The 68,596-nt window shown below is 45.5% G+C and overlaps 1 protein-coding gene, 1 long non-coding RNA gene and 1 other non-coding gene across 5 annotated transcripts; 1 reads left to right on the top strand and 2 right to left on the bottom strand.

Annotated features, from left to right (window-relative positions):
* Positions 1-22,532: 22,532 nt before the first annotated feature.
* LOC116282892 (uncharacterized) lies at positions 22,533-33,397 on the bottom strand. Of its 2 annotated transcripts, none has more exons than XR_012079497.1 (3): positions 33,270-33,397; positions 30,404-30,943; positions 22,533-27,934 (listed from the first exon to the last, which is right to left on the bottom strand). It is a non-coding gene; the product is annotated as an uncharacterized lncRNA (long non-coding RNA). The 2 variants fall into 2 exon arrangements; XR_012079496.1 differs by having other exon boundaries at positions 22,533-27,737.
* Positions 24,268-24,340, bottom strand: TRNAA-CGC (transfer RNA alanine (anticodon CGC)). The gene has a single exon. It is a non-coding gene; the product is annotated as a tRNA-Ala (tRNA).
* On the top strand, positions 33,122-60,807 carry PDPN (podoplanin). Of its 2 annotated transcripts, none has more exons than XM_072975348.1 (6): positions 33,122-33,614; positions 52,013-52,146; positions 53,849-53,978; positions 57,515-57,553; positions 58,116-58,239; positions 59,081-60,807. In XM_072975348.1, exons 1-5 carry the CDS (start codon positions 33,551-33,553, stop codon positions 58,229-58,231), a joined length of 483 nt encoding a protein of 160 aa, XP_072831449.1. In that variant the 5' UTR covers positions 33,122-33,550; the 3' UTR covers positions 58,232-58,239; positions 59,081-60,807. The 2 variants fall into 2 exon arrangements, with proteins under 2 accessions (XP_072831449.1, XP_015094450.1); XM_015238964.3 differs by having other exon boundaries at positions 33,129-33,614; positions 58,116-58,227.
* The last annotated feature ends 7,789 nt before the right edge of the window (positions 60,808-68,596 follow it).

The following is a 68,596-nucleotide window of genomic DNA, read 5'->3' as shown; positions in this document are numbered from 1 at the left end:
GGGAGGGTGTGGAGAAAAAGGAAACCCTCCTACACTGTTGGTGGGAATATAAATTGGTGCAGCCACTATGGAGGACTCTATGGAGGTTCCTTAAAAACTAAAAATAGACTTAACTTATAACCCAGCAATCCCACTCCTGGGCATGTATTCAGAGAAAACTATAATTCAAAAAGACAAATGCACCCCAATGTTCACAGCAGCACGGTTTACAATAGCCAAGACATGGAAATAACCTAAATGTCTCTAAATAGATGAATGAATAAAAAAGATGTGGTATATACAATGGAATATTACTCAACCATAAAAAGAATAAAATAATGCCATTTGCAGCAACAGGGTTGGACCTAGAGATGATCATATTAGGTGAAGTAAGTCAGACAGAGAAAGAAAAATATCATATGATGTCTCTTATATGTGGAATCTTAAAAAAAAGAGAGATACATATTTTACTTACAAACCTGAAATAGACTCACAGACATAGAAAACAAACTGTGGTTACTAGGGGGAAAGGGGGAGATAGATTAGGAGTTTGGGATTAATAGATACACATTATTATATACAAAATAAACAACAAGGACCTACAGGGAACTATATTCAATTTCTTGTAATGAGCTGTAATGGAAAAGAATCTGAAAAAAATATACGTATGCATATGTATAACTGATTCACTTTGTTGTACACATGGAACTCACATTATAAATCGACTATACTTCAATAAAAAATAAGAATTAAAAAAATTACATGATGTCCACCTAACGAAATGCTATACAGCTCTTAGAAATCTTATTTTGGAATACTATTCAATGACATGGAAAATATTACGTGAAAACAAGCCATTTACAAAGCACCATGTGCAGTATAGTCCGTATTTTGTTTTAAAGACATGCACACAGAGAATGAAGAATAAAAATCAAATGAAAAGAAAAAAAGAATAAAATAGAATGGAGCTTATCTCTAAGTGGCATTTTACATCATGAGGGAAAAGGTGTGGAAATCAAAATGAAAACTTTACATGGCTTACCTTTGTCCTTAGAGTCGATGTAAACACACAACAAGGCTTCCAATGTGCAGATACAACCTCCTTCTGGGTCCTTCCACCCTAATCTTCACCTGCCCTCCCTCCTGTTTCTCAGCACGCTGGTCATTGGCCCTCTGAGCCTCTATCCTGCTGTCGTCTCCACACAGCACGCTCTTCCCTGCCCTGTGTCAACTCCTTCCCAGGCCCCCTTCCACCTGCGATGCCCCCCGGGGTAGGATGACTCGTCCCCTCACCTCTGTCTGTGGCACATCCTCTGATGCAGCTCTAGCCTCACTGCATCAGATATTTGTCTGTCTCCTGCATGAAGCCATGAGCCCTGTAAGGAGAGAGGCCGAGGCTCACCCTGACTGTCGGCCCCTGGCACATTTCAGGTGTTCAGCAGAGACCTGTTTTAATATCTGGGGCACCCCAATTATAATGCAGGGATAGGTGTAAAGAGTGTCTATGATATCAAATTCGAAGAAGCACCAACCTGTACCCGAAAGTAATACAACACGGGTGGTTCAATCTTTGCTGCCACTTCTCTGATAGCAGTAGGGTGGATCCAATTAACAAGCTTTAGAAACCACACTGGTTCTCTTCTCTCCAGTTCTCTGAAATCCACGCAGCTGCTCCAGAACCCTACACACTCCACATTCCCTCACTCTCCACGATCTCTGAAGCCTCAGCCCACCCACCTTTTCTGTCCTTTCCTGTCCCATTTCCTGCTTTTCGCTACTCATTGTCCCAATCCAAACAGCCCAGAAAAGGCAGAAAGGCAGAGCGCCCCAAGCAGCTGGAGAGGAAGCGCTGAGAAGGCGAATACACGACCATTCCTTAGCTCCTGGGCTGTGCAGATGTGAAGTGACTTGCTCTTTCCAGCTGCAATGGCTGGAATGCTCACTGCCACATGAGAGGTGAACCAGCGCAGATTCATCGCTGGTTAAGAAAGGGCCGTGCGACATGCAGATCAGCAGAGGTGGTGGCAGCCACAGCCCTGTGCGATAGTGGGCAGTGTCTCCTGCGACAGGAGGGAGCTGTTCTCAGCTGCTTCACCCATTCCTCGCAGGGGAAGAAGGGCAGCTTGGAGAAGCTGAGCCTGCCCATCCCAGCCCCTTCCTCCCTCTCCCCCGGGAGTTGTGCGCCTGCAAGCTGGCGGTTCACAGAGGTACCACCATGCTGGCCCAGCTCTGCATACCCGAGCACCTTCACCTGCCCGTGTGGGACGTCCACTTGCTCTCAGACTTAAGCCACTTTCTCCAAAGTCAGTTTTCTTAGTAATAAAGAGAATGTTCTAGTCTTCTGTCCACTGACAGTTCTCTTGTTTCTCAGTTGATCCAGAACCCAACAGGGACAAAGGGTGGTATTTGTCAGGACTCTGCAAAGTCCGTCACCTCCCTGCTCGTGCCTCCCACCGTGTCTCCTGTTCCAGGCAAGACTAATCAGCACAGGCTACACCTTCGGACTTTCTTTCCTAAGCTCTACAGCTGTTACCTTCAACCACTCCTCCTCCAGAGCAACCCTCGTCATCTCTGGGAATCAGTAACCAAAAGAAAATCCACAGAGCTGTTTCTCTCTCCCTCTTATCATCGGGCCCTTGCTTGCTTTCCAGGTGAGTGCAAATCTGATATTTCCTAAAGTTGTATGAGGCTAGACCATTCGTTTCTCCCCCCCAGTTTCCTCACCTCATGTACAGTATTTCGGTAAGAACCCCTTTTTAGACTTGCCGCAAGGATTAATTAGGGTAACAACTGTGAAGTTCCTGATTAATTCTAAAAAGCTTTGCCTTGCAGATAACAGGTCCTCTCTCTCCTGAGCCTCTGAAGACCATGATACATCCTTCCTTTACTCAAGTATGAAAGAGCAGAAAAGTCATCTGTCTTCCCCTGAGAATGTTCCTGTTCTGGGACAGCATAATAAATCAGACGCTTCAGAGTTCTTTGGGGGTTGGAAAGAGAGCACTTTGTACTGGTCCTTTTGTGGAAATCCTACCCGCTAACTTAGCTAGAAGATTATGTGCTGCTCTTAACAAGCACACAAGGAACTCATAGATTTTTTTGGATGCCAAAATACATCGTTCTGAATTTTCTGCAACGCACTCTAAACAATAAGCATTTTGTTTATTCATTTAAACAGCAAACAACCTAGTTTCCCAATTGAGCTCTGAGAGGCAAGATTTAAAGAATATACTGCAGACTGGTTCTCTGAGTGGGGAAAATGAACTCAGTTCAACTGGCAGGTGGAAGTCAATTGGACCGATTCGGAGCAAGAAGTCTCTTATTTAATTTACCCTACTTTTCCCAAGACGTGCTAGTCCCTCTGACTCTCAATGCTGCTAACATTCTGTTTCTGGGTCTTGATGATAATTTATGATAGTTCTAGTGCGAATGTCACATTTGGGAAGAATTTGAAGCACTTTGCCCATTTAAATCGGGACCTATCGTGCTGGAAATGTGTTGTAGTCAATGATGTGCCAAGTGTTTAACCATCTGACTCTCCAGAAAAAAAACTTATTCCAAATATATATGTGCACAGACAAGTTAAAGGTTTGCTCACATACAGGGTGTACAGCCCACAATTTACAACTAATAATAAATGATACAATGCCTTTTCTTGCAAATTCCATATACCCAACTAATTCTCACAAACTGTTTTCACTGATTTCTGTAGACTTCTTGATTTGCAGCAAGCTTCTGGTTGCAATCCAACCCTGATTTGGCAAAATCAGACTACAAATAACAACTTGATCACTGTCTGATTCAGCAAAGCAGTTACTCATGTCATTGACCACTGAATGTGGTTTCAACACGAATATTGATTGATCTCTTCATTGGCATTAATAACTAAAATAAAAGTAAAACAGTGAAGGTACAGGTTGAGCCTTCGTATTATGTGAGCAACTTCTTTGTTGAATCAGGTAACAGTTACCAAATATTACAATATTTCCTCAACTTTTTTTTGGCTGGTCTCAATCTCACAACTACAGATATAACACACTTTTCAGTTTCATCTGCATCATTAATGTTTTCTCATCTCTTTCTTAAGTCTATGCAATTTCTATAAAGGCCAAAAAAGCAAGCCCTGATCTGTCCGTGTTTTCCAATTGCTATGGTGCAAATACTCCCATCATGATAAAGTCAAGCTACAGGCATGCCGTTACTGAGGGTGGAGCTGAGGCGAAGCATGCAATAAATAGCACATCAATTAACAGAATTTCTGCCACGCTGACATCTTAGCTATAAATAACCTCCAGAGCACAGATAATAGTAAAATGTGGTAAAACAATTTGAAAGTGTAGAGTTTTGAATATTTATTGCCTTTTTTTTTTACCATTTTAATGTGTTCAGTTCAGTAGCATTAAGTACATTCACAATGTTATGCAACCATCATCACTAGTTTCAGAAATGTTTCAGCACCCCAGCTGAAACGCCATACCCATTAAGCAGTCACCTCCCATCACCACTCCCTGACCTCCACCCCCAGACCCCAGCAACCACGAATCTGTTTTCTACCTCTATGGATTTGCTTACTGCGGATACTTTGTTTAAATGGAATTACACTATATGTGGTCTTTTGTGTCTGGCTTCTTTCACTTAGGGTAACGTTTTCAAAGTTCATTCACGTTGTAGTGTATGTCAGTACTTCATTCATATTCGTGGCTAAATAATATTCCATTGGATGGCTACATTTCCTTTATCCATTCATCTGTGGATGGACATTTGAGTTGTTCCTACAATTTGGCTATTGTGATAGTGCTGCTATGAACCCTTGTGATTACCTTTGTTTTTAATATAATTTATTTATATCATTTAAGTTTTAATAATGGCTGTGTTTACCAACAGGCTTGCAAAATTCCTGAACACTAAACAATTGGCTCTCGGGAAAGGGTTGGAGCTGGTTCCTGGGCACCACTGGTTGTCCCCACCCATCCAGCTCCAGGCAGGAGACAGCTTTGAACTCTGAGCCAGCAGATCTGTGTTCTGGGATCAAAGCAGCCTCTTATCACTATATTCTGAGCAAGCCCTCTCATTCTCTGTCTCATCTCCAAAATGAGACTCCTAGGCTAGATGCTGTCAAAGGTCCTTTCCTGGGTACTGTAAGCAGATGCGGTACGGGGTCCCCGGAGAAAGAGAACCAGGCAGGGCTTTCTTGACAGGAGAAGGCTTTTTGCTGGGAGGGGGGGCGGTAATTAGGCTTGTTTGTTTGTTTGTTTGTTTAATGGAGGTACCGAGGATTGAACCCAGGACCTTGTGCATGCTAAGCAGGTGCTTTACCACTGAGCTATACCTTCCCCCAAGAGAAGCCATTTTTGACCTAAGCCATTTTGTAATCTAAGGGAACAAAAGAACAAACCCACAAGGCAAGAGAAGTAATAATAGCAAAGATAACGAATCTGTTGTAAAGATTCCCAGTTTTTCCAACGGTAAAGTGCCTAAGGCACTTCCTTGAGTTGTTTTGCAGAATTTAAACCCCCGTGGGGCACTCAACCACGAGATCTACTGGAACCTAAGGGGTGATAATGTTGACTTTTTCTGACCCTCATGACTTCAATCAGCTAAAGCTTGGACTCTCAGCCACCCAAGCTCCCGCATGAATATGCATGTTCTCTTAGCTTAAAACTTTGCCAATTTTTCTGTTCAGGATGACTCTGCTTTGGCAAAGATGCTGGTGTTTTTAATCCCTGCAAATAATAAATCCTTCCATCTCCTGCTCTTTGCCTTGGTTGTGTCTTTTGGCTTGACATCCCCCAAGAGGCGAACCCAGTGATTTGGGTTACAGTACCTTCTCCCAGTGAGTGGCCTTGCTGGGTAAACAGAAGAAACAAGCTCCTGTTAACCTGTCTCCCCGTCCTTCCCCCCCAGCCAGCTGTTCGGGGGACTGGACATCATTCTTCTGCAGGTTCAAGGCCTTGGCTCCATCCCTGCAGCAGACATGCTTGCTTGCCACCCCACCACCCCGTGCTCTGCTCTCTCCCCAGTGCTTTTCCTGTTGGTGAAATCAGCACAGCCGGCCCCCCCGCCCTTCTCAGCCTTGTGTTCTGGGCACCAACCTGAAAAGGTCCTCTTCCTGGCCAAATTTTAGTCAAGTTCCTCTGAGCTCTTTTCCCACCAGGCCTCGTCCTTGGGCACATCCTCAAGAGCCTAATTTTAGCAAGAATCTGGTCAAGTCAATTTAGCCAGAACCCCCACTCTTTCGATATCTGACCAGGTTCCTCATCCCCCACATCCTCGGGTGATGTCTGATCAGCCTGGCCTGCCTTCAGCGAGGAGCCTGGGACGTTGGTTTAGCCAGAATCCTCCCTTACCCCTGATGTCTCCTCTTAGAAATTTCCCATCTGCTGGCTATCCCCTGCCCCTCCTCCTTGGCTGTCAATTCCCGCTTTTCCTTGCTGTGTTGGGAGTTGAGCCCAATCTCTCTCTCCTACTGCGAAGCCCCACTGGAACAGTGCCTATACCTGTGGCTATAGTTCTGAATGAAGTCTGTCTTACCTTTCTGGCAAGTGTCATGAGTAATTTAACAGACCTCACTCCATCGCCAGGTGATTGGTTCAATCCTAGACAGGTAACTCAACTGGCTCCAAGAAGATGCAGCACTGTTTGGCTGGCGCTTGGCCTCCCCCTCCACTGAGATGCTGTGGTGTGCAAGTGTGGTGCTTGCAGCTGCTGGGGCCATTTTGTGGCCATGGTAAGCATTTAGTAAGCACCTTCTGTGTGCACGCAGGGCCCTTGAACCAGCGTGGAGCTTGTGGACAGTTTGACGAGAGGCACTGTGGAAAGCCGGTGAGATGTGCCATTGTGCCGGGCCTCTCAGTTACCCAGACGAATAAAGTCCTGCTTTTGCTCGAGCCAATTTGAAGTTTGCGTTGGGTGTTCTGTGCCACATCACTGGAGAAGCAATAACAGCACGTGAGGGATACCGCTTCCATAGGAACCTGCAACCTGGCCTTTGTTTCAGTCTCAGACCAGGTGTAGTTAGACCTGAAGAATGTGGGGCCAGCTGATGTCCTTCAATGTCCAACGACCCCCATCCCTGGGCTCTTAGATGTCTGCCCAACAATTCAATTCCATTCTGACGTGAGCCCTTTAGATCACACCTGAGTTTGTGCTAAAGCAATGTCTTAGAGTGGGGCCCCTAGGTAGCCTCAGGATGGGGCTGGTCACCAGAAAGATCAAATAATTAGAGGGCAGGAACTTTCAACCCCACCCCAACCTCCCTGCAGGGGAGAGAGGCTGCAGATTGATTTCTATAAAAACTCTTGAAGATTGTGATCCTGAGTGTTTCTGGGTCCATGAGCAGAGCAGGCGCCGGAGGGTGGTGCTCCCAGAGCGGGGCCTGGAAGCTCTGCACATCCCTCTCTCTGCCTTGCCCTCTGCATCTCTTCCATTTGGAGATTTCTGAGTTGTCCTAAGTTCTGTGAGCTGTTCCAGCAACCCGTCAAACCTGAGGAGGGGGTCATGGGAACTCCTAATTTACAAGCATTTGGCCAGAAGTTCAGGTGGCCTGAGACTTACAGCTGGTGTCTGAAGTGGGAGCGACTCTTTGGGACTTGTGGGATCTGACACTAACACGGAGAGTCAGAACTGAATAGCTGGGCACGCGATTGGTGGCCAAAGAATTGGAGAATCACGTGGTGCCAGAGAAAACACACCAGAGACATAAAACAGGGTTTATTGTCCTCTTTCCCCTCATTGATTTCTACTTCTCAGTAAAATTAACCAAGTAAAGAAGACGTGAAATTAATAACTAGCAGTCTGCAATCTGCTCATAGGAGCAGAAATTGAATTCAAGGGTGTTCTAGGAAGCACTCTCACTTCCGGTTTCTCCTCCCCAGAGAAACCAAGGTGAAGGCACCCAAAAGTCCAGTCTCAAAGAGGCGGATTCCTCAGGCTTGTGGGGTGAGGCAGACCTGGTTCTCACTCCCACCTCCGCCTCCAGTGACTTGAGCAGCCCAACCTCCCTTCATTTCCCCTCCCTCCTCTGGTACAACGGGGACGGCGCGTTCCTCAGTGAACCATCGTTGCGAGGTTACCTAAACTGAATTTTGCTTCCGTGCCATTGGTACTTTCTTTTCTCCCCCAGATGCGTCTACCTTCCTGGCCCTTCCCTGAAGTAGATAAGCTTCTCAGAGCTGGGAAAGAGACAGTGATTTGTGGCTTCTGTGGCCTTGAGACTAGTGTGAAAGAAAATTCGTATTTTTATGGCAAGACAAGAAAAATTTAAACAGAAAACTTCTTCTCTGCCCTTTGGCTTCCTCCTTCCCCTCTACCATGCATTGTGTATCTGGTCGACTAAAATAAATGCGCAGCGTAAAAGCTGAGTTATGTTTTATTTGGCCAGGATGACAGCCTCTCAGATGGCTGAGGGACTGCTCTGAAGAGGTAGGGGGGGAGCTAGGACATACAGGAGCTTTACAACAAAGACCAGGTAGTTGGAACAATGAAAGATTACTTGTTATCTAAAGAAAACCAGGCACCTCAAGTTAAAGAATTTAGTGCTTTTCCATGTAGGGGAGGAAGCAAACATTTGGGCTCACTGAATCCATTCCTTTGACAAGCATCTTCCTATCTAGGGGCCCTATCTTGTCCTTTATCATTCTGAGTCCCCTCCGGGTGCACCACTGTGAGTGGCTGCAGAGGCTGGGCTGCAGGCTTGTCTTCACTGGGGTGGCGGCAACCGCTGATGACTTGATGGCTTCAGCATCCTTTGTTTACTGATACAGTTTGCAGTAATTTTCGTTCACAATCTGCAGCGTGCATGTACCAAACCTCCCCCATCGGCAGAAATACTTGTTCAGCCATAAAGAGCACCATTCTCCCAGCGTCAGCAAGCCATCTCCTTAAAAGATAACATTCCTTCTTGACCTCCTCAGAGGTCAGGATGACCTACCACTTTGTACTTACAGATCTGGATTGTGCAAACTAGCTGCATCACTGAATGTACAGCCCTCTAAAAAACCTGTACAATTGTGCTTTGACCTCAAAGGATCAGAAAGGCTCTCAGAGCTTCCTGATGAATTTTTCTTGTCAACACTAGCCTTCTCCCCAGCCATCTCCAGAGGAGGTGTATTAGGGCCTGCTGACGCAGGAGGTGGAACAGATCTCAAAGGTGACCAGGTGGCGGAGTGGGAAGGTGGGTGGGCACAGGGAAACCTACACTCGCTCAAGGAAAGGAAGAGCCTGAGCAAAATGAGCTATTTATGTGGGTGTGTAAAGAGCCATGTCAGTCAGTAAGCATTAATCGAGCACTTCCTGCATGCACACAGAGCCCTAAACCAGCTGTGGACTGGGTGCTTGGGAGGAGAGAAAGAGAACGTAAGGCACAATGCTGAGCCACAGGTGTGAGTCTTCGGTTCTCAACGGTCATTAAACTTGAATCTTCAGGTGGCTGGTTCCTCATGGAAACGCTCCTCGTCACCGCTGGGCTTAAGTGAGAAGCACTTCGGCAGAGCCACTCAGTTCAAACTGGAGATGCTGCATTTGGAAATTCTCCAGGGCCTATTAGGCCAGCCACCCGATTCCTTAGGGAGCAAACGACCTCAGTGGAGGGCGGATTTCATCACCTGAAACGATGAGAAGAGGTGAGGGGAAATGCTTCATAAGAAATGCATCTAATTACCAGTTTTCCGTCTTGTTTCCAGGCCCTACAGGCCAAGTCCCCCTAGGCTTCTGGTCTACCCTCCACCTGCAAAATGCAAGGCACAGATACACACTAACACAGGGAGTGACTGAAGGCCTTTTTCTCTGCTTCATCACGAGCCCTGTGCGCAGAAAATGAATTCTGCACTGTGCTGCTCCATCTCCCACTCCTGATTAGTTATTCAGGAGCTGTTGACAGGGGACACTTGCCTTGGAGTAGCGACGACTTTCAATCTCCTGAGCTGTGGAGCTCAGGGAGAGAGAGCCCCCTGCACGGAATGACAATGCATATTAAAAAAAGGAAAAAGCAGAATTGCTGCCTGAAAAATAGGAACGTATCTTGGATGAGAAAGCACCTTGCAGGTGAGACTCTCAGAAAAAGAATTTTTGAGCCAATTGTTTCTGAGAAATTGAACCTGCAGACAGGCAGCTATTTTGCCAAAAGACACTACTGTCTGTCTGATTGTGAAGGAATGAATAACCAGAAAGGGAACGGGGCACTTTTCATCTCTTCTGGGACACACTATGCCCCTCACTTTAGGGAAGCGATGTGTTCCTGAGAAGTTAACTGCAAACTGGAATTTTTATAACCTAAATCATGTTTTTCCGATGCCTTCATTGCAAAAAAGGGTTCCTCAGACTATTTTAAGCTCTGAGATGTGATAAAACCACAGCTAAGACTGCAGCAAACCTTTTAACATGATCACTTTTATAGCTAGAAGTGGCCATTTTCTTACATTAAAAAAATTACATTTCAAAAAAGCTGAAAAATATGAAATGAAATAGCTAGGGTGTTTTCTCTATATGGTACAATAATTTCCATGTCAACCACCATCTCCTGGGTCGTTTCTAAGTTCCGGGCACCAGGTGAGGCATTTTCACATAATGTCTAATTTAATTCCCACAGCAGTTCTTTGAGCTAGATATTATTATTTCTGTATTTTCTGGATGCAATAATACAGTTTAGGTACATTAAGTAACTTACGCACGTTCACAAGCTGGAAATGGCAAGGCTGGAATTCAAACCGGGTCGGGGTGACCGTGGGGCAACTGAGCATGTGGCTTCACCTCTCTCTGATACTGAGCAGGACACTGTGGGGTCCTCCCTGGTGCAGATCTTTCCATGCTCTCTGTTTCTTGTTTGCAGGAAATAGGCTTCCCTCAGCCTCCTTGACCTTCCCTGAGTTCCAAAGGGCGAATTCAAACAGTTGCTAATCAGGGAAGAAAGGGAATGCAGAAACGAAGGAGGAACAATCAAGAAACCATAGTGCAGCCTTGGGGCAGGGTCCTGGTTACCCAGGCTGTTGCCCCCAGGATCATATTCCTGCCCCTCCCTTGAACAGAAACCGATTACACTTACGTAAGTCTCACGAGGCAAAGAGAAGGGACAAGAACTGGTTAGAACAAGGGAAGCCCTAGACAGTGGGGGATTTGACTTCCAGTGGACCTTGAGCCTAGTTATAGGGGTGTTGTAATACACTAGCATCCTAAGTGACCCACCCACCAGCACCAGGACAGTTGACGATTGCCATGACAACAACTAGAAAAGAAGGAAAGGCGACTGGCTCCAGGCTGCTCAGGAGGACCTGATGGCAGGAGCTGCCCACGAAAGTCCACGTGGCCCCAGCGGCAGCAGGAGCTGTCTCCACCGGCTGTCTCGGCCGACAGCTCCCCACCTGAGCACCTTTTCCTCGCTCAGGCACCTTCCTTACTTTCCCTCTTTTGAGAAATAAAGCAGTTTTCCCTCTGTCCCTCTGCCCCAGCTGTGAAATCTTTCCAACCAGCAGGCAAGAACCTACCTTTTGTGGGATCCCCATTTTAATGGGGAGTCTTCCATCCACTAACACCTCTAGGACTCCGATTTCTCAGCTGTCAAGTGGGAATAATTGTAACAGCCCCTCTTAGGGAGTGGCTGGAGGTCCCGGTGAGTTCACACACCTAGTGTAACCCAGCTCAGCGTCTGATGCTCAAACAACAGTGATTATCTTTTGGTGCCTGGGCGAGACCCACACTCTCCTATTACAGAGCAGACATTCAGTAAGGATTTCTTGAATTAATTGAATAAAAGTCTCCATTTCTTCAAGAAGGGGACAGCCCTTTGGCTCGGAGTAAGTCAACAACCAACAGTTATGATTGTGATGATAACACAGTCACACTTTCAATGGAACAGCACAAGGCATACAGGGCAATCTGAGCCCTTGGTCTCTCACACACCGTAGCTTTAATTAAGTTATTTTTTCCACGCTGGGAAATTGCAGAAGAAAAGAAACTTCATCCGTTGGCAAAATACCGAGCCAGAGGCAGCTGCTGTGCGGTTCCAGATGCCCTTGGAGGGGCTCTGGATAGTTCTAACCTGAAGACGCACATACAAACATTTGGTCTGTAACTTCAGGCTGGCTTTAATCAAGCCGCCGGGTGCCCAGAAGCTATGAACAGCCCTGCCTGGATGCTCGGGCCTCCCTCCACCCTCGGGACTGCACCGAAAGGCTCCAAGTGGGAGAGAAAATGCCAGTCATTCCATCTCAGGCTTCAGAACACAGTTCGGACCAGCCACTGATGTCAGAGGGGAACTCATTCCCTTGCCCTGGTCTAGAATTTCACAGCTCCTCCTCAGTGCCAGGAAGGACCAGCCACGTCCTGGACACACAGACGAAGAAGTGGGGAAGTGTTTAGCAAAGGTTTAATTTAAAAAGCAAAGAGAACAACCCACCTCTTGGGAGGCCAGCTCCCTGGCCCGCCTCCCCTGCCCCTCGGCCTGTTGGGGTCATGCCGACCCCGCTCCCACCAACTCCTACACAGGCACCAGGTGCCCCTAAGGCCAGCTCCACACTCTGCTGGGGGTGGGGGGGCACAGCCCTGCGCAGGCAGCGTGAACAAGAGGAGACACACAACAAACATGGGGAGAACTAAACTATAAGGTCACTGCAGACAGGGATGGTGCTGTGAGAACGTGGTTCCATGACCAAGGGGAACTGGCTAGGCCACTTTGACAGGTGCCCAGGAAGGGCCCTCTGAGGAGGTGGCATCTGAGCCACAAAGAACTGGGTGACCGAAGGAGCCCAATGTGCCAAAACAGTGTTCCAGGCAGAGGCAGGGCCCGCCATGGGATTCTCAGGGTCCCGGGTCTGAGATGGAAATGTGGGCCCTCCTTCCAGACCTATTAAGAATTTCCAGTTGGTGACAGCAGGGCGTTAAACCAAGTGTGAGGCCCCTCCAAGTTCAGGGCCTTGTGTGGCCGCATGGGTCGTGTGCTCACAGAGTAGATCCTGGGTGGAAGGAATAGTCAGCCTGGGAATCCTAAGGTTTGGCTGGGCTTGGAAAGTTGTGGAATTAGAAAGAAGGCCAGTGTGTCTGGAAGGCAGAGGTGTGTGTAGGGGGGAGATGGATCAGGCAGACTTTGGTAGCCCCTGAGAGAGGCGTGACTGGGGGCTTTGCACAAGGGAGAGGCTTGATCTGATTATCTTTAAAGATCTAGCTGGCCATTGGGTAGAGACTGGCATGTACTGGGTCCCAGGGGAAGTCGAGAGCCAGGTTAGAAGGCAGAGATGGCGGTGGTGGTGGTTTACAGACAGTGAGACCTCTAAGTTAGGAAGGCCATCAAAGTGTGGGTCCTTGGTGCCAACTGTGAAAGAATTTGCAGCAGAGGATAGAGGGACAAAGTGAAAAGTTGCTTTATTGCTCAGAAGAGGAAAAGGAAAGAAAGTACTTGAGCCGGGAGCTATCAGCCAAGATGGCCAGTCAGACAGCTCCAGCTCCAGGCTGGGCCGCGTGGGCTTTTATTGGAGACTTCTGCCGTCAGGTCTTCGTTCTGTGTGTGCTGGAGCCAATCACCCTTTCCCCCCATCCCTGTCTGGGCTTTCCCGGGTGCTGTCCTGGCGCCTGGCAACTGGCACGGCGCTGGTGGGTGTGTCACTCAGCATGCTAGTATGTTACAGTGAGTGTACAGTGAGGCTCAAGGTCCACTGGAAGTCAAATCCTCTGCCGTCAGTTCTAACCAGTTCTTGTTTTTTTCTTCTCTTTGCAGCTTCCTCCTGAGACTCCGATAAGGGTAATTGGTTTTTATTGCAGGAAAGGGCAGGGAGGGGTATGATCCCGGGGGGTCAACAGCCTTGGTATGAGTTCAAGAGATCACTGTAGGGGAAGCTAAGGAAGAGATCTGATCACCGTGCAGTTTAGTTTTTCCCTCCTAGCGTATCTATAACGTTTCTGTAAAATAACCCAGGAATGTGAATCTGTGACTCTACGGTCCTAATCATCACCTGCTTGAGCCTGCACTTCTGTGACTCAGGATGGGCCTGGGAGATCTCCGCGTTCCTATAAACAAGAGGCAGGGGCCGCGGGGAGGGGTGGGGGAGCTGCAGTCCTGCTGGGTCTCAGTGGAGGTGGACCGGCCCAGACGGCCCGCAGGGTCTGACAGTTCTATCCCAGCCCCTCCCCTCGGTCTGAACCGCGTGCCCTGCACACTCACACTCACCGCTCATCCCCACCTCACCCCCAGGCTAGCCCCACCCGTGTCCCTACCCTGCACCCACCTCCCCAGCAGGGCCGGAAATCCCTTGTTTCTGGTGTCCTGCAGAGTGCCTGCTTCCCGGTGGTTCGCGCGCAGTAACTAGTTGTCCAGTGAGTGAAAGAACTTATCAAATCGTGTTAGAAAACACTGGGCCCTGCTCCGACCAGGCAAATCTGAGCCTAAACCTTGACCTGGGTGGGGGGGAGGTTTCTATTTCCAAACCCAGCACATTTCCCTCTCATTAGAAGTTTTTAAAAAATCAAAATCAAAATCAAAAAAAGAAAGCGGAGAAGCTGACATCCGAGGCGGTGGCACCCAAATTGCAGCCTCCGACTACTGTTCACGCTATATTTGTCCCGTCTCCAGGCGTCATCCCGGGGGACAGGGCTTAGCACGCCAACCGGGCAGTCTGGCGGCAGCACCCCCGGGTGGAATGTTGCCCCGCTGCGCCCTCTTGCGGCCAGAATGGACATTGCCTGTACACTGAAGTGATTTTTTTCGAAGACTAAAGGGAGACCGGGAGGATTTGGATCACGGAGACTTAGTCAGAAGGAGGGGTGAGCTGCCAGAGAGGCTCCGGAGCTGAGGGCCTCTTGGGCTAGTGGCCTCCGTGAGCCTGGGCTGTTATTTACCCGGGACCGTCCACCAGCCCCAGGGGTGCCAAACTGCACAGGAGTTGGAGGACGGCTCTCCGGGACAGGGCACTGCAGCCCTTGCTGGAGGGGGACTAACACACTGAGCCTTTACATGGCTTTTTATGGTTCCTTCACAGAGCTGTTTTATTTACCTGCTGCACGGATGAGGTCTAAGAAAAACCCAGATCCACCGTATAATTTGGAGCTAAGTACATGATGGATGCCAGAGATTTAAAATTAGCCAAGTAAACTTAATACCGGGGCATTATGCTTGCTTTCAAGCGCCTGGATGTCTGTTAGGGAGGCATCACTTGGGAAGGACTATGGATAAAATAATCAGACTCTATCCTCCCTAGAAATAGAAAAAAGGACCTGCTCTGAAGGGGACCAGTTGTCCCAAATGTCCTCCAACCAAAGTGTTGAGTAGAGCTGGTTGTCCATGTGCATTCAAGTCCCACGTGTGGGATTATATTGAGGTTGGCACAAATTAAAGTGAGGTTTGGGGTAATTTACATATTTGCTATTTTATAAACACATCCCACTTGGCTTTCAAAACTAAGGCTCTCCTCTCTCCTGGGCTCTGTGGTTGTGGGGATGGTAGGTGGGGTGGGGCAATGAAGAGGCTTGTCCCTTGACACCTCCTACAAGTTCACAATAAGAAGAGAGATGGCATCAATTCACATTAAAAGCAAGCATATGAAGTCATTCTCATGCTTATGGTCTTTACATGTAATCCTTGCAGCAACTTCACAAGGTAGATATTATTATCTCCACTTATTAACTGAAGAGACTGAGGCTTAGTCTGGTTAAATGATGTGCCCATGATCATGCAGGAGAAAGGAATTGCAGAGCCAGGATTTAAACTCCAGTCTGCAGGACGCTCAGGCACCCTGCATTATTTTCTCCCAGGGTAGAGTGAAGTCTACCAGGTATTACACCTCAGATCCTGCCGTCTGCTGGAACTGCAAGGTACCAATTATTGCCCTTTGGAGTGTGCAAACACTTGAGAAGTAGGCTGTATTCGTTATCTGCTGCTGCGTAACAAGTTATCCCAAGAATGTAGCTGCTTCAAACAACAATGACGTTCATTGCCTCACCATTTCTGAGGGTCAGAAATCTGGGAGTGGATTAGCTGAGTGATTACGATGCAGGGTTTCTCATGAGGTTGCAGTCAAGAGGTCAGCCAGGGCTGCAGTCAGCTCAAAACTCAACTGAGGCTGGAAGATTTTCTTCTAACATCACTCCTTTGATGTTGGCAGCAGGTCTCATTCCTTGCCATGCGGGCTTCTCCCTAGGGGCACTCATGGTATGAAGGCTGGTTTTCCCCCAGAGCAAATGATAAGCTGTGGGGAGGGGTGTGCTCGAAGTGATGTGCTATTACTTTTGCCGCCTGCGAATGGTCGCAGAGACTACCCTTGATGCAACACGGTGCTGTATCAGGGCACAAATACGAGCAAGTAGGGCTTACTGGGACCCACCCTGAATGCTGCCTACCACGTAGACAGAGAAGTTGGAAAGACGGAGAACAGAATGACGGCTTTAAAACTCAGAAAGCTGCATCCAAAGGACTCCTTGATATTTCATCCCTGAAACAGACACACTTCGCCCCCGGGGTCACAGGTGGAACTGGAGAACCACAGCTCCCCCTGCAGGAGCACAACAGGGAGGCTTAACACATGAAGGAGCAGAGAACTCACGCTGAGAACAAGATATGCTGTGAAGAGAGTGGGCTGAGATGGGCAGGATCAGCGACACCTCCCGAATGCCCAATTCAGGACATCTCTCCTCCCCCAGGAAGCTAGGAGAGCTCTTCTAGTAGACTTGCCCTCATATGCACATGTGGCCAGGGGATGCAGCTCTCCCTAATGTCATCCCCGGTCCAGTCAGCTCTGTTCCACCACCGCCTACTACACCTGATGGATGTTTTACAGACCCATCATCATCCCATCATCATCATCCGTGATTAAGTATCTAGCATGTGCCAAGCAGTGTACTGATTCCCTCCCAGGAATCCTCTTCCATCTCCTTAACCCTCTGCAGCAGGTACCATATCTCCATTTAATGGAAAGGGTAAGTCAGCCTTAGGGAAGCCCACAGTCACACAGTTAGCAGGTGGCAGAGGTGGGAACTGAAGCCATCTAGCCTAACTCCACAGCCTTGCTCTTTTTCTATTTTTTTTTAATGGAGGTACTAGGAATTGAACCCAGGACCTTGTGCATGCTAAGCATGCACTTTACCACTAAACTAAACAACTCCCCCTCGCCTTGCTCTTAAACCTCATGCCAGAGAGGCTGTTCAGTAAATATTTGTTGAAGTAGATTAATTCAAATATAACTTTCGACTTAAAAAAAAGTAAAGAAAGCCTAAATAAGTCAAGCTGTTGGACCATAGCAAGTTCTAGAGAAAACTTAATGCCCACAATGCTTTTTCCACATCTGAGAAATAAATTTAAGGTTGAAAAAAGGAACCACATCTTGCCAAATGAATAATGAGCTTCCAGAAGGCAGAAGCACAGGCCAGGAAACAGCCTCCCTTTCAGTCTAGGGCTCTTTCTGTCTTCCATTCACTCCTGGAGATGCTGCCTCCATGGCTAAGACGAGGGCTGCCCGTGAGATCTCAGCAAAGCGGGAGGAGGTGAGAGCTTGGCTCCCCTAAATGTCCGCCGGAGGCTAGCACGGCGGTCAGTGCAGCCGGCTTGCTGGCTAGGAGCGCCGGGGCATGCGGATGGGTTCTTCCTGCACTGTCCAAGGAACACAAGCCCAGAGTTTGTTTGCTTATGAGACAAACAAATGAAAGGCCAAGAGACAAGAGGCTTAGGATCTTGGTGCTTCCACTCAAATCCCTGGCCTGCCTGGGAGCCACGGCCCATTTGCTGCTACCTCCTGGGGACTCGCCCGCCATCCCTGCCCCCCACCAGCTGTGTCCCTCTGGCTACACCAACTCATCTTAATGTCCAAACCCAACCAGAGACTGGAGTTCACCAGCTTCCACAAGATCACCGATTATTTGTAAAACACAGGGCAGGGCTTATGGAGAGACATGGAGGACAAGGGAAGACAAGATCTCATGGGGAGATAAACCTCCCGGGGAGACAGAGGTGTCAGGAAACGTGTGCCTGTGGGGAGTTGGTGCTGGGTTTTCCTATGATTGTCTCAAGGTGCTTGCTTCAGTCTTGGGTGATTTTAGGGGCATGACAGAGAATAAAAGGGTGATTAGCAGGAGAGAGGCCGAGGGGCACTGGCCACAAAGTTTAGCCGCCTGGCAGAAGGAAGGGGCACCTGGGGCTGGGCTGAGGAAGGACGCTTTTGAGGAAGACATGGGATGTGAGGAATTGGGAAAATAGTCCAGTGTTTCCCACCTCTCATTCTGGTGTGATTTTTGCAATATTTGGCTACAGTTTGTACTATTGTTTATTTAACATTTTCTTTAAATTGAATCATTCTTTTCATATAGAAATTAATTCCTCTTTAAAGGAAACTCTATATCACCACAGTAAGTGGAAATCCAGTATCACCTTCCATCATAGAATGTAGCCATAAGACAATAAAACCTAAACAATAGTCTTCAGTTCTAGCCAAATACTCTTGTTGGTGACGTCTCTGACTCTTAACAGATGTTACAGAAGTGTTAGACACAAGAATGCTGAATTCAGGCTTTCTCCTCGATATAACTCAACAATTAAAAATGAACTGAATTCTTCTGCACGAATCTGGCAAGTCAGTTCCTCTGAAGGCCCCTCCCGCTACACTATAACTAGACCCTAGGAGGATTGCAATAAACACACTTGTATGATTGCTAGGTTTGTATGAAAGTAGGGACCATCTCCAAGGTTGGTGGGGGGATGGGGGAGAATGCTAAAATGACACAAGGTTGGGAATAACCAGCAAATGTGACAGCAGGAGCTGGTACCAGGACCAGCTCTGGAATCAGGACACTGGGCCCGGAGCTCTCTGCAAGAGGGGAGAACTCAATCTGAGACTCCTATCATAAGCCTTGATGTTTTTCGAAAAAAGCAGCAAGCTTCAGCAAAGAGCAGCTCTTGAAAGAAGCAAACATCAATCATCCTTGGAAGAACGCATCACCAATATAGACTCTCAAGATCCCTACAGATTATGTTCCACCCAATACAAGCTCGCAATAAAATACCACCAAATGCTCAAGGAAACCAGCTTCATGGAGTGAGATCAGCGGAATTAACAAGACACAGATTTAAAATCAGATGAAATTTTGGTATTGGCTTTGTAAGATACAAAAAATAAAGTATGAAATGTTAACAGAAAAAAAAATATGTGATTAAAAAATGAACAAAGGACAAGAAACTATAAAAAGGGACCAGGGAAAAGAACCAAGGAGAACGTTTAGAAATGAAAAAAAAAATCATTGAAATGTAATGGGTATGTTGAGCAGCAGATTAGAGAGAGAGTGGGTGAACTAGGGAATAAATCTGAAGAAAGCGTCCAGAATGCAAAACAGAGACAAAGAGGTGGAAACTATCAAAGATAAGGGAGTTATAATGAGAAAGTGTTATATACACTCAATTAAATTAGTTAATATACGTAAAGCACTTTGAGCTGTGCCTGGCAATTAGTACCGACAAAGCCAAATGTTTGTTCTTAAAAAATACCTCTAAAAATGAAGATTTCCGGAAAGATGAATCAAGGAAAAAAAGAGACTGTCCAAGATCTGGCACAGGAAAGGAAACTGCAGACGTAGCTGAAATTAAGAAGATAGTAAGACTACACTATGGGAAATTTATTCGGTATCTTGTAGTAATCCATAATGAAAAAGAATATGAAAAGGAATGTACTATGTACATGAGTGACTGAAACATTATGCTGTACACCAGAAACTGACACAACATTGCAAACTGACTGTACTTCAATAAAAGCTACTTTTCAATTTTAAGAAAGTATACTATAAACATTATACCAATTAACTGGGAAATGTAGATAAAAACAGACAAATTCACAGAATATGTAACTTTCCAGAACTGACCAAAAGATAAATAGAAAATTTGAACAATCATATAATTATGAAGGCTATAGAAGTTTTAAATAATAGTTAAAATTGACCCAAAGAGGATACAGCAGTCCCAGAGACGTTTACAGGTGAATCCTACTACACTTTCAAAGAAGAGATTATTGGAGGAAACATTTCCCAATTTCTTCTATGAGACAAACAAAAGCTTTGCTACTAAAGCCAGACAAGAATAATGCTAGAAAGGAAAATTATTCCAATTTCACTTAGGAACATCAATGCGAAAACTGTAAACTAAATATTACCAAATTCAATCAACAATCTATAAGCAAGGTAAGAAAGATCAAGTTGAGTGTACTCTAAAAATACAAGGGTAGTTTAACATGAGAAAAATTTATAAGCACAATTCGTCACCTTAACAAATCAGAGGATAGAATCACATGAGTAATAGATGCCTAAAAATCTTTTGCAAAAGTTAACACCTATTTATGAATCAAAACTCTCAGCAGATTAGGAATAAAAGGGAATTATGAACAGCAAGCATTGTTCTAAATGGAGAAACATTAGAAACATTTCCTTTGAAATCAAGACCCAGAAATCAAGAAGGCTCACCATTCCTGCTTCTATTTAACATAGCACTGAAGGTGCTAGCCAGGGCAATAAGACAGGAAAAAGGAACAAGAGTTTAAGGGTTAGAAAACAAAAGTATCTGTATTTCTGGATAACATGATTATCTATAAAGAGTGAGATCAGCGGGATTAACAAGACACAGATTTAAAATCATATGAAATTTTGGTATTGGATTTGTAAGATACAAAATACAAAGCATGAAATGTTAACAGAAAAAAATGTAATTAAAACATGGAAAATAGAAAATATTTTCAGACCTAATTACTAGAATTAATAAAATATTTTAGCAAAGTGATTGAAAACGAGCTCTGTATACAAAAATCTATTGTATTTTTATCCACAAGCAACAAATGAAAATATTAATTTTTAAAAAGATGTTATTTACAACACAACAAAACAGAAGGTACCTAGGAAAAGGTATAACAAAGATGAGCAAGAAGTTGACAGGAAAAAATTTTAAACTTTTTTGAAAGACATTTTTTAAACCATAAAAGAATGTTATATTAAAAAGATAATATCTCCACATTGACCAATAGAGTCAAGGTAATCAGAATCCCAATAGGTTTGTTTGTTTGCTTTTTAATAAATCTGAGAAGCTGATTTCAGAATGTATATTAGAGAAGGGTCCTAAAATTGTCTGGAGCCTTTCTCAATTGAGCCCTAGAACACAGAAAATGAGCTTAGTGGATATTTTCTCATTCCCCCCAAGGATGGAAGTAGTAAGTACCAACCTAGATGCCTAGGAGAGAAATAATTATTTACAAATATTAAGTGCTTTAAGGCATTAAGGTGAAGAAAGGCTGGCTGGAAGGTGAGGGTGGAGGAATTTGCCTAATCCCGTATCAAGACTTACTGCAAAGTTAAGAGTAATTAAGAGAGTGTGATATTGGAGCAATTACAGACATAATAATCAATGCAACAGGACAGACTTCCAATTATTTGCAAACCTGATACATGAAGAGGAGAGGTAGCAGATCTGTGAGTAAAGGATGGATCAAGCAACAGACGCTGAGACAACTGGTTACCCATCTGGAGTGGGGGAGGGATTGAACCTTTACCTCACACCTTATACAAATTCAGCTCCAAGTGGGTTAACAACTTAAATGTGAAAAGTAAAATTTTTAAACTTCAGAAAAAATTAGAATATTTTTATGGCCTTGGAATTAGGAACTTTTTTTTTTTACATAAGACAAAGAAAAACTTAACACATTGAACTACATCAAAATTAATAATTTCTGTTCATCAAAAGACGTCATAAAGAAAAAAACAAGCCATGAATTGGAGAGGGCGGAGTTAATTGCACACATACAATCACAAAGGACTGGTAGCACATAAAGAATATATACGTATTAAATTCCTACAAATCAATAAGAAAAAGACAAAAAGCCTAATAATAAAACATGCAAAAGGACACAAGCAGGTCTCTCCCTGAAGAGGAAATGTATTTATTTGATGGCTAGAAATATGGAATGATAATCAGCCTCATTAGTAATCAGGTGCTAATTTGCATACAGCTCCCTAATGAACTGCATTATTCTATACTCTCTAGATCTACATTGTGCAAGAGTTAAGAGCCCAGACTCCAGAACCAGACTGGCTGGGCGCTGTCCTGGCTCCTCCAAGACATGGGAAGGGAACAGCTTCTCCTGCCTCAGTTTCTTCTGTGTAAAACAGGACAATAACCCAGTAAAATCTTATTGAAAATTGGCTCCCACCACCCACCCAGCCCTTTTTCATTCCATCAACCCGATAACAATGACACCTAACATATTAAACAATTGGATTTTTTTTCGACCTCAGCCTATAGGATTAGGCAGGGTTTTACTGTGGTACCTAATCCATAAGGTTGTTGTAAGCATTGCATGAAAATTAGTATACGCAAAATACAGAAGAGTGTCTAATACGTAGTAAATATTATATAGAAATTAGCTATAATGTTATTGAAAAGACTGACATTAACAAGTGATGACAGAATTGTAGTATTAGGAATTCAACTGTTGCTCAGTGTCGGGGGGAAGGGTATGAGCTAGAAGGAAGAATCACATTGGGAAACAACTTAGCATTATTTCACAAAGTTAATGTCTTAGTCCCTTCTGGCTGCTATAACAAAATAGCATGGATTGGGAGGCTTTTAAACAACAGAAGTTTATTTCTCACAGTTCTGGAGGCTGGGACGTCCAAGATCAAGTTGCTGGCAGATTCAGTGTCTGGTGAGACGACTCTTGCCTGGTGTCCTCTCTTGTATAAGGGCCTAACCTAATCACCTCCCAAAGGCTCCACCTCCAAATGCCATCACACTGGGGAGACAGGTTTCAACATATGAATTTTGGGGAGACACAGACATTTAGTCTACAGCAGTTAAATATGCACATACATATGAACATTCCTTCTAACCTAGTGACTTCACTCTTACCAGTGATTTTCAAACTTTAGTGGATATCAGAACTCCCTGGAGAGCTTCTTAAAACACAGATTATTGGGTCCCACTCTCAGAGTTTTTAATTCAATAGGTCTGGAATGGGGCCCAAGAATTCACATTCCTAGCAAGTTCCCAGATGATAGTGATGTCAGCAGGGACCACACTTTGAGATCAACTGGTTTAGAGAAATTATCACAAGTGGGCACCACAAGACCTGTGCATATTGTTCATAGCAGCACTGTTCATAAGGGCAAAACACTAAAAACCCAATCCAAATGTTCATCATTAGGAGATGAAAATAAACTGATAGTTCCACATAATGGAATACTATGCAGCAGTGAAAATGGATGAACTATGCTCCATGCAATAATAGGATGAACTTTAACAATGTAATTTTGAATGAAAAAAGGGAAGCAAGTTAGAGAAAACTACATATTTCAGGCAACTTTGTTTTAGTTCAAAAACGAGCAAATTAACTATTCATTGTTTAGCTATAGATACACACATATGTGGCAAGTCTTTTCAAGAAAATCAAAAGAAGAATAAATACAAAATTTGTGGGAAATGCTCAATTTCCCAGGATTTCTCTCTCTAAATGATATCTGGGCACAGGGGAGTTTTTCGCGTTTCATGGGGACAGTGGCTGTGGTTATAAAATACGATGTGAGGGCTCTGGCTTTGTCCTTGGGCATCCTGTTTGCCTTTGGGCATTGGCCTCTGTCCTTGCTGAAGAGGCTGGTGATATCATTGGTCCTTCTTGCTCTTGAGCCATAAACTGGCAACTTAAGCCATAAGCTGTCATCACTCTGGCCATATGAATTCAGAATAACCCAACTTGGGTCAAAAATACCCCAATACTAAAGCTACATTGAATACTTCACAGAAATATCCCAATGACAAGAAAAAAACATAAAGCTCTTCTGTGGGCTTATGGTGTTTTGCTCACAGAAGGCTATGCAAACATCAACATTTCAAACTGCCCCTTATTTGTCCTTAGACAATACCTTAGGCAATACACCGTTGTAGGATTAAGGACGATTAAATGGTTTGTCTTCCTACAGCAAAGACAAACAGTTGTGAAAGAGGAGGGAGATCCATGTTAGCAAGGAGAACGCATGTTAGTTAGTTGAGAATCTGAAAATTGACGCTCTGTAACCTTTCCTGCCTGTGTGTCCCCTCGGTCACCGCCGCCTCCAGCGGTGTGCATCCCTGATTGGAAGATGCTACTCTGCTCCACTGACTTATTTTTTTCATAACCCTCAGCACAGCTGAGACAGGATGGGAGGGAGCAGGGCACAACCATTAAAAGAATGACACAGCAAGCGAAGACTCAACTCCCAGTAGACCTTGAGCTTCACTGTAATATATTAGCACGCTGTACGGCACTCCCATGACAGTTTTTTGTTTGTTTTGCAGGGGGGAGGTAATTAGGGTTTTTTTAGAGGAGGTACTAGGGATTGAACCCAGGACCTCATGCATGCGAAGCATGCACTCTGCCACTGAGCTATACCCTCCCCCCGCCACCCCGTGCCATGACAGTTTCAAGGCCGACCATAAAAGGTTAAAAAGTGGGCGGTGGCCCAATTCCTGGGAGTCCCCGCCCCTTCCCCAAAGTAGTTGGAATAATCCTCCCACTTGTTAGTGTGGGAAGTTACCGAGCCCATTAAAACTAACAAGCCACCTCATGGTCGTGGACTGAGGGTCTACTTTTACTTTAACCTAACCGCCCCCCGCCCCGTGCCTCGTGGCCTCTCTGGCCTCCTGAGACAGCCTGCACTCTGCCTACGGAGTGTGCACCGCTCTGAACAAATCTACTTTCACTCTACCATGGCTGGCTCTTGAATTCTTTCCTGCGTGAAGCCAAGGACCGTCACTTGGTGGGTCACGTCCCAGGGACTCGCCTTGGACCTGGGACACGACCATCCTCTTGCACCCCATTTTCCTGCATCCCAGTCTCTGCATACCTCATTTATTTCTGCATCCTCTGTCTCCTCCACGGAATATAAGAGGCTCAGAAACAGCCACCTGGATGCCTTGCTCCCTGCATGTCCCTGGAGCTTAGGACACTGCCTGGCACACAGTGGGATGGTCCATATGTAGTTATTGAAGGAAATAATAAACAACGCATTTTGTAGCTCCCTGCTGGTAGCGCCAGTAATAAAAAGGTGATGGGTTCCCTGGCTTTGCCAAGGAAACCAGTTCAATGCCCCCAGTAGCATCTCCCAGATACTCCCCTGTGCCTCACTTCTCTCCAGAACCCCTTAAACATGCGGCTCCAATGTAAGGAGAGTCCTAGCCCTGCCTGAAGGCAGCTGGGGACAGCAGACACTGGAGTGCTGACATAAAAGCTGTTTGCTTCCAGCTTTATTAACTTTTAAGCCTTTTCCTGTTTTCCCATCACGGCCAAACCCACCTCTTGGCAGACACTAAAGTTTGAATTTTTGAATTAGATTCCTGAACAGTGATGAATACAGATTTGGGACCTCAACAGAAGAGATCCCAAACTATCAGCACAAGCTAGACTATTCCAAAGGGATCTGTGCCGAGAGGAGGGAGGCGGGGTGGGGTCTCGTCCTCTGGGCCTCTTGGCCTCATCTCTAGGGAAGGACACCATCTGCTCTGGGCAGGGACTTCCAGGCTGGGATGGCACGGCGTCTGCGGCGGGGGTACCGGCATCACCCGGCGTGTGGGCAGGAGCCGGTGGAATCAAGGATGAAGTTTCTCGGGCCTTCCGCCCACAGTCACGCCCGAGGGGTCTGTGTTCTCACTGGCTCACGGAGGTCTTGCCACCAGCATTTTCACCAGCCCAGTTTCCGCCCAGGGAAACTGAGGGAGAGAAAGAGTGGGATTGATGTCTTCAAGGCCACCATCCTTCAAGTAAGATAAACACCAGCCTCAGCCCCATCCCGACTCAACTTCCCAGCCTCCCACACTGAGACGCATTCATTCAGACTGTTTGCCAAGCAGCGCTGAGCCTCTGAGGGGCCCCCTGAACATGCCAATGAAAGGAGCTTTCTGTGTGTATCCGTCTGGGTTGTTAAAAAAAAAATCCATCTCTCCCCCATGCTTGTCCGTCCATTAAAAACTCAGTGTTGAGTGAAAAACAACAACTCCAAACAAACAAAACAAAACAAAAAACTGACTCTATGTTCCCAACCCATTAAAGGAATCAGTGAGCCTTTTCTCCCAAACATCGAACATACCTGAATCCAAACCCACTGGTGGATTCAGCCAGTTTTTCCTTTTGGGCAGGGAGAAGGAGGAAGTACATTAAATAAGCAATTTGTTGTTGTGAAAAATAAAATTACCAATGGCCTGAGTGAGCTCTCTTTTTGCATTTCTTTGGTGCAGTGTGGAGCCAACATCAGATTCTGAGCATATAAAATGGGGCGTTTCAGCTCCTCCGGAGATGGGGACGCTCACACCCTGGGCCAGGTCAGAGCTCTCCACCCTCCTGGAGTCTGTGGATCCCACTCTGTGTCCAGCAAAGGGGCCCAAGGCTCCCCCAGGACGACACAGTGCACAGAAGCCTGTTGATTCACGGAGTTGAATATTTTCCTTATTGCTCCAAGCCAGTGCTCCGTGCTTTTAATAGACCAGGGAAGGACTGAACATCGAACCTCGTTCCTCAGCCCAAGACAGCCACAGGGCCCCACCTCGGTGACAAACATTCAGCCTTCCTCTACCAAGATGAGGGGTAAGAGTGGAGCGTTGACCGGGGGGTTGATGGTGTGGCGTGTCTGTTAGAGGAGGACCAGCTCCAGGCAAACCCAGGAGATGTCACAGCCGTCCTTGCTGGACGTACAGTTAGCATACGGAAACAGTTCCTGAATGAGTGAACCAGTGAGTTATGACAGTGGATGAACAACAGCATGAATCCTGGGCTGCTTCTCGACCAAACGAAACGATGAAGCAGCTAAAACATGTCTTTAGCATCCCAGAGCTTTCTGCTTTGCGCACCTTCTTCTTGGCGATCTCCAAGAAACTACTCCCCTTGACACTGTAGCAAAACCTGCCCTTGGGAAAGCCATTCACAGCCAACTCTGCCAGACTCATGGTGCTACATGCCATCCTTCCCACGGATGCTTGCATTCTAAAAGGGATCAAGTTTCTAAAAGGGATTTAAGCTAAGGACTGAATCTTGTTTATGGAACTTCAGCCATCAGCCAGTTTGCAGGGCGACAGGGGTGTGTATCAAGATTTGGAGACATGTCTGTAGGGCTTGTCCAGCATCTCAGAAATCTTAAAAGCTACCCCATTCATTCAGTCTTTGCATAGTCAAGCTGGCTGAAGGTATATCGTGTGCTCAACCTGCTCCCAGCTGCAGGGAGCTCACGATATCCTCAAAGGGGCAGAGAGATGCCGTAGCTTAAAAGACATTGGCTCAACCCTTTAACTGCAGTGGGATGGGGAAAGGTGGCCCTAATGCCGGCAGGAGACCCAGCCAGGCAGGGGGACAGGGAAGGGGGTCTTCAAACTGTGATGTACACAGATTTCCCCTGGGGCACGTCAGCACTGGATCAGTTTCTCAAATCCTCTATGATTCTAAGTTTTCCTCTAAAACTGCTGGGAAAATGCAATGCTTTTTCATCATAACCCTTCTGCCACTTACAGAAAAAAGGCAGCTTCTCATCCATCCTGAATTTTATTATGGAGTATTTTTCTGGGGTGAAAAAAAATCTTCTTTAGCCCCAGGCCTGTGATGTGGCACATAGTCATTCCCTGTTTTGCATACCTGCTGTTAAGTGCGGGGCTTGGCCCACAATGACGTTCTGAATTCAGGATCCTAAGGGCTTGACCAAGGGATCGGTTAGCACTCACGTGCTGACCTTGGGAACTGACATCCGGAGCCTCCTCAGGTGACGCACTGAGAAAACACGTCCTTCTGTGGTCATCCAGCCAAAATGCACATCTGGATATAATCGTGAGGAAAGGGCAGACAGACCCATAATGAAGTACATTCTATAAAGTAACTTATCTGTTGTCTTCAAAAGGCATCAAGCTCAAAAAGGGTGAAGAGGAGGGGAAGCAGAATTCCAAGATCTTTGGGGGACAGACAACCAAGTGCGACGTCAGGTCTTGGATTAGATCCTGGGGGGGAAAAGAAATCTATAAAGGACATTAAAGATACAATTGTCAGAATTTGACCATGGACTGTAGATTAGACAATAATACTGTTTTAATATTAACTGTCTTGATGTTGCTAATCGTACTGTGGCTACAAAAGAGAACGTCTTTGTCTTTAAGAAATCTACCCCCTAGATAAACAAGATTATACTGTATAGCACAGGGAAATATATACAAGATCTTGTGGTAGCTCACAGCAAAAAAAAAAAAAATTGACAATGACTATATGTATGTTCGTGTATAACTGAAAGATTGTGCTCTACACTGGAATTTGACACAACATTGTAAAATGACTATAACTCCATAAAAAAAGCTTTAAAAAAAACTATACTTCAATACAAATAAATAAAAGATTAAAAAAGAAAAAAAAGAAATCTACCTCCAAGCACGTAGGCCTAGAGAGCACAGTGTCTCCACTGCTCTCAAATAATTCAGAACAAAACCAACACGCAAATGTACAGAAATGTACAGATAACGATGAAGCAAATGGGGCAAAATATAAACAAAATTTGTTAATCTGAGTAAAGGGTATATGGGAGTCCTTGAACTATTCCATCTTTTCTGTAAATTTGAAATTATGTCAAAAGGAAAAGTTGCAAAGAAACATACAAGGATATCTGGGCGTATGGTAATTTTTCTATCTTCCTGTTTTCTTTAATGAACGCACAGTTTTATCATGAAAAAAATCAACAAATGCACATCATTTAAAAAATTCGTTAAGTGATGGGGGTGTGAACAAAAAATACTGCAAACCATATCAGTAAACAAAGAATGCTGAAGCCACCAAGTTATCAGCCACTGCCGCCACCCCGCAGTGGAGACAAGCCTGCAGCCCTGCCTCTGCAGCCTGAGGGGACTCAGAATGTGAAAGGACAGGACACTGGCCCTAGATAGCCAGGTGCTTGTCAAAGGAATGATTTCAAGGAGCCCAAATGTTTGCTCCCTCCCATACAGAGAAAAGCACTGAATTCTTTAACTTGAGATGCCTGGTTTTCTTCAGTTAACAATTAATCTTTTCATGTTCCGACTACCTGGTCTTTGTTGTAAAGCTCCTGTATATCCTGGCTCCTCCCCTACCTCTTCGGTGCCGCCCCTCAGAGCGATCTGGGAGGGGCTCGAAGGGATTGAGTCCTCAGAAATGTCCACCAAATAAAATATAACTCTCAACTTTTAGGTTGTGTGATTTTATTTCAGTAGACAGGGGAGGGTATAGCTCAGTGGTAGACTGCATGCTTAGCATGCACGGGGTCCTGGGTTCAATCCCCAGTACCTCCTCTAAAAATAAACAAACCTAATTACCCCCACCTGCCAAAATGAAAATAATTAAATAATACAGTAGTAAATAAACAAACCCTAAAAAAAAATCTGTGAGGGATGCCGACTCTTTGAAGTGTAACTGGAAAGTTTCCCAGGTCTTCTATCAAAAAATGTCAAGTTGTATGGTTAAAAATTCATAGATAAAAATGTTCATATCATTTTTTTCATGATCAGCATGCTTATTCACTGTGTTATCAAATTGTGACATAAAATATTTCCCAATTACAGTCAGTCTTCATCTTATTTCTTTTTACAAAGTGTTTAATATGTTCCACCTCCCATTAAAAATATACTTATTTAATTCTATGATGAAAAATAATTGGCACCCAGTTTTTCGAAATTCTTTTAGGGAGTCTGCAAGCAAAACTGTGTGCATCCCACTGGAATAGGGCACGTGATAGTTTGATTCTGACAATAGGAGGGACTGACAACTGGGGAGACACCTGGAGAAAGATGGGGCCCTCTGGCAAATAGAGGTAGCCCAATGGGTCAGAAATCCAAGCCAGCTTCCTATGAGTGGGATGGCAGGAGCCAGCCTCCAGCTGGGGTCCTGATGCAGAACACTAGTTCCTGGGTGGAACTGGAGATAGTCCAGTTTCCCAGGGGGGCCTTGGGCCCAGGCAGCCAGACAGGGATCCAGGGGGCTCTCAGAACCAGGCCCAAGGGGAGGGTTGGACCAGCAGGGGATGAATTGATGCCAAGTCCCTTCTCAGCTGGGTTTCCTTAAGCATAAAGGAGCCAGTTCTATTGGGTTCACGTCAAGAACCTCTGCCCTGGAGGCTGGGGCTGGCTGAGGGTTCAGGTGGGCAGAGGTGGGCACTGGAGGACTGAAGAGGCTGAGAACCGGGCAGGGCCTGGCAGAAACGACCATCACATCAGTTACACACACATCCTTGCTGTGCATAGAAGCCTCCAAAGTGGGAATAACACACCCATTTTATAGAAGCAGAAACTGAGGCTCATGTTGGCCGAGGCCACCATGGAGCTGAACTGTGATTCCTAAACACTGAGGCTCTTTCCAACAAAGCGAGCTGATGTGGGTTCCTTCCATCCCAGCACAACTCCCCACCTGCCACCCCTACCCTCAGCCTCATCCCATTTCTGTTAAATACATTTGGGGCCCAGCTCACTCACCTCACTGCAGGATTTATCCCTGAGTCACCGAGATGCCTTTACTATCGGAGATTCCGTCTGGTGGTATCTCGGCTCCGGAGCAGTGTGTGTTTGGAAGCAAGAGAAGATGCTGAGAAGTCTTCCCGGGCAGCTGGGGAAGCTTTGCCCACCGCTCTCGGACTCTACAGAGGCCTTGGAGAATGCACGGCACATGCGGGATCCCAGCTGCAGCATCCCTCAGGGTGGAGAGTCCTAGGCTGAGTGCTCTGGCTCTGCCCCTTCTCTTGCGGTAGCTCAGTTCCCCCGCTCCCCCAGCTCCCCCCAGCTCGGGTTGGGGAGAGGCTCCTACTCCTTAAAAGCAACTTGCATACCTCTCCTTCCAGATCCTTAAGCAAGACACAGCACTATCCAACAGGCTCACATCCTGTAATAGAGGGATGGTGGCTCTACCACTCGTTCTGGACGACCCGGATGATCCATGTGGTCTCTAAACCAGTGGATCTCAAAGTGGAGCCCCAGGATCCGCAGCAGCAGCAGCAGCAGCAGCAGCAGCAGCAGCACCTGAGAATTTGTTATAAATGCAAATTCTCAACAACCCCCCTCCCCAAACTATGAGTCAGCAACTCTGGGGCAGGGCCCACCTCTCAGCGTCTTCATCTTAACTGGGCGAATCTGAGGCACACTTGCTTTGGAAACCACACTGCTTCGAAAAACTGATTTCTTTAGATGTAAAATGGGTATTATCAATATTCTTAACCCAGAGGGTGTCTTGAGGATTAAATGAGACAGTGCTGGAGGTCCTGGGTAAAGGTCACTGTTACCTTAACCAGTCACTGCGTTCGGCGCTCAAGCTGTTTCACAAGAATGTAGGAATCTTCTGGCACATACACTACTTGTTTCCTTCTTCCCTTATCTGGGCTGGTCTCAGACTTGTCTCACTGCAGCTTCTTTAGTCTAACCCTGAGTCATCCAGGTGCACGTGGCTCCAACCCCTTGCCTCGGGGCCAGCCTCCCCTCTCTCTCTGCTGCTGGAGTTGTTGAGGAAAGTTCCCCACTAGGCCCAGACACTCCCAGTTACTCAGACCAACAGCACATGGCCCTGTCTATAGATTCCCCACCCTAGCCCCTCTCCCCATCCCCAGGATGGCCTCCAACAGGATCCAACTCCCTCTGAACTCCCCCTCCTCCATCCTCTAAAAGACCAACCTTGTAGATTCCAAACACATCCCTGTGGGGCTGGGGGTGGGGGAGCTTCCCCTTCAGTCCTAATGCAGCCCCAAGCAGCCTCTAAATGAGCTGCAGTTAACCCATTCTCCCACCGAGGCTTCATTTCATCTCCATTTCCAAGTGAAGGCTGTCTAGCTTTTTCTTCCTTTCTTCCTTCCTTCCTTCCTTCCTTTCTTCCTTTCTTTTTGACTTTGGAGTGGATTTGCATCTATTCTCCATCTAACAGGACAGACGACACATGCGCCCTTCAGTCTCTCAACGAACATTACCGGTAATGCAGTAATACCAATAAAATGCATTTGCAGGATGGGGAAGCAGGTTCAGAGTATCCCATCTTGAGTCTTCTTAAGTTTCCAACGCTTGACTCCCCGGGGTCTGTTCCTCCTCTTATTTCAGGGCTCAGCTCCTATAGCCTTTAGCCGCAGGACAAGACTTCACCTGGGAGAGCTTTAGAAATGCAGACTCTCCCTATGAAGTTGCACTCACTACATTTTAACGACCCTCTCAGGGATTCAAAGGCTCACTGCTGTTTGAGAAGGGCTGCCAGGGGGCTGGGTTTACTAAATATTCCCGTGGACACCGGCCTAAAATATGAATTCCCAAAGTTCTGATTCAGAAGCAGGAGGTGGAACTCAGGAATCTGAGCTTTTTGAACAATCTCCCCATGTGATTCTGATGACAAAGTAAATTTGGAATTGGGAGTTTAGAAAAAGGATCTGAAAACAATCAATTTTCACCCCAGGATGGAGCTTTGGAGCATTAGTTTTCTGGTTCTTTTTGACAAGTGGAATTTGTGGCATCTGGGAGTGGACCACCTCTCCAACTACTCCCCTTAAAAGAAAAAAAACTAATTCTAATAGTTCAAAAGGAAGTAAAATTTAAAAATATAAACTCTCCTCCTGTTGTTAACATCCTGTACCTGAGATCAGGGTGAGATTGCTTAAACCGGTGAAGTGAGGACTTGGGGGCCAAGGTCCAGGATTAAAGGGGACGAGTCCTAGACGCAAGTGCACACAGGTTGGTAACAGCTGGGCCCTTTGAGGTCCTCGGGCTGTGGCGCCGCGCGGACTGCGCGCGTCTGTCCTGGGCCCCCTCGGCATCACAGCGCCGTATCCAAAGTAGTGAGAGGCGGATCTCGCGCTCAACCCTTATTTCCCGAAACTGCCGGAGCCACCGAATCTGCCAAGCTCCTAGCCAATTCTCCGGGGGCAACCCCCCGGGGGTGGGGGTGGGGGGACGTCCGCTCGCGGCCTTTGGACAAGGGCGCAATTTACCAGCGCGAGCCGCCCCTGGCCCACCCAGATGAGGACGGCCATCAAATTCAATATTTACAAGAACAATCCCGTGCTTGGTTCTAAAGTTACTCGCCACACAAAGAACAGTTTACTTCTCATAAAAAGAAAAACCTAAGCTTGTGTCTTACTCTTTAAAAACGGAATAATCAAGCTTAAAAATTACTCCCTCCCCCCCCAAATCACTTAATCGCTTGCGCCCCTTTTCGCCCGGCCGGGGAACAGAATAAAGGCCAGTTTTGCCCGGGCTCGGCGCCCCCGCGGCCGCGGCCCTGTAACTTTAAACCTGGCCTGAGGTCATCGTTTTGGCGCCGGCCAAACAGAGGCAGAGGGCGGTCCTAGGGAGTCCGGGACTGAGACCACCTTACCGCCGGCTCTCCCCGCCCTCGTCGGGGGAGATAAATGCTGACTCCGATCCGAAAGTTGCCAGCTGCAAAGTTTGCTCCTCCGGCGGCGGCGGCTGCGGGCGAAGGAAGCTTGGGGACCCCTCCCGCGCTGAGGCTTCTGCTCCCCGCCTTCCAGTCCCTCACCCTCGCGCTGCTCCAGACGAGGGCCTGTGGCTGCGGGGAGATTTTAAACAACCTTTCCCCCAGCACAGAAACTAACTGCTTGCCCTCCCCCGGCCCCAAAGAACAAGTCAACTAAGAAAATGTGGAAAGTGCCACTTCTGTTCTGCGTTTTGGGAAGCGCATCGCTCTGGGTCCTGGCAGGAGGTAAGACCCAGCAGGCGGGGCTCCCTGCAGCTGCTGGTGCGGACGAGCGAGCCGGGACTTGCGGGAATGCCTGGGCCTGGTATGTGAGGTTGCCCAGGAGAACAGAGGGGATCCGGGAGTGTGTGTGCGCAGGAGCCTGGAGGACCCAGAAGAAGGAGACAGCGGACTTAGCTGGTGCCAGGTCCCAGAGGAAGATCTGAGCGGGGTGCCGGGGGAGACCCCGAACCACAGGCAGCAGGTGGGGAGCAGAGGGAGCCTCCCACTGAGGCAACCCACCTCCTGCCACCCCTGGCTGGCTCGTAAGAGACAGAATGCAAGGATAGCCACCAGGAGCCTGCCACTGGTGGGACCCACCAGGCTTTCCTGCAGGGCTGTGTCTCGGAGAAACACCCGTGGCCTCAGAAGAAACTGGCCCCATGGAATCTGGAGGGGCATTCTGGGTCCCTGGGGTGGGGGTGAGGTTCCCCCCGGGCAGCGATGGTCTCCCTCTGGGGGCTGCCAGGTCTTACACCCAGTGCCCCTGAACACTGGACACAGTCAGAACCCCATCAGTGGCACAAGCCCCTGGGAGAGGCCTCCTCCGTTGTCCTCTGTAAAGTGTGTGTGGAGGGGACTGAAATGGAGGGTCCTGAGTGCATGAGGGAATGGAGGACCGTTGTGAACTTTGAAGTTTAAGTTCCTTTGGGGCCATGTGTCCAACAAGGTCAACAAGGTGACTCCTTAGACCTTCGCTGCACTGTATCTGATGGTGGGGCCATCTCCCCTTACCTCTTCTTATTTAGACCCCCTGCCCTTGCCTCTTTCTGCCCAGTGTGCTGTGTTGGTGGCATCCATGCATACTGGTCAATGCTTTATCTTTCTTGGGTTTTTATTTGTATCTATAAGCTCCCATAGACACAGCTATGTCTTGGCCTTGATTCCCCAGGGCCCCGACAATATCCAGTGCATAGTAGTTGCTCACTAAGTATTGGCTGAAGGCATTGTGAGCTAACTCGTGATCTTTGGAGTTGGAGGTTGAGGAAGGAAAGCTCTTACATTTTCCAAATTGAGGATCCAAGTAGGCCTGGTGCCAGAGGAATCCTGCTTGGAGGGAGGGGTTTGAGGGAGAAGTGGACCCGATCTAGGCGTCTATAATTTTACACAAAGACAAAAATACCCAGCCGTAGAGAAGTGATACAGGGTGTGTTACTCTGTGCCAGGCCGTCTGCTTCGGAGAGACCGAGCAGCACTCTTTGCAGGGCCTTGGGCTATTCGTGGCTGACCTATCTTTGGAACTTCTCTTTCCAGGGAGATATACATGGCTCTGCGTTTCAGTTACATTTCCTTTTTGGGGAGACAGTGTATAAATGACACTATTTTGTGCTCACCAGGGCAAGGTGTGGGAGGCCCCCAAACTGAGCACCCCTGCTCTGCTCAGGAAAGAGGGCCAGTGGGCAGCATCCTCCGTTTTCTCCCCAGGGGCAGGTTAACTGTAATTATCTTTCAGCCAGTCCTGAATATCAAAGGTACTCCCAAAGAGTAGCGGTAAACCTTGTCTGAGAAAACAGCCACCACTGGTAATAGAAACTAGATTACTAAACACAGAAGGATCCCCACCCCCTCCCCAGGGCTGCGGGACTGCGTGTGGATGCAGAGTTGCTGGGCTGCTGGCAAGGAGCTGAGGCCCAGGAGGGTTTTTGTCTGAGGATAATGAGGGAGGCAACTTGAATATGGATGAATAACTTCATTGAGCTGAGCCATTGTTGGCTCTGGTTGGGGAGCTGGGCTGGGGGTAATTATGGTGATGAATTTTATTATCCTTCTCAAAGGATCCTCCTCCCCTCTGGGTTTCCCTCATCTAGTGCTGTAATCTGGTTCAGTTGTATAATCTGGTCCCACGTGTTGTCTCTGGAGATGTCAGTGGATTCAAAGGAGCTCTGTTGTCCGCACATCTGGCATTTTCCTCCATTGTCAGGCCCCACCGTCACTCTGAACTTGCATCCAAAACACAGACTTCAGGGCCTCTCCATTAGATGGTTTATTTCTGCTAAACGCTGCCGGCTGCTATGTGCTAGAAGCCCACATGAGCTTTTCCGGGACCAATCCACCCAGGATTAATCATACAGGGAACAAATTTCCCTGTAATTTCCCCAAAACGCTTGCCAGTTTCAGAGGCTCTGAAATCTTTGTGAGTTGCTAAGAGTTTTTGTTGCACTTTAAGGCATCTCAGGTCTGTTAGAGCCTACGTGAGGGAGGCTATCAATTACACTGGCGTATGAGATCTAAAGTAGCATTTAATATAGAAAAGCAAATTAAAAAAAATTTTTATCGAAGTACAGTCAGTTACAATATGTTAGTTTCTGGTGTACAGCACAAAGTCCCAGTCATGCATATACATATGTATATTCGTTTTCATATTCTTTTTCATGAAAGGTTATTATAAGATATTGAATATAGTTCCCTGTAGAAAAAGCACATTTAAAAAAAAAGTATCCAAGCATGAGAAGGCTAAGTTGGGACCTAATGAATAGGGAGGAATCAGGCTGAGCAGAGGTAGGAGGCCCCTTCTCTTTCTCTGGCCTCTGAAATGAGTGGCTGGTGAGTAACTATACCGAGAATTACAAAGACCCCAAACCTTGGTGTGACAGTGGATGGTGTGGCCAAGTACGAGGGACACCACCTCCCTCCATTCCCATCCCCCACCACATGCTAGGAATGTCACAGTTCCCTCATTTTATCATCACAGCTCCTTAAATTATACATTATTATTTTCAGAATATGCTAGAACCGGCATTCAAAAAGCGGGCCTAACTCCAAACCTCAAACTTTTTTTTTTTTTGCTAAGCTACACAGGAAAGAAGAAAGAAGGTTGAACTTGAAATTAAAGGTTAACCTCCACTTTAAACTCCTTAAACATGAAAACAAATTTTTTGAAAGGTATCAAAAGTTCCTTACATTTAATACGCATCGTAATATTCCTTTAAGAATGAAGATGTCACAGTCCATTAAAATAGGATTCGTTAATTCAGTCCCCAGATAGTAATGCAGCATTTCCTGAAGTGCGGGGTACCGTGCAAGATGCCGATTTGAACTGTATGCACTTTTGAGGGAGGCTCACCTAACCTAACCTGAAGCACACCCTGCAGTCCTCACCAGCAAAACAACAAACGTGTGCTTTAAATTCCAGTGGCTTATCTGAATATTTGTCATATTTCTGGCTTCCAAGAACAGACATGCCAGATTACGACTTGTAGAAATATTACGGGGGAGGGTGGAGAGAGAGCAGAGGCTCGGATACCTGGCAGTGCCTTGTGAAACTCACTTGAAGAAGCTGTATCAGACCCTGCAAGGCTCTCCAAGGAATCTTGTTCTTTGCATATGCCAAGGAAATCTCCAACGAGAGTGCTTGGTTGGAAGGGAATCAAATGATTAGGGGCCAAGGGGGTGAGTTACTGAGATAAGCCTTAGGATTCCCGCAGGGGTGGGCGGACCATTAATAGCCCCTTTTGCCTGGAGTTCTGAATCCTTTCCCTACTGATTTCTGAAACATTCTGGGAAAGGAAAGTGATGGGGCATTTTATCCGGGGGCTGTGAGGTGGAGGCAGGTTATGGAACAACTGGAATTTTGCTAACTTCATCCAAGGCAGGAAAACAAGGGGACTGTTTCCTTCCCTCCTGTCTCACCCCAGCGCCCACCAAGCAGCCTGCTTCAGGCCGGCCAGCCCACGGCCAGCACCCCTTGAGCTTCCACAGGTAGGGATGGATGGGCTCTCCCAACTTTTCACCTGGCCGAGTGCCTTTTCCTCGGGAATTGCTCAGAGGAGATGAGTTTATCCTTTGAGGGGAAATCACGCTAAGCTCGGAAGGAAACTTGGAGACCCAGCCACCCCATTCAGCTAGTTGTCTGAGGAGCTGCAAACTGAAATTGTCAGGGCAAAGCTAAATGTTATGCCAAGGGAATTAAAAAAAAAAAACCACAAACCAAAAAAACAACAAACCTACCAATAGGATAATCACCTTTCCGGAGGAAGATGTGCTCTCGACCTCTGTTCAGAGGGTCAGTGCTGCCAGGGCTCCAGGCAATAGAGAGACATTATCACTGAGCCACAGTGGGGTAAAAAAATTGCCACTGTTACATTTGTAGTAGGCAGGGGAATGGCGGTTACATAGACATACAGATGGGAAGCAGGGAAGGGTGGCTGGAAGATGCGTAAGCATGTTGCTAATGAGAGCAGAGTACTTCTGGTAATTCATCACCATGTCTCCATCTGGGTGGGTAAAACACAACAAAAAGCAAGGCTGCAATCCAGTGAGTGGTATCCTGCCCAAAGGAGAGGGGAGTTTGTTTGCCTAGATTCTAGATGGAAGAAGTAGATTACGATGTTGAAGCTGCCTTGCCCAAGGAGTGCATTGACCTAACAAATATTTACTAAGTAACTTCTTTGTGAGTCAGACAAGGTGAACGTTATCCTTGCTAACGGCTAGTATGCCGGATGTCATATCTGGTGGCTGTAGGGCTTCTGATGTCAGTCAAGATGTTCCTATGATGAATCAGGGATCCCTGTTCTGTCACAGTCGGGAAATGTGTTCCACCCAACTGCCCTGCCCCTGGCCTTGATTCTGTGCCCACCAGACAGCTTCTCAGGTATTTCACTCTTGAGAAGGGCATGCCTCGAATAGCAAATATGCATAGAGAGCACTGGAACGCTCTTTCCCTTTTAAATAAGCTGTTTGATTTCCTGGCCTCTTGGGAGTTTGGCTAGTGTGAAAGTTTCGTCTGAGATCATCCTATAATAAGATGACATTTCTGAATCTGCAAAACTAAGGGAGCTAGATTCTGGCTGGGAGGTGTTAATAGCAGTAACTATGTAGTAACAAGTAACGTTCCCAAGCACCTAGTGTCAAGCACTTTCCAAGCCCCGTTTTACTTAATCCACATAACAGACCTACAAGTAGGAGCTATGTGTCTTTTATAGTTGGGTAAAGAGGCTCAGAGAGGTTCAGTAACTTACACACAGACACACAGCTAGTAAATAGTAATGGTGAGACTTGAATCCAGGCAGCCCAACCCCAGAGCCTATGCCCCCTAAATATTCAGCACAACAGCCAGCTATGCTCAGGGTTGAGGCCACCAAGGGACACCCAGCAAAGTCAGCTGGTCGACTTCTTCAAGTAACTTTTACAGCAGCAACACCACTTGTTATCTGTTAGACACACAATTCAGATTGAAGAGCTGGACTGGGGTCGGGGTATCGACTTAAAGGGCATGATCCCTGCCCCCTTGAGCGTTTATAGAGCACACATGTTATTAAGAGCTTTAAGAGTGAGAAAGGAATCATACAGGGGACCGCAGCAGCTCACACAGAGAGGGAAGGCAGGTGTGTGCGTGGTGCACACACACAAGAACAAACAAGGCAGCGTGAAATGATAGATCAGGGTTGCACACACCATCGTCTGCTGCTGGTTTGGAGATGAGGTTCTTGTGGCCTTCGGGAGCTGGAAGAAGTCTGGTGGGGAAGATGGGACTTGATCTTGGCTGTGAAAAATGGCAGGGTTGGTTGGACAAGGTGGCAGGGAAGGGCAATACAGGTGGAAGAGACTGCTTCAGCAAATGCACAGAAACAAGAGCCCTTGGGAGTTTGTGTGGGAAGAGGGGTGGGCACCCAGGGCTAGGAAAAGCCATGAGGGCTGGCTGGAGCCGGGGGCGTTGAGTTAGGGAGTGGCAGGAAATTGGGGGAAGGAGTACTTGTCCATGCGAGAGGTAGACCTTCTTCTGTAGGCAGTAGGCATATGGAAGCGGGGTGGGATGAACAGTGGTTGTCAGGAGAAAACTTGATGACAAGGGCACCATATGGGACTGAGTCTAGTTCACGGGACCAGTCTCGGGGGAGAGGGAGAGTCAGGAGGTAAAGGGACTAAGTGTGGTGACAACAAGGGCTGAGTGAGATCAGATTTTTGGGAAGAAGAGCCAGTAAGACTTGCAGCTCAGTATTTCCAGATTCCTCATTATTCTTTCCTCACTTCCTGATTTCCTGTTATTCACCTCTTACAACACTCATCACTGTATTAAATTTTTTACTGATATGTAATTCTCATATAAAATTAACCCTTTAAAACAATCCAGTGGTTTTTAGTATATTCAGAGTTGTACAACCATCACCACTGTCAATTTTATTTGTTTGTTTGTTTGTTTGTTTGTTTGTTTGTTTATGTATGTATGTTTGGAGGAGGTACTGGGGATGGAACCCAGGACCTCGTGCCTGCTAAGCATGCGCTCTACCACGTGAGCTATCCCCTCCCCCAACACTGTCAATTTCAGAACATTTTTGTCATCCCCTCCTCTAAAGCCCCAAATCACTAGTAGTTGCTCCCATTTCCCCCTCCCCCACCCTCCTAGCAACCATTAATCTGCTTTCTGTCTTTACAGGTTTGCCTTTTAGGTATCATATAAATGTAATCATACAGTATGTGGTCTTGTGTGTCTGGCTTCTTTCACTGCATGATGTTTTCAAGGTTCATCCATGCTGTAGCATGAGTCCGAATTCCATCCCTTTTTATGGCTGAATAATATTCCACAGTAAGGCTATATACCACATTCTGTTCATCCGTTCACCTGTTGATGGACATTTAAGTTGTTTCCGCTCTGGGGCTGTTACAGTAATGGTTCTATAAATATCCACGTACAAGTCTTCATGTGGACATACGCTTTCATTTCCCCCAAGTATATACCTAGGAGTAGAATTGTTGGGTTGTGTGGTAACTCTATGTTTAACTTTTTGAGGAACTACCGAACTGTTTTCCAAAGTGGCTACACCAAGAGTTCCAAGAATTTCCCCACGTCCTTGCCAACACTTGTTATTTTCTGTTTGGTTGGGTTTTTTGTTTTTAAATAGTAATCATCCTAATGGGTTCGAAGTGGTGTATCTCATTATAGTTTTGGTTTGCATTCCCCTAACGATGTTGCACATCTTTACATGTGCTTTTAGGCCATGTATGTATCTTCTTTGGAGAAATGTCTATTCATATATTTTTCTCATTTTAAAAATGGGTTGTCTTTTTTTTTTTTTTTTAATTGGGTTGTCTCTTTTTTGATACATTCTTTTTTGTATTCTGGGTATGAGACCTTTATGAGACATATAAATTGCAGATGTTCCTCCCATTCTGTGGGTTGACTTCTCAATCTCTTGATCCTGTCCACTGAAGCACAGATTTTGTAAACTTTGATGAGGTCAGTTTATCTTTTTTCTTTTTTTTTTTCCTTCCTATTTTTTCTTTTGTTGCCTGTACTCCTGGTGCCATGTCTAGGAAGCCTTTGCCTAATCCAAGGTCACAAAGATTTACTCTGATGTTTTCTTCCAACTCTTATATAGTTTTAGCTCTTACATCTAGGTCTTTGATTCATTTGAAATGAATTTTTATATATGGTATGAAATAGAGGTCCAATTCCATCCTTTTGCGTGCAGATATCCAGTTGTCTCAGCACCATTTTGTTGAAAAGATGACTTTTTCCCACTGAATTATCTTGGCATCTTTGTCAAAATCAGTTGCCGATTATGTGTAGGCTTCTTTCTGGACTCTCAATTCTAGTCCACTGATCTACACGGCTGTCCTTATGCCAGTACCACACGGTCTTGATTACTGTAGCTTTGTAGTAAGTTTTGAAATTGGGAAGTGTGAATCCTCCTCTGTGTTCTTTTTCAAGATTGCTTTGGCTATTCTTTTTTTTTTTTTGGAGAGAAGAAGGTAGTTAGGTTTATTTATTTATCAATTTGTAACGGCAGTGCTAGGGATTGCACCCAGGACCTTGTGCATGCTAAGCATGCGCTCTACCACTGAGCTATAGCCTCTCACTTCCACTTTGGCTGTTCTTACTGCCGTATTTTAATTCTTTGTGTGTATCCTTTGCTCCTTAGAGAAGAAATTAGGACTGTGTCTTAATGAGCACTGAAAAGAACAATAGTTGGTACATAGTCAACATTTGGCAGGAGGAAGAGGGAAGAGACTCAGTGACCCAAGCCTTTTGGCAGGAATGACAAGAAGGCAGGTGATAGAAATCAAATTGAAGGGGTGAGAAAGAGGAACCAATTTGATGAGAAGGAGTGAGAATTAACACACTCTGTTACAGATACCGTGAGTTTAAGGTAACAGTAAGACGTTCAATCTGACATCTCTGTTGGGTTCCTCGGGAGATAACTAAAGTGGCATCAGAAATAAGCCCTGGAAGCCAGGAAGGTATAGCTCAGTGGTAGAGCGCCTGCTTAGCATGCACGAGGTCCTGGGTTCAATCCCCAGCACCTCCATTAAGAAAAATAAGTAAATCAACAAACCTACCAACCCGCCTCCCCAACCCCCACCAAAAAAATAAATAAATAAAAGAAATAAGCCCCAGAGACAGTGTGCTGCCTGAATTCTCCATTCACTGGAACAAGAGGGAAAAGATGGCAAGGAGGATCAGAGGAGATCCCTCAGCTCAGAACATTATGTAAAGAAAATTTACCGAAGGACACTTCAAACCCCTAATCCAAGCTTAGGCTCAAGGCCAAGGGCGGCGTGTGGAAACACAGCCACATTCTGGACATTCCTGCTGGGTCTCATCCTCCTGGGCTCACAGCTGGGCTGCCTGCAAGCTGCATGGGTAGATGATGAGGTCAGCAAAGGGGCTTCTCTTTTCACTCTTGCAAAATCAGGGTCTGCGTGAACCAGAAGCTCCATTTCCGAAGAGATGGTGAGTGTTTCCCGAACACCGCAACACCCCGTTAAGATGCTGTGTTTCAGGCCAGCCCTTCTAAAGCCGGCTTTACTCATTTGGTTATTTACGTACGGAGCAGTCCTCCCTAGGAGGCTGCCTTTCGTGCAGGACTCCAGCCCCAGCTAGGTTCCAGAAAAGTTATTACAGAGACTGATTCCAGTCTACAAAACTGAGCTCATTTCCTCTTTCACTGAGGGCGTTCTGCTGTTGGTCAGGAGAAAAACCTCCCCCCAGGTTGAGTAATCTTGATTGAGGCTGTAACCAGCACTCTAGTTTTAACACATGAGGGGGCCTGAGCCCTGTTTGTGGTTGGGGTGAGCGGGTAAGTTGATCAGTTCTCCTGAGCCTGAAAAGTGGAAATGTTCATCTATCCATCCATCTATCCATTCATCCATTCATTCATTTATTCATTCAGCTATCAGAGACTAGGCTAGTGGCTGGCCCATAGGCTTCCAGCAGAATGGAGTGTTTAAATACTGGCAGGGAGAAAGTCGTGAATGCAGTTATCCAGGTTGGCACTAGTTTAGAGGAGGTAATTTTCACCTGGCACCGTGCTGTGGGCTCTGAAGAAAGAGGTGTTTACCTGGGCCATGAAAAGTAGGTAGGGTTTGGATGGGCAGTGATGGAGGTGAATGGGGAGGAAAATAAGCTGCAGAAAAGTGACCAATACTCTTGAAGTCTGCATGTCACAGTGGTTAGAGCTGGGGTTTTTTTGCTTTTGTTTTTGTCTTTTGAGTCTGACAGATCCTGATGTGTAATCTCCGCATCACCTCTTGCCGCCCACCTGGGAGATTACTTTCAGACCCACCACCCTCATTTACAAAAGAAGGACTGTTTCCTCCTTACAAAAGGAGGGAAATGTTAGTTTGCAAGGTTTTTGTAAAGATCAAAAGAATATTGCAAATATTGCTATTTGCAATAGCCAAGACATAGAAGCGACCTAATGACTGTATGAAGAACTTGTGGATGGAATACTACTCAGCCATAAAAACAAATAAAATCATGCTATTTGTAGTAACAGAGATGGACCTGGATATCATCATACTAAGTGAAATAAGCCAGAATGAGAAAAATACCATATGCTATTACTTATATGTGGAATCTAAAAAAAAAAAAAAGAAGAAGAAGAAGAAGAAAGAAAGAAAGAAAAAAGACACAAATGAACTTATTTACAAAACAGCAACAGACTCACAGACATAGAAAAGAAACTTACGGTTACCAGTGGGGAAAGGAGAGGATGGAGGGGTAAGGGTAAATTGGGAGTTTGGGATTTGCAGATATTACTATATATAAAATAGATAAACAACAAGGTCCTACTGTATAGCACAGGGAATTATATTTGAGATCTTTTAATAACCTATAATGAAAAAAATATGAAAGGGAATATACATGTATAACTGAATCACTATGCTGTACACCAGAAATTAACACAACATTGTAAACTGACTATGCTTCAATTAAAAAAAAGACGGTGCTCAGCACCTTGTTTCGCACATTCTCCTATAAATTCTGTAAATGGTCACCATTATTAAAATACCTATCTCATGGATGGTCACGGAGATTAACTGCAAAGATTCATGAAGTGTACGCAGTAGGTCTCAATTCCTTTTCCCCCAGCAAAGAAGAGAGAATGGGTGTAGTTGGGAGACCCATCTTATTGTTACTGCGTCCAAACTTGTACTACTCATCGCACAACAGGCGAATAAGTCGAGAGACAAGTTGTTGGCGAAAGGAACAGCAACGTTATTCAGAAAGCCAGTAGACTGAGGAGATGGTGGACTAGTGTCCCAAAGAACCATCTTCTCTGAGTTAGAATTCAGGCTTCTTTCATACTAAAAGGGGAGGGGGTCAAGTTCTGGTTCTAGTCAGACTCCAGAGGGGATGTGTTAATTTCTTCCTTCCTGCAGCCATTCACAAGTGGGCATGGTCTGGAGGTTTCCTATGAGCTAAACAAAGGTATTTTAGCTTAATGCTGATTACATGGGAGGCAGGGTTCCCAGAGAGGGGCCATTACCTATAATTCAAGCTTATAAGTAACATCCCTTTAGTGATTAACTTGTAGCAAAAGTAACAGAATACAAAAGCTTAAGTAAAAGAAACAGATCCAGTATGGAGTCAGATTTGTTCTTCCCTGTTATGTTGTGGACCACGTGTCCTGAAACTTCCAGTGCAGGACTTGGTGTGAGTGCCAGTGACTTCGTATGAGTCCTTGCTGCTAAAATGAAACAGGAGTCCACAGCCGTCACTGGCCCCTCTCCTTTCTTTATTGCCATGTTCAGCTGCAGAGACTTTCACAACACTGCCCTCGACTTTGGGAGGTGACCCCGAGGAGCCACTCCACCCAGAGCCCGAAGAAAGCTGCTCCCCTGGAAGGCGTCCTTGGAGGCACTGAACATAACCACCCCCTCTCTGAAGTCAGGGGATGCTTGCTGCTTCGAATATTAATGGGTAGCATCTCTTCTGATTTCTCTTGACGAATCAGTGACACTTGTGTGCTCTCCGCAGCCTTGACACGTATCCCTTGAATTTTGTGGGAGAGGCACACGTCCCCAGTGCCAAAACCAGGCAGTTGAGTCTCAGCCTCGGCCTGCAGGGGCCAACAGGACCTGACACAGTGAGCGGACAGGCTGGTGCTCATTAAAAATAATGGGCAGAGCAGCCAAGGGCATCCTCACAGATGAAGAGTTCTGCCTCAGCCATGCTGTCTCTTTCATCAGGGGAAGGCATTTAACAATTCTTGGGTGAAGCACAGTGGACAGTGGCAGGAATATTACAATAAAGGAGATATATATTATATATGTATAATATAAAGATAACTCAAAGGAAATCTCCTACTTGGCTGTAAGTGTACTCTTTCAGTCACTCAACAAACATCTGTTAAATTCTGAACCATGGTGTCCGGCACAGGGAACGTGGGACAGTGTGGGCTGTAGGCAGCACTATGCTGCCTGGAGGAAAATTAGGAGCGTGTGAGTCCCTGTGGGACACTGAGTGGCAGGGCCAAGCCTTCCAGCAGTTGCCTAGATTTTTCCATGGCCAAACTTTGATCCAATAAAAATTTACCAGGATCTATGGAAGGAATGGAGGTGGGTGGGAAGCCCATTGGCCACATCAGTGATTGTACTGACCACAACCCAGGGTCTGCCAGCAGTTGTGGGTTAGGCACACAGCTCTGGGTCAGCAAATGTCTTTCAATATTCCAAAGAAGAGCTTCTGTACGAGGTCAGGATGTGGACCAGCCTTTGGGATGAGAGGGGCCACACAAAAGATGTGGTAAATAAAAGCAAAGTCCTGACACCTTTCTTCCAGTTGCAGAAACCCACTTCCTGATAACTAAGGGAGCGCCATCAAACAGCTGAATTTGGGATGCTTTGAATGGAGATGAAGGATGTACAAAGATCTGAGTATCTCAGTGATCACAGTGGGTGGTCTGCAAACGCTGGAAAGTGTTGGAAGTTGGCAACTCTCTGCAGTTCGGGGTGTGTTTATTTTCAGGCTTCTGAGCACAGTCTTGAGACATGATAGAAAAATAATATATAAAAGGCTGTGTCTGGGCAAAGGGGCAGAAGCAGGCATTGGTGTTTGTGTTTTCCAGATAGATGTTTTGACCTCCCTCTAAAAATTCCTCCCAAATGTAACTGGGATTATTTGTTTGTTAGTTATCCTGCAGTTTCTCCTACAGGGGAAACCCAGAACTTCCGAGGATGTTGGAAGGAAAGAAAGAGTATTCTTCTTCTTGATGGTCTCAAAAATCATTCCAAGGCCAGGTAGTCACCCATCTTCAAAGGCTTATGTGTACATTCAGATGCTGGAGCAGCTCAAGATGCTAGAAAAACCAGACAACATGAAAGATGCCTTAATCTGTTGGCTAACACCACTGGTTTTCTTTGAAAGCCTGAGGGTAACTCAGCTTGGGACTTCTTTATTTTTAAAATCAGCTTTTCCACTTTCATCTCTAGCTGTTCGATTCTGAAGCTTTAGGTTAGCCGAAAGAGGACCACGGGGAACTTCTCCCTCGTGTGGAGATGGAAACGGGGCAGAGGCTCTTTACCTAAACTTATGTAGGAGACCTCTGTGGCTGTCCTGATGAAACCAGGTGAGATCCAGTAAAGGACTCAGCACCACATGGGAGCATCCTACCTTACTCAGGACATCCATTCCTACCCTGGATGTTGTTATCCACAGAGTTGTGTCAGGTGGTAAAAGAGGTCTCACCTCTGAGGTTTCATGTTTATTTCTGATGGTCGGGGTAATGACTTTGGATGCTTTCCAGCCATCACCTGTCCTGTTCGTTCCCTGCCTCCTGCACTGTCCTGCTGCAGGCACCACCCACGTCTGCATGGACGGCAGTCCAAGTGATCGGTCTGAGCTCAGCACCATCCTGATACCCACATCCTATTCCACGGCACTCAGAGTGGCTGCTGGGATATGTCTCTTCCCCACTCAGACTGGCTCCTGGCCTCCTTCACATTCCAGTTAAAATCAAAGCCCCTTCCTTACAGAGTTCCACCAGACTGGCCCTCCACACTTCCCCAGTCTCATGTGTCACCATCCAGCTACACTGATCACCCTGTTTCTCAAGTGTGTGGTGCCCTAAGCTCATTCTGGGCTTCAGGGTTAGTTAGACCAACTCTTCACCTACCTGGAGTTCACTCAGTCATTCAGCAAACACTTACTGAGTGCCTCCTCCATCCCAGTATAATAGACCATGGGAACATGGAGATGAAGCAAACTTTACTGACCGTATGTTCTAGTGGGCAGCCAGTTAGTGAATACACTGTAGCTTGTGAGTTGGGGCGGGGGGCACGGATTTCAATGGGTGGTCAGGAAGGCCTCCCGAGAAAGTGCCCTTTGAGCAGCTATCTGAAGCGGGTGCAGAAGCACTGTCTTGACATTTTCCTTGTTTTTTTTGCTTGTTGCAAGCCCCGCACTTCACCCCAACAGTATCCAAACCCACAAGAGTGGAGACCTCGCCTGGTTTGCCCCTCTGTCTCCAGTGCCCAGAATGGGGCCCAGCACATAGTAGGTGTGCAATAAATATTCAGGAAGGTAGAGGTGAACCTTGGGAAGGCCCAGTCTCCATCATTGCTGCTGCCTTAATTTGTAGAGCCAGGAGGGCCTCTGCTCAGAAAGGTGCAGCCTTCGTAAGGCTGATCGCACCTTCCTTATAAGCTGCCACTTCCGGAAGCTTAGTCCTAGAAGGGGGCTCATTTGAGGACATCAAGATTGTTGCCACGAAATAATTAGAGTGGGGGCTTCCAAAAGACGGGATTTCATAAGAGGAGGTGAGAGGAAGCCCGAGGAAGCGGCTGCTCTGACAACCAGGATTCTTATTTACAGGAGGATGGGGCCGGGGGCAAAGAGGAAGGATGTCAGAATGCAGGGGGCGGGGGGCACTGCAGCGCAGCTGCCCCGGAGGCATACAGGTGCCTTCAGGCCTCTGTTGGTGAAAACACCAACACAAAACACTTGGCTTCGCCTCCGCTCACCGACCAAGCCGACTTGGCAAGTCATTTAACTTCTGACTTTGTTGAAGGAAGTAATTCTGGCACTTGTTCCAACAGTTGGAAGACTTTATTCAAGACGGTGGCCATCGGGGAGAGAGACAGGGCTCAATTCCGAGAGGAGTCACAGCCAAGGAGCAGAGGGAGGGTCCGTGGATGGAAGATTACAAGGAGACATTGAGGGTGGGGAGGGTTCTTGCCAAAGGCAGACCAGGAACTTAGCATCAAAGGTGGGAGACGGGGAGCCTGATCGGGTGTGGAGGGGTGGAGGGACTGTCTCTAAACTGACTCAGCAGGGTTCTTGCTGAAACCAGACTCTGCTGCGATGGACGAGGATGCCCAAGGCCACGGCCTCGTAGAGAGAAGGGCTCGGAAGAGCCTAGCTGAAGTTTGCTCAAGGAGAGTCTTGTCAACCTCTCTGTCCTCATCTGACGATCGAGGACAGAAATGCCAGCACAGCCCACCTGGTGGCACAAAAAGTCAGCCTGAATGCCCCGTGTAAACCTTGCATTGCTGAGCAAGTGGGAGGGAGGGTGTTGTCCTAATGCGGCTCCTCCCACATTAGCAGGACCGACCACTCAGAAAGACCTCAGGGCACTTCTGTTTGAGTGGCCCATTCTCATTCCTTGCTCTTTACCCTCTGTTTTCTTCTAACTGCATCCTGGGCACAGAATTAACTCAGCAGCGGTCAGCTGATGTGAGGAGGGAGAGGGACCTGATGGCCAGGGGAGTACAGAGTTAGGAATCAGTTCTGGAAAGTCTGCAGACAGAGGGCGGGATGTAGGGGGTGCGGGGGGCAGACAGCAGTGCCCAGGTCATTTAGGTTGGTCCTTGTGCTACAGGTTTCTCCCAATGCTGTGACACAGTTATTTAAAAGAAAACATTTGTCTCAAGGAAAGCTAGTTTTGAAGCAGTGAGGAAAGGAGGATTTATTGATACAACAGCTTAATATTTGGGAGAAAATCAAATCATATTCCCATTTTACATCATACTTTAAGAAAAAAAACAAATAGAAATATTAAGTGTAAAAACAAAACCTTAAGGAAAATATCAGTGAATATTTACATAATCTTTAAGAAGGGTTCGTTTGTAAGTCTGGCATCGGAGGGACAAAACAAGCTAAGTAAGTTTGATTAGTGACAGAACTTGCCGCTTACAAAGGAGATGCAAATGCCAATTATTTAAAAAAAAAAGCTGCAGCACCTGTTTCAAAGAAAGTATTCTGAAAGCATAAAGGACTCCTTAAAAAATTTTAAGGAGATTTGTGTTTTGGACTTATTCATTTATTTTATTGAAGTATAATCAGTTGACAAGGCTGTGTCAATTTCTGGTGTACAGCACACTGAAAATTATCTTTAAAAATGAACACCCTGAGAGAAGAATGATCACAAGAGAAGACACTGCTATTGACCAGCAAACAGATGGAACCACTCAGCCTCACAAATCAGAGAAACGTAAAGGAAACCAAAAGATTGAAAACACCGACTCAAAGGCTTTTAATCAAGAACTGGGGACAACTGCAATACAGTTCCACTAACAGCATGATTTAATAATGTTCATTCCAAATTCTAAAATATTTTAAAAGAAAGGCCATCCCATAAGTTCACGTGTACTAGAATCCCATCTTTAGAGATACTGGGCTTTAATGTAAAGATAAAAAAAGATTCATAATTAGCACTTTGATCCCAATAAGCATCTCTTTAGTTATTTGTTCTTGAACGTAGGAACCTTAAGGTCAAATTGATTTATCGCATCATCTTCTTAGAGGTAGTGACTTTTTAAAGAATATCACAGACACACCAATTCAAAGCAAATGGGATGGGTGGCAGCCGTATTTGGAAACTTCCATTGGTTCTGACCCACAGGCTGGGGGAGGCTGGGTGTGGCAGGAAAAGGTGTTTACGAGAGCACGAGGGTACACAATTCCAGGACTGACCCTGTTGTGGTAGATTTGTCACTGCACTTATATAAACAGTTGTGTGTGTTCCTGCACACACACTGTGTCTTAGGAAGAAAAAGAGGATTGGAGAGAGAAGGCATCAGTACATGATTTGAATTTGACCGTTCAAGAGAAAGGATGTCAGATGCTGGCTGGAAACTCAGCAGCTGAAACTCTTCACCCAAGAAAGCTTTCGGCCGAAATAATGAGAAAAACAATTGAGCATCTCTTGTTAAAGATCAGCTTTCCCATGGAGCATAAAGAATGCCAGGGCAGTGAGACAAAAGGCGTGCATCTTAATCATGATTGTCATTCATAAAATGCCCTTTGTCTATTCAGAGTGATTTTAGTACTTGGTTCTGTGGACCAAGAGTAAGAAAGACTAAGAGGGACTTTTATCAAGTTATGCTCTCAATGAACTGAACTTTCTATGAAAGAATTCAAATCAACTTCATTCAGTTCTTGATTTTTTTTTTTTTTAAAGCCAGGGTGGTTTTGTTTTGCTTTGTAAAGTCAGAGGATGCCGTATAGTAAGTGATTTTACTGAACAGCTCCAGAAAACATTCTTGCCATGGATGGTTTGTTAACTGAGTTCAAACCAGGAGTGACAGAAAAGAAAATAGGATGCTTAGTTTTTCTGTTTTTTTGTTTTGTTTTGTTTTTTTAATGAAGACTACTTGCCTGGCAAAGGGAGATGCCCCCTTGAGCTCAGTAAGTACCTTCAACATTTGCCTACAGCACGGAGTCATAAACCCTTAGAGGAAGTTGATCACCACCCCATCCCCATCCCAGCAACCTGCCGGGAGGGGAGGTGCAAGTCGCTTGCCTGCACTGAGGTGTTCAGTTATTGCTAAGGAGTGAGAGCCTTCCCCCCTTGCCCCAGATGAAAAATGAATGCGTGCGCTTGGGATGCTTCCACAGCACTGGATTAGGACTCTCCATGCAGAGAAGGCTCATGGAACAAGTGAATTTACTCTAGAGGTTTCCTTCCTCTATGCATCAGCAGAGAAGCTGTGATCAAATATTTATTAGCTGTGCCTTTGGCTGAGCTGTCTGAGTATTGGGAGAAACAAGGTATCTTAAGGCAAGGACCGGATCGCACCCTCCTGCACTGTCTCGATCTCGATCCGAACATCTGCTCTTCTAATTATGCACAGAAGTCTCCAAGCACCCCGCCCCTCTTGCTCTCGGGCTGTGTATGCCCACTTATTTTGCAACTGTGTTTAGTCATGGAATTTCCAGAGCCACTCTGAGTCTGGGGAGGGAGCCCGTGACCAATGAGTCAGTGGGGTTTTTTTGTTGTTGTTGTTTTTAACTTGTGAAAAGGGCTATTTGCTGAGTTGAGATGGTGCTTCTACTCGGTGGCGATTAGTTCGGATCATTGCGGTAGAGGGTGAAGAAGAGGCCACTTGTTGTTCTCCTTTTGGTCCTGGAATCCAACCTGCAATTCCACCCCACCCATCCCCTGCTCCTCTGGAAACCTTTCTTATTGGCACAACAGGGTCATTCATCCAGTGTTAACGCAGAAAAGCCAGGATCAGCAGCCGGCCGTGAGTTAGTGGGGCTCTGGGTGCCCTCAGAGTTCTGTTGGTTATCTCAGCACCCTTAAGTGTATTACTGACCCTCCCCTGTAGGCGACAACCCCCCCACTGTAAAAGATGACGCTGAACTCCATGTAGTCTGTGAGGTCTGTGGTCAGAGGCAGCGGTCCCAATCATTCAAGCAGACAGCACTCTCAAAATTACATGGAGAGCGAGCTTGATGTTAATAAGATGGAAGCCCTGCCTTTGGATTCTGATTCTGTAGGTTTGGGATAGAGCCCGCAAATCAGTATTTTTAGAAATCTTTCCAGATTCTTCTAATTTAGCATTTTTCTAGGTCTACATGGTATCCTATTAACCCTAACGCATTAATTCATTGTATGAAATGGCACCGGGAAGAACCAGGTTCGTTATTAAAAAGGCAACATACGTGTCTCGCTGGCCAGCTCGCCTCAGTGGGATACCAGGGACGGGCTGGCTGCTTCAGCTTTTTGCATTTCATCTTCCCTTCATTTGCAATAGAGACGACGAGTATGGTCTGTGTGAAGCCAGAATGATGACCACCCCTCAAGAGAAAAGGAAAAAGTACCCAAAAGAAATGGGAAAGGAAATCTGATTGTAGCTGGCCAAATAGGACTGCTTACATGATTTCCACCTTAAGGTCTGACTCAGTCTTTCCTTTTCAGCCAGCACGGTCCGGCCAGAAGATGATGTAACCCAAGGTGTGACAGATGGCAAGGTGATCCCGCGTGTGGAAGATTACACCACGACCCCAAGTGCCAGTGAAGAGCCCCACAAGTCGGCTGGCTTGACAGCTCTGGTAAGTGTTTCAGGAAGAGAGGAACTTGCTCTAAAGGTATGTGATCGTGTAGGAGGGTGTTTGTTATATATGTGTATGTGATCACACGCAAGGGGGTTTAGTGACTGATTTATTTTACTGAATTCATTATGCTTCAGCATAATGTCCCCAAGTGCCATCCATGTTGTGGCATGTGTAATTTTTTTCCTTTTGAGATTGAATAATATTCTATTGTGTGTGGTGTGTATGTGTGTGTGTGCACGCACCACACTTTCTTCATCCATATATCTGTCAGTTGCTTCCAACTCTTGGCTATGAACATGGACGTGCTATGAACATGAATGTGCAACTTTCTCTTCCAGACCTTGCTTTTAACTCTTTTGGGTATATATCCAGAGGTGGAATTTCTGGATCATGTGTCAGTTCTGGTTTTAGTTTTCCTGAGGACCCTCCATCCTATTTTCTGTAACGACTGCACAATCCCACCAACAGTGCACAGTGGTTCCGAGTTCTCCACATCCTTACCAACATGTTATTTTCTGTTCTTTTGGTAGTAGCCATCCTAACGGGTGAGGCAATCATCTCATTGTGGTTTTGATTGGCTTTTCTCTGATGATTAGTGATATTGAGCATCTTCCATGTGTTTGTTGGCCACTATGTATCATATTTGGAGATATGTCTATTCAAGTCCTTTTATGCATTTTTTTTTTTACATTTTATTGATTCATAATCATTTTACAGTGTTGTGTCAAATTCCAGTGTTCAGCATGTTCAGCACAATTTTTCAGTCATTCATGGACATATACACACTCATTGTCACATTTTTTTCTCTGTGATTTATCATAACATTTTGTGTATATTTCCCTGTGCTATACAGTGTAATCTTGTTTGTCTATTCTACAATTTTGAAATCCCCCTTTTATGCATTTTTTAAATCATGTTATTTAATTTTTTAATGTTGAGTCATTGGGGTTCTTTATACTTTTTATCAGTTATATGGTTTGCAAATATTTTCTCCCATTCCATATATTGCCTTTTCACCTTGTTGATTGTGTCCTTTGATGCATGAAGTTTTAAAGTTTGGTGCAGCCCTGTTGATCTATTTTTGGTTTGGTTGCCTGTGCTCACTAGTGCATATTTGTTGAATACTACATTGGCATGGACTTTGGAGTCAACAGAACCATTTCCAAGTCTTGTCCTGTCGTTTGTTGGCTGTGTGAGTTTGGGCATATTATCTGATCCTTCTAAGCCTTGTTCATCCTATAGGGCTAATAATAGAATTTACTTCGTAGGGTTTTTCGTGCTGTAAATGAGAAAGTATTTAAAGGGCCTGGAGTATAGTAAGCCCTCAGTGAAGGCTAGCTATTATTCTAATTGAGGGAGAGAGGGCAGTGCCATATACATGTTCAGGGAAGAAGTGCCATTCAAGTTCAAGGGAGAGGAAGAACTAATGCCTCGGGATCCAGTATTTTCTGAAGAGTTAAGACCTTAGGAAGTCAGCATGCTAAACATTTGGCATTTATTTCTGGAGTAGACGTGATTTTATTCCTGCCCCTATTCTTATTGTTTCTTTTTGTTTGTTTTCTTGTTTCCACTTTAAATTTATGTCATCGTATATTTTATATATTTATACCATCTTAAATCCTTTGCTATTATAAGCCAGCATATATCTTTTAAAGCATTAGGTTTTGTTTCTGTTTTGCCTCATTTCCATCTCCAATAGGTGACAACAAGAGCAAAGAGTGTAACAGACAGACCCGGAGAGGATCTGCCAACTGCAGAAAGCACAGTCCACGTCCAAGAAGAAAGCCGGGGTACCACAACCTCAAATGCAGCCACTAGTCGGTCCTCGGGTAAGAAAGCCAGTTGCCCCAGTAGGGGTTGAACTTCTTTTGCATAATCTGTGCATTCCCAAGAAAACTCCATGAACAAATGTAATAATCAATAGGGCACATACTGGAATGCAAGCACTAATTTTGAACCAAGCTTTATGTGGTAGGCTCAGAATTTGTATTTGTTGGGTTGCTGAACACAGCTTTCTACCTTGAATGACAACTAGTGATAATGCCCAACGAGGGCAAGTTAAGGAGCTACTGGTGTCATATTGCGGATCTTAAGATGATACGATGCTACACTAAGGACTTCGTGTTGACACCCAAGACAGTAAAACTCAGCTAACCCATGTAAATCTTAATAGACTCTGTGCGAATATTTACCATCTTACACTGAGTTATGTCTGTACACATGAAGCAAGGATCAATGGTATAGAAAACAAACTTATGGTTATGGGGTTGGGGAAGAGGGTGGAAGGGACAAATTGGGAAGTCGTGATTTGCAGATTCTAACTACTATATATAGACTAGATAAACAACAAGTTTCTACAGAGAATGATATTTAACCTGTCATGAAAAAGAATGTGAAAACAAATATATATGTGTTTATATGTATGACTGAACTATTATGCCATATACCAGAAATTGACACAACATTGTAAACTGACTATACTTCAACTTAAGAAAATAGTAAGAATTTGTTGTAAACCAGCCTTACCAGCATTTGGGGTTGAACTTGTGATTCACGGTTGGTGCCTGCAGCAGTATGAATGGGACACCTTGGAGAGAAACTTTGGAGGACAACTTTGAGTCTACGTCATTATCATGAGGTTTAAGACCATCACCAATGAGCAGGAAGAAAGATCATTGCTGTTATAGCTTAGCAAGGGAAAGAGATAGAGAGCCTTCTTAAGAGAAATTCAGTTGTTTGGGATTTTTTTAAAACTATGCCTAATTTTATAGTAGATCGCGGTGGGAGACAAAAGGAACTATTCCTCCAGTAACTGAAATGAGTGCTTGCTAACTTGAGCAATTTTCTATAATCATTTTATCCAGACAGGTGTTCCCATCTTTAAATGAAAGTAAACGTAAGGACCTCCCCTAAAGCAGTGGTCCCTGAAACCATTTGCTCATCTGAACACCTAGACAGTTACTCTATGTTTAATATACATTTCCAGACCCAACTGCCAGTCTGGTTTTGAAAACTCCATAGCACGTCTGAAGACTTTAAAAATGCTTTGTATTTGTACACCCATGTTCAGAGCAACATTATACACAATAGCTAAAACAGGGAAGCAACCCAACTGTCCATGGACAGATGACTGGATAAACAAAATGTGATATATACCTGCAGTTGGAATATTATTCAGCCTTTAAAAAGGAAGACGATTCTCACATGTGCTACAACATGGATGAACCTAGCACTAAATGGATTAAGTCAGTCACCAAAACACAAATCCTGTATGATTCCACGTAGATGAGGTGCATAGTGTAGTCAAAATCGTAGGGACAGAAAGTAGAATGGTTGTTGCCAGGGCTCAGGGGAAGAGGGACTGGGGAGTCATTGTTCAACGGGTACAGAGTGTCAGGTTTTTGAGATGAAAAAGAATTCTGGAGATGGATGGTGGTGATGGCTGCACAACGGTGTGAATGTGCTAAACTCCACTGAATGGTACACTTACAAAAGTTTGAAGACTAAATTTTATGTTATGTGTATTTTATCACAATAATAATAGTAAAAAGTTTTATAAAGTGCTTTGAAAATAAAGCCTAAGGGTTACTCCAAGATGCTAAAGAAATGGTTAAGATTTAAACATATGAGAGAACCCGATAAGGCCAAGTGAGGAAAGAATCATCAATATAATTAGTTATTGGAAAGCACTACAAAATTTTGGAGAACTATTGATTATTTATAATAGGAATTGACAGCTAATTAGCTGCAGAAAATGGAGCATTTCAAATGGAGTATTTTTTCTTTTTAGTATCATACCAGGATACTGTCCCTATTTCTTAAAAATAAAAGCTCTCAGTTCCCTGGAAAATACCCGTGTTACTCTCTTGCCTGTCCCCTGCCCCACCCTTTCACAAAAACTGTGACTTATGGCCCATTCCCACTTCATACGTCACATGTGAGTTAAAATGTCATTATAAGCACTTGGTTTTTTAAGAAGAAATTTTATTAGGGCAACAGATGTCTTTCCCATGAAACACCCAAGTTTGATGACGCTCATGTGTATGACACATCTGCGAGATAACAGTCGGCATAACTGGGAGGGAGCTAGGGAGTACAAGATAACAAACTCTTAATTTAATACTGAATCTTGCACAAGCTTTATTTTTGGGAATGTATTTCCTGACAAATGGTGTCATTAATGGTGTGTTTTGAGCACACTATGGGCAGCCACCATGTTGGGGCATGATTAACAAATGTTTGACCTGTCTCTACCGGTAGTTGGCAGCCAGGTGTGACATTTAGGGCCATCTTGAAATGATGTCTTCCATTTTTGAAGAAGGCCTTGGCACAAAGTGTGTGGCCTCTTTCCAACCAAAGTATTAGAAAAAATAAGCATCTTGTAGATGATGGTTGGCTGATGGATGTCACCTTTGATTAGGAAAGTTATTGGGTATCTGCGGTATTTTTGCAGAAATTTGCAGGTTGTGAACTGAGTTTCTAGGGAAGGGCCCGACTGAGTCATTTCTCTCCCTTGTGTCATTAAATCAAGGCCTCTGAACTTTCTCTTCATCAGCAAACTAGATAAACAACTACCACCCAGGCGAGTTAAGGACTCTATGCAAAGAAGTTGATAGGAGAGACGATACAAAACAAGACCTTTATTTTGTAGTAGAAATGGTGTAAAATTATCTGAAGGAAACTCACAATTTTATTACTTACAGGACAGTACTCATAAATAACTTATACCCACAGGATAGATAAATGAGAATGTTCACATTGTAACTATTGGATTAGGTTTAGCTGCAGATAGAAATCCTACAATAGCAGTGCCCCAAATACAAAAGGTGTATTCTCCTAAAACTTAATGTGCCCTGGAAGATCTGGATTTTGCCTCTAAAGAAAAAGGAAATCGATGCCATGAGATAAACCATAGTCTTGACTACATCTTCCAAAACTAGAGTATTGCTCTCAAAGTGAAGTTCCTTTCATCCCAGTGGGTAAGTTTTCCATGATCTTGACATTGGACCAAGAATCAGCTTCGGATTCTTTTGTTACTCTAACCTCTGAAGTTTTTGACCGTTTCTTTAAGATCTCTGTGGGTCAGTTTCCTCCACACTGCTCTGTAAAGTGGGTGATAGAAAAATAATATACACAAAAGAACTGTAGGTGTGAAAAACCACTCATTAATTCAATAATAATAGTTTTGAAGGCAAGATCACGTCAGAGCTTGCTTAAAACTCCCCTGATCCAATTTACTTAAGAATTATCCTCATTTCTTGTGTTTTGCTACCTTCCACTTAGGGTAAATTCATCTTTTGCCAATTGTTAAATTACAGTTATTAAATCCTAATAATTCTATATCATTACATCTCTCTCTTTATAGAGAAAACAGATGGAAAGGAACAAACAACAGTTGAGAAAGGTGGGTTAGATTTTGGTGTCCAAATATTCTTATGGGAATGTTAGAAAAAAAGAAGTTTCCTTTGAACTTAATCTTTGATGACTTTCATTCTTTCCTGGGCTGGAGTCGGCAGGAGCAGAGTACGAAACCTCCTGAGAACAGGTTTCAAACCTCTTTTAAGAGAGAGAAAAGGGAATTGTCTGTATTTGAAAATAAGCAAACTGCAAATGAGGCTAGTCACTTGATGACAGCTATGGAGAATGGTGTCATTGCACAATTTATTGTTCCTAAGAATGAAAATAGGGGCTAATTTAATAGCCGTATGTAGCAAACGCTACCCAGTAATTAACAGTGAAGCCACCCAGTAGGAGCGGTGTGCTTGATAGATCCTGAGACCCAGAAATGTTTTCATTCGTAAGATGGGATTAGGGTAACCCAACATTTCTCCCCTTCTAAGTCAACTCCCACTGGATATAGGAGAAGCAACATAGAACATTATTTGCTATCTGTAGTGGGCAGTGGCATTGTTTATCACAAGTGTATTGTTTATCCAGGGTTCATGCTTTTTCTCCCTCTCACTCAGATGGCTTGGAGACAGTGACCCTGGTTGGCATCGTAGTTGGGGTCTTACTAGCTATTGGAGTCATTGGTGGGATCATCATTGTGGCTGTGCGAAAAATGTCGGGGAGGTACTCGTAAGTAACTAGGCACGTGTGATGGGTAAATGAAGGCGGTCATTTCCAACCTTTGAACTACTAGAAACCTCCAATGAAGGTCATGTTCAGAAGCCATTGGCCTCCATCAGCACTACATCTGAAGCTTCCCCAGAAGAACAGGTGTCTACTTGGGCCTTATAAATTTCCAAGAAAGAGCCAGAGATGCCACTTTAGTTGACTTTGGTTGAGCTCTGACCAAATTTGACCTCTTGTCTTAATTTTCCAACTAAGTGGACTTGAAAGAAAACCCAAACCAAGCTTTAACTTGGTCCCTAATCACCCTGCTCCCAGTCATCACAGGTAGCTGGTTCCCAGAAGAGCACCTGTGGCAGAGCCAGGGCCCCATTCCGACGAGGAATTCTACTGGTGATGGGATCCCTCCCTCCTCTCCTGCCCTCCACACACCCATACACCGCAGCGTCCTTCCAGTCTCAACTATTGAGGGGGGAAGAGTTCTTTCTCTTTACTAAAATTCCTTAAGAATTCAGAACATTCAAATTCATAGCCAGAGGAAAATGTTTTCTTATGTCCACTGGGGAGATGGTATATGATTGGGCGGGGAAAGGACACCTACTCTACAGCCGGGGTTGGAGGGGAGGTTGAGGGACACGATTAGCAATACAGCTGCAGATGGATGTGTCTGGAAATGCCTTGCAATCTGACGCTGGGTGTGAGGACCAGGCCTGAGGGAGGAGAGGAGCAGGGAGGGAAGAGCACCAGGTTCTAGAACTGGAAGATTTAGACAAAGGGCAACAGGAACAATGACTCACGGGATTACTTGTCACAGTGCCAGTAAAAGAAGCGACGGTCACCTTTCTCTTGGTTTTCACAGGCCCTAAAGGAGCTGAAGACTCATGCCCTCCTGCCAACGCTTTTTAAAATGAGAGTTTCCGACTCCCCCCGTCCCTGAGCCCGTGGAGAAGATGACCCATGGAAATGCTCACAATCCATGGTGATCCCTCCTCTTGCCAGAAGTCCCCGAAGAAAAGAGTCTTCATAAGACTTCCTCTCCTCTAAGCGTTTGTCTTTTGAAACTTGAAATTTTTTTTTAATATAAATTTTGTATAAGACGACTTAAAAGACAAAAATGCATAGAACAGGGAGCAAAACTGCATAAACTGACTGGTCACTAAGATGGGCAGTGTAATGCAATCGATGTTTAGAACCTGTAATCACGTCTTTGTTCTGACCATTCTCTGTTATTGTGAACATGCAGAGGACTTTGGAAATATTGATACCAGTGGAGTCCTTGGGGGTAGAGCTATAGCAGTAAGTGTCATAGGCGTTTCGCAGTGTCTGGTCTGTTGAGATGTACACGTTCCAGTTGAATTTGGTCTGTTTTTCAAGTCTGATTTGGTCTGAATCATCAAGAAGAAAATGTAAACTTGTGTGCTATATAACGCGCAGCTGCCTTTCACTGGTCCAAGTAAATTGTTTCAGAGGCACCGGTTTTAAATCACAAACAGGAAGGCTGTGCCTTGGGGAAGGTGTTTTGGGTCTCACAACAAGGCCACCAGGCAGGCTGTAGACGGGCTCTATGGCCTTCTCCAGCAATGACGTGACGAATCAAAGGTTTGCTCCTATTTGTCCCTTCCACTTCCCGTGGATGATGGGGAGTCAGCGCTAAGGGGGTGACCTCTCTTCCACACGACACAAATCCTCCAGCTCTGGAATATGGAGATCTCAGTCCCGGAATATCAGGGAGGCTGCCGGAGGCCCAGCAGTGCCTCAGAGGTTCAAGTGGTCCAGAGACCAAGAACCACGGTGGTCCCCGAACAGAAAGAATCTCCGTGTGTGCTTCGGGGAGCTAGAATCTGCCCGTTTTCTAAGATTGACTTTCTGCCTCAGAGGACAGATAAGCGAATACTAATTTTTAAAAAAGCAGCTGGATTTAGAGACTTGATTTGAAAACGAAAGATATTCCTGGTCTTTGTGACATACTGCATAGCTTCGTGGTGTCACAATTGAAAATAATGTCTTGGCACCACTCTGTATCGGCACCATCCAACTCGGAACTTTTCTCCCTGTAGGTCAACTGAGTTCTTTCCCCTGAACAAAAAGTTTTATGCTGAGCAGATCCTGCGTCACAGTCATGGTTGTGATGTTCTGATATCCTGTAAACGTGTATGGGTGCGTAAACCAGGAAAAAGCGAACTGTCAGTTGGAAAGCACAGCCCGTTCCTCCCATTTCTTGCAGTAACGTGTGGCTGTTGTTTTAAGCAGTGTGCGCCTGGGTCGTTGTACCCCGCTGGTCCACCCGCCCAGGTTCCATATTTGAACGTCAGCTGATTGAGAGAAGGGTCTTTGGAAGAGCTTTCTGAATCTCTTAAATATCCTTCCATTTCCTCACTCAGATTCCTGAACGGGAGTTGGGGATAATGTTCACTTCATCTTTCCTATCCCCTCTTATTTTTTCTCACTGTGAAAAAGAATAGTCAACCCCAAGTCATACACTGGACCCACGGCCTGCTGGGACAGGACTGTGGGTTTCCTCGTCACATCTGTGTTGATGCTCAATGCAGTGTAGACGTGTTTGGAAATAAAACAGATGATTGCGTACAACAATGAGTCAGACTTTGATTGGGAATCTCCGAGCAAGTCTGGGTCACCCTTAAGAGCATCTCCAGAGAAGATTACAAATTCTGTAACATCTGCCTCTTGGCTTGATTGGGAGTGAATTATAAATGGTGACAGGAAGTACACCCAGGGGAAAGAAATGTAACTTCCACCTTTCACCTAGGGCTCAGCCAAGGTGGAGAGGTTAAGGTCAAGTGGAGGAGTGGGAGGTTAAGGTCAAGTGGAGGAGTGGGAGGGCAAGTCGCACCTTAGGACAGTTTTGCCATCTCTGGTCACAAAGGGTTAACAAGGTTTTGCGTGGCTCCTGGTTCCTCTGCCCTGGAGACCAGACCCAGGTGAGGGAGCAGGGACATCTGGTTCCGGCCAGCCCTCCCCGAGAACCTGATCTCAGGCGGGTAGGGCTTAACCACACAAGAAAAAGCCCTAATAACTCCTGTGAGGGTGTTCCCAGTGCCTACGGCCTGGAGGCATGTCGCTCTGGAATTCCTCCTGCTGGGACATCTCACTGCTCCTTGGCCCTTAGCTGCAAATGCTCCGCAGGGTCTGGGGACTGCAGTGGCCAGGCCTCTGGCCCTCTGGCCCTCCCTGTCAGTCCATCTATTTCCTATCCCCACCCACACCCTGTGGATTCCAGCACCACACCCTGCGTCTCCTCCCTGCCAACCTTATCTTCACTCATAAAAGTTTGGATGCTAGAACCGAGAGAGCCATTAGAATCTTGCCTTCCTCTTAATAAATATTCAGTTTTTGTTAAATCAGGGTGGTTGAATTTGCCAGATGTCAGGAATGCTGGGTGCCTGTTTCGAAAGTGGTGACGCGTCGTGGAAAAGACTAGGACTCGCATCCTGGTCAGCTGCTTTACAGCTGTGATCTCTCAGACCGTCAGCTTGTTTGGGCTACAGTTTCTCCATAGAAACTTCCATGAGATGGTTCGAGAGCTTCCCGTTTTCAGCAGAAAACTAACCATGGCCACCTGGTCCCGCAGACTCTGAAAGGGCACGGGGCCCCCAGCGATGTCCGGTGTAAATTCACATTCCCTTACACGCAACCCATGGGAGAGGACCAGAAACTTAACAGGGCTGCCAAGGGCACTGGCGGTTTAAGGAAAGCAACTCCATCAGAGACGCCTGAAGTTAACTGTTCATGCCATTATTACAGCCTTGTATTAACCCCTAGTTTTCTTTCTTTCAGCCTGGGAGAACCAACCAAAAACCAGGACTCAGTTCTGCTTCATAGGCTGCCTTTAATGAACAGGGAAAGAACAAATAACCTAATCGCTTGCTGCCTCCATCTTTATTTTAGTTCATATTGTTTTAGTAATCGGGGCATGGGGCTGCCTGCGACAAGGGCTTCGATGGGGAATAATGCCTATTCTGACATGAAAACTTTGTTTGCTAATTACAAGTCCAGTGAAAGTGGGGAGAGGAATTTCCCTGAAATACAGCCGGATACTAACGCTCACACTTGGAACACACAGTCGTCCACCTGTGAGCGTGAGAGGGCTTGGCGTGCCCCGAAAGACTGCGTTTCTCTTTGCTCTTCCTGAAGACGAAAGTCAGACGAGAATGTACAGTAGATCCTAGGGGGTTTAATTCAGTATGTATAAAGTCTGGAAGCACAGTTCACGGGCAGTCATGCAGAATGTGTTGAAAATCTTGGAGGAGGAGAATGAAGATGATTCACAAGCACGGAGAATGAGCGTTTCCTGGCCCAGGGGCCCAGCGTGCAGATATCCGCTGGACACAGGCAGGGTGCCAGCCTGGGTTCACCGAACATCACTCCCCAGCACTTTCTGCTCTCGCTGGGGGTCATTTTCTCAGACACTGACGCCGAGCACCCAGTGTTCTCTCCCTGCATCCGAGGGCTCCAGGCCACAACACAGACAGTCCCGTGCATGATCCTGAGACCTTGTTCCTCCCATTTTTTTCTTTCCCATCCCTTCTCTCTTACGGCCTCTAACTTCCCACCAATGCACATCTTTGAGGAAACAATCACGTGCCAGTCACCTAGGGGGATGTTTCTGAAATCTGGCTACCCCCTGGAAGCTGCTGGAAAGGTTGCCTGAAATAAGTGCTGGAATAATCTAAACCACTTGCAGTGCCCCGTGTAACCTCAGGAAGGTGGAGGGTGTCCTGTGAAGGGAAGGGTTGACCCTTCCTTTGGCTGCCCATCCCCGCCTTCCGCCTGGGCGTGAGGCTGGGCCTGCAGGTGGCCCAGGGCCACCTGGTGTGGGTGTTTGTCCAGCAAAGCCCAGGGACAGAAGATACTCACAAATTGACAAGGTGTTTGGGGATGCAGGAGAGACTGATTCTCATGGGACAGGGTTTAGCTGCTTGTTCATTTATTCATTCAACAAACATTCATTGTCAGACCCTGTTTAGGTAATGGGGATACATAGTGAGCAAAATCCACAAAAATCCCTGCCCACGTGGTGCTTTCATTCTAGTGTGAGAGACAGACGGTACCCAAACAGATAGGTAAAGTATAGAGTATGTGGGAAATTAGAGGGTGGCTGAGGCAATGGAGAGAAACAGCCGAGGGAGGGGAGAGGACGGGCAGGGACTGCAGCGTTGCATCGGGGGTGGTCGGGGAAGGCTTCACGGAGATTTGAGCAAAGATCTTGAGGAGGAGAGTGTGGAGCCAGATGGGGATGGTTGGGGGCACGTTGCAGGCAAAGGGAACGTCAAAGGCCCAAGGCAGGAAACATGATATGAGCTCAGAAGGCAGGAGCAGAGAGAAGTCAGGGGAGAATGGTAGGAGACGAGGCCAGAGAGGCGGGGGGCCCTTCCACATGGGAGCCGTTGGAAGATTCCAAGCAGAGGAGTGGCACGATACGAAAGGTATTTTAAAATAATCACTCTCGCTTCTGGTAGGGAACTGGCCAGATAAAAAGTCAATATGGTAATCCAAGCAAGAGATGACAGTGGCTCAGACCAAGACAACAGCAGTGGAGGTGGCCTGAGGTGGTCTGGTTATGGTTATATTTTGAAGAAAGTCAACATAATGTTTGATGGACTGGCCATAGGCTACAAGAGTAACAGAGAAGTCAGGGTGATTCCAAGGATTTTGACCCAAGCAATTGGAAAATGGAGTCACCATCAATTCCTCAGGAAAAGGTGTGGATGTTGAAAGTCTGGGAGAGAAGAGCAGGTGTCACTCAGGCAACTGGGTGTGTGAGTCTGGAGCTTGAGCGAGAGATCTGGCTGGAGACATATTTGAAAGTTGTCGGTACTTAATGACAATGATACTAATGAGATCACCACGAGCATGGGTGTAAACAGAAAAAGACAAGTCCAAGATCAGAGCATCAGTAGACTCCAAGATTAAGAAAGAGGTCAGGGATATGCAGAGGGACAGCCAGAGGAGTCTTGCACCATGGTCCTGGTGATCTATGTGTCAGGATTGGCCATGTCCCTTCGTTCTCTTCTGCACCACCTAATGACCTCTGATTAACAGGTCAGCTCTCCATGTAGCTTAATGCTGGGATGAGAGTGCCCTCAATAATGCACAGAAATATTCCCAATCCTGGAAAAGAATCTCACTTGGTGAAATGTACCAACTTGGCATGCGGGGTTACAAATCAATTTTTTAATGAGTTTGATAGGCATGAGTTACACCCTAGAACTGGCTCGATTCTTAGACAATTAGGATTTCAGAATTATAAATCTGAGGAGCAGATCTTTAGAGAAGGATAACCACATCAAGTGACCATGACCATGCTGGGCATCCAACTCTCCTCCCTACACAGCACTTCTGTTAAGTCCCAACTGGAATGGTGCCCACATGACCTCCCACAATCTGGCGTCTACCCACTTTGTTAACTTGCTCTGATCAAGCTTCCAAATGACCCCCCAAATGTCAACACCAGCGGCCTCGTCTTAGTCTTGCCCTTGGGAATCAGCAGCAGCAGTCAGCCCTGCCCTCTTCTTTCTCTTGGTTTGCCTGCCATGCTTGGTTGCCCGTCCTGGGCTCTCCGCTCCACTGGCTTTTCTTGTCTGTGTTTCACCCTCTTCCTTGCAGACCTGCAGAAGACTCACTGTTTGTTTCTCCCTTGGAGACCTTACCTACACTCACAGCTTCAACCAGCAGAAGCTCCGGGAGGGCCGGAGTCTGTTGGGTCCCCCGGAGCAGTGCCTGGCAACAGCCAGTGAGCACGTCTCCCACCCTGGACGTACACACCACCGCCCTTCTGGTTCAGATCCTCGAGCAAAACCTGGTCATTATTGCAAAGTTAAACATGCACTTTCAGCGTCTCCCTGCCCCAGTCTGATCTGCATTCCACGAGGGGAATCTTCCTGAGACGTCTTTTTGCACATTGTACCATCACATTCTAAAAACGTTCCTGTGGCTTCCTGGAAAATAACTTGATATTCAGGGCATCTACACTTTATCATGAGATATGTATCACGTTTCTATAGCCAGTGGAGTGGAGAGAGCATGCTTCTAGACCCAGATGGCTGTGGCTTTGGTTCCAGGCTCTCCCAATTCCACTGCGGAGAAAGTGACTTAACATTTTTATGTCTTTAGGCTCTTTTGATTACAAGGAGCAGAGGCTTATCCAGGTGGCCTCAGGCAGTGCTATGTGTTCTATGGACACCTGGGAAAACAAGGCAGATAAATCCCATGAGAACACTCAAGCCATGGCAAAAGGGCAGCCACAAGGAAACGGGAGCTCTCTAACAGTGCTGGTTCCTGGATGAGCCATCTCCATCACTGCACTGGGCAGTTTTCATTTGTCCCTCTGAGCCTGTTCTTCACTTTTCCTTACCTGGTTCTGTGACCTTGGAGGCTGAACCGAATGGACCCAGTTCTCTTACTCTCTGGGTTCTGGTTGGGCTTGGCCAAGAGGAGGCACTGAGAGGTGGTTTGACCAGAAGAGGCTGGTCAGGGTATTTATTTCTCTAGCTTCTCCCATGCCAGGCTAATATGTTCTGGTGGCTGTTTTTCTATCAAAAGCCATAGCTCCTGTTGGATGGACCCGCAGGTCTGACCAGGTTCCAGTGGCCAATCTCTCCTCTTGCCTAATTAGGACTGTGGGGGTTAAGGGCCTCCCATGGTTGCCAGCTCCAGGTGCTGCTCTGTCACTTGTTGGTTTCCTTAAGTCTGCGTTGCCCCTGGTAAATTGTTCCTTTATCCAACTGTCATCCATCTCTCCTTTAAGGGTGCCATGTGTTTCCTGCTGGGACCCTGACTGGTCCAACCACTTGGGCGTTTGTTGATGTCCAACATTAGGGTGATTCAACCCCTTTTTTCCCCTCCCTCTGTGGTTCTTGCCACTACAAACCAACAAACTAATTCTCTGCTCCAAGCATCTATTCTCTGCTTCCTGGTTTCTGCTCACTTACAATTTCCACTAACTCACACATGGGCCAGCAGTGTCCCCCTAAACACAGCCACCTCCTGCTTCAGCGCTCTCTCTCTGTGTGTTCTCTCAGCTTTGGCTTCTGCCACCAAGAGACTGATTCTGTATTTCCAAGACCTCTGGTGTCCAAGGGGACCTACTTAGCTTGGCTACTCATCACTGTTTTTGTTGGTCAGACCTTCCCGTGCCAGGCCACATGGGTCACCGACCACTGTAGGTACCCCCACTCCTGAGTCATTGCCCATTCCTTGTTGGCAGGGGTTGGTTCTGGAAGAAAGAGCATGGGAAAACCGTATGTTTCTGAGCTTTACTTTTTTTTTTTTTGGATTACTGTTTTACATAGAAAATAATACATACCTCATAGATTTGTTATCAGCCTTAGGAATAATGACGTTGAGGGCCTGTTTGAAAACACGGCTACTGCTCAGTTATTAGCAGCCATTATTCCGACAACCACCTCTTATTTTTATTATCACAGCTTCATTTACTCTCGCAACATCCCTCTGAAGTAGGCAAGATTATCCCTGTTTTACAGATGAAGAAACTGAGGTTCAAACAGTTGCCTGAAATTACAGAGTTCCAGTATGCCTGAAGCATAACCAGGGGTCAGGTGTCTTGATTCGTTCTTAGCCCTCCTGTGTTTAGTTCATGTGTCATCTTTTAAAATCAGCGTATCCCTATCAGCTCAACAGTAGTGCGTTTTGAAGACACAGTTTCTTTAGCCAGTGGAAAATAGGAAACTTATTTCTTTCATTATAAAGTATGTTAAAGATATAGAAAAATACAAAGAGTAATAACAAAGCTCCCTATATGCACCACTCAGCTCCAACAAACCCTAACATTTTCTCATATTTACTGTATAATTTTTTTAAAGTAATATAAGCCTGCACATATCATCCCTTGGGTACCCTCCTGACATCAGTTCCCTCCCGTTCCTCTTCTCAGAGGGGTTATTCTCTCGAATCAGGTGCATTTCATTTGGAAACATGCATATTTTTTCTACCATTCTCATTTTATATGTATAGATCCATAATCAAGATACAGCATCGTCGCACACGTTTTCAACTTTTATTTGCATGGATTCATTCTCTGTGCCTTGCTGTCTCCATCCACGTGGTTTTTGTGAGATTTATCCTCGCTGATTCATGGATGCATCTATGTAGCTGGTGGAGAGAATTAGATTATGACTGCACCATCATTTACTTATGCTTTTCCTGTGAATGAATATTTAGGATGCTTCTAAATTTTTGAATTCCAAACAATGTTGTGACAAATGGGGTCATAATGTAAGAGTTTCCATTTTTCTAGAAAGAAGGATTTTGTCCCCTAGGAAAAATAAATGTAAAAATGAGTTAACTTTTTGGATATTTAAATATTCAGACTTGACTAGGAATTACTTGGCATTTTTCTTATAAATGTGATACTCACAGAAAGAAGGTATAAATTAACTGGATTTAAATGGCCAATAGCTTCACAATAATCTATTGTCTCTACTCATTTATTTCCCCTCCAATGTCCTTCTGACATTTTCCTATGTGAAAATATTGGAAGAAAATACATTTAGAATTTCTCTTCAAAATGATAGAAATGTCTCACCTACGTTTCATGAAAACATTTTTGGAGCTAGTTAATTATTTCGAATCAAAATACAACTGTGAATTTCAAAGTCAGCATTTTTTGCAAGTACGAAGTGATACACCAGATGTTGGAAGAGATTTTCCAATGTGCAGAAGAAAAAGAACTTAAAAATCTGAAACTGGCTCCTGAGAAAAATCCTTCTGGCGACCCAGAGTCCAAAATATTTATGGAGAAAATGTCAAAAATGGGAAGATTTCATAAAAGGCACCTTCTCTAAAATGAAAAAGAATTGTTAGACACACACAATTAAATTCAACATTTTCCTCTCTTAAATAAAAAATAAAGAATTCTTGAGCATGTTTCCCTCACTTGCAGTCGGAAGAAAATAGTTTGAAGACTACTGGAATTCGACTCTTCAACACCTAAGGAAAATAAAGGGAGGCCTGAAACCTCAAAACCTAGAAAATGGACAGAAGAAAGGCAAAATTACTAACAAGGGTTTGTAGTGTTTTGCATTTACATCAATTTGCAAATTTTTAAGAATTCTAGCATTTTTTTTAATATTTGAAACCAAAGGTGTTCATTGAAAGCAAGCCAAGCAGGAGTCCTGGAAATGGTAATCACCTCAGTTTCGGAGGACATCTCTGAGACTATGAAATAGCGCTAAACGTCTCACGTCTAACCAACTACATTATGTATTTCAAATCCATTAAGTTGCTTTCCGGTACGTTTCAAAAGACAAAAAAAAAAAAAATGAAATTCTTGACATTGATTGGGAATCTCTCCATATTTTTATCTGTATCATTTTCAGAAAGCAGCGGGAGCCAGCCC

Source organism: Vicugna pacos, chromosome 13 (assembly GCF_048564905.1).
Source record: "Vicugna pacos chromosome 13, VicPac4, whole genome shotgun sequence".
Classification (NCBI taxonomy): Eukaryota; Metazoa; Chordata; class Mammalia; order Artiodactyla; family Camelidae; genus Vicugna; species Vicugna pacos.
Note: the sequence above shows the minus strand (reverse complement) of the source record. Positions and strands in the feature narration are given on the sequence as shown.

Bases quoted from the DNA above. Each gene is read 5' to 3' on its own strand.
- PDPN (XM_015238964.3), top strand. From the start codon at position 33,551: ATGTGGAAAGTGCCACTTCTGTTCTGCGTTTTGGGAAGCGCATCGCTC. The intron at 33,615-52,012 runs GTAAGACCCAGC...TTTCCTTTTCAG, and splicing joins GCTCTGGGTCCTGGCAGGAG to CCAGCACGGTCCGGCCAGAA. The intron at 53,979-57,514 runs GTAAGAAAGCCA...CTCTCTTTATAG, and splicing joins AGCCACTAGTCGGTCCTCGG to AGAAAACAGATGGAAAGGAA.